Source organism: Pungitius pungitius, chromosome 10 (genome assembly GCF_949316345.1).
Source record: "Pungitius pungitius chromosome 10, fPunPun2.1, whole genome shotgun sequence".
NCBI lineage: Eukaryota > Metazoa > Chordata > Actinopteri > Perciformes > Gasterosteidae > Pungitius > Pungitius pungitius.
This window is the reverse complement of record NC_084909.1, coordinates 12,940,566-13,012,654: the sequence shown is the minus strand read 5'-3', so window position 1 is coordinate 13,012,654 and position 72,089 is coordinate 12,940,566. Positions and strand designations below refer to the sequence as shown.

Below are 72,089 nucleotides of genomic sequence, written 5' to 3'. Positions count from 1 at the left end.
TTTTCAAGCACTGTTGAGGAAAAACAACATCAGACATGAAACGTCAGCTCCGTTTTCCCCACACCAAAACGGAACTGCAGAGAGAGGTTGGCGTACTCTCCTAGCCTATTTGGTGTATTATCCAGGTACAAACAAAGTTCAAAAACACAGGCTAGTGAAGTTTGTGAGCAAGGCAGCCGTGGAAAAACAGACACAGACAGGTGAGCTAGATCCAAGCGACGACTCTGACAGTGTGAGACCCCTGACTAACGAGACCACACAGAGTAGGAGTACAGAAAATGCTCAAGAACCAAATGCCCAAGCACAACAGAGTGCGACGAGTGATGAACCCGAGAGTAGGAGGTATCCTGCTAGAGAAAGGAGAACACAGAGTTACTTAGATTACTTTGTAACTGAAGACAGTGATGGTGGCGGGGTTCATATGACAGTAGACTATTGCTGTAGAGCCATATGTGGAATTCCACAAACTTATGGGGAAGCAATGGAGTCAGCTAACTCAAAAGGATGGGTAAAAGCAATGGATGAGGAAATCCAATCCCTGAACGAGAACAAAACTTTTACCCTGACAACACTACCAATAGGCAAGAAAACAGTGGGGGGTAGATGGGTTTACTCCATAAAGACTGATGCAAATATAAAAGACAAATATAAAGCAAGGTTTGTAGCTAAGGGTTACCGCCAGAAACTGGGAGTAGACTGTGGGGAAACGTTTTCACCCACTGCAGACTTGACGAGTGTGAGGGTTGTGCACAGGAGAATTTCTCTTACACCAAATGGACGTGAAACCAGCGTATTTACACGCCCCCATAGACTATGAGATCTACATAAATCCACCAGAGGGCTATCAAGAGAAAGAGGGTAGAGTCTATAAGCTAGAAAAATCGCTTTATGGTCTAAAACAAACAAAATTGGAATAAGGATTTGCATGATTGCCTAACTGAAAATGGTTTTACACAAAACCCAGCTGAGCACTGTGTTAATGCCAAAGAGTGAAAAGAAGGAAAGGTGATCATAATCATATGGGTCGATGATCTGATCATTGCAGCGGGCACTGAAGAGAGACTGAAAAATGTGAAAGAGATACTTGCAGAAAAGTTTAAAATGAAAGATCTTGGAAAATTTTAGTCAGTCAAATGGGTGTGTAAAAATGTCACGGGAAAAGTACACTAACAAGATACTACAGCGTTTTAATATGCAAGACTGTAGACCAAGGGAAACACCCTGTGAGTAAAACCTGGAGTATACTGAGGGTGCAGTAAAGATAGAAGATGTCAGGATGTACAGAGAGGCTGTGGGAAGTCTTATATATCTGACTGTTTGCACCAGACCAGATTTATGCTTCATTGTGAGCAGGTTGTCACAATTCTTTGCTGAGCCTACAGAGGAACAGTGGGTCACTGTGAAGCACCCCTTAGGTATCTCAAAGGAACAGCAGAAAAAGGGTTAAGTTTTAGGAGAAACAACAGTGAGAAACTAGGTATACAGGCCTACAGTGACGCACACTGGGCGGCTGATACCAGTGATAGGCGCAGTACCACAGGATACTGTGTGAGCCTTAGTCAGAACAGCTCTCTGATCTTGTGGAAGACTAGAAAGCAGCCTACATATTGACATAAAGTATCACTTTATCAGGTCAACTGTGAATGAGGGAAGAGTGACTTTGATGTATTGTTCTACTGATAACATGATTGCTGATGTAATGACCAAACCTGTAAATAAGTTGAAACTGAAGTTTACAGGTGCTCTTTTTGAAGACGGATATGTGTATGACCGGAGTCCACATTTATTCTGTTTTTGTTGTTTTCATTTTTGCTTGAGGACAGCAATCTGAGTACAAGTGGGGGTGCTGGAATGTGTTCATTATGTCCTCAGTTGTAATAATGTAATGCAGTACCGTTCTGTATTGTGCGTAAGCCACAAGGGGGCACTAAGGTGCAGGCTGAAGTGGACACGTTTGCACAATTGTTTTTCTTATATAAGAAGGTAATGAAGGCTGTCTGACCGTGAGACTGATGTGTCAGCAGCAGCTCGAAAAATAAATATGCCGAAGACGGCTAAAGATGGCTCATCTCTATCGTCCACTCTTTTCCTCCGAATGCAACGTTAGCTGCGAGAATGGAAGCAACTCAACAGTACCTATATAGGTACATATATGCACATATACTGTATATGCACATAAGTTCACCTATATATTAGTAAAATTATTAAAATCCATAGCTACTAGGACACAAAAATAAAAGCCCAAAATGTAGAAATTTACATGCTTGGAATTTATAGCTATGCCTATCTGCCCTCGGCTGGCTGCCGGCCACTTCTTCAATGTAGCATCTAGAGAAGACAAAAATAATTAGACAATATAATAATATTGTAACAATAGTGAGCGAATTGCATTCAGCCATCTGTTCTGAATAAACAAATCCTGACTTTTTAACACGTTCCGTGTTCTCTTGGCTAGGCTTTGAGCAAACAAGACCTTTTGTTTTACACACACACACCTATGGAGGACTAAAAGTGCCACAATTAAATAAATAAACACATCATTAAATAATTGTTTAAATGTGTCATTAATTAATTAAAAATATAATTAAATACATAAATGTGTTAATAAATGTGTCATTAATTAATTCAATATACAGATTCATGTTATGTAAAATACATATATACTTATTTCACTATTTACATTTACATTTCATGATCCTGCGTTGCAGTGCTTCATGAATTACTTAAAACTGTCAAACTGACCCATCAAAAGTTGGTAGGCGGAACCTAACGCCTGATAGGCTACCCTGTGTATCAAGTCAAGACAAATCAATTCCGGATACTGGATTGATGCAGAGCTACTAAACGACTGAATCCATCCACCCCACCGTGGACAACAAATCTCCACCTGTTGCAAACACATGAATTGTAATGAAACATCTACTGTAGAAAGATGCATTGTTTATCTGCTAATATCACTGACCTGATGAGCTTATGGTGGCCATCTATATGCCACAAAGAGTTTGGGCCAGGAACAAAATACTGCCGTGGCCAGGTCAGACTGGATTCGCGTTAGCCCCGCCCACTGACTTTGATGGGTCATTTTGACAGTTTTAAGTAATTCATGAAGCACTGCAACGCAGGATCATGAAATGTAAATGTAAATAGTGAAATATGTATTTTTTATAAAATGAATCTGTATTTTAATTAATTAATGACACATTTAATTACACATTTATGTATTTAATTCTAATTTTAATTAATTAATGACACATTTAAGTACACATTTATGTATTTTTTTCTAATTTTAATTAATTAATGACACATTTAAGTAATTATTTAATTGTGTATTTATTTACTTAATTGTGGCACTTTTAGTCCTCCATACACACCATGCTCGAAGAAGGTGGAATTGTGGCAAACCAGGGGGAGGAACCAAGCACCTGGGGCGGAGCTCCAAGCTCCGGTTGGGGAAGGTAATAAGGGGGATTTATTATCCTGTCAGGTGCTCCAGCCACTAGTGGCACTGGTCACACCTGCGGCCTATCTGTTAATCAGAGCAGACACTAGAAAAGGGGGGAGATCGAGACCGATGGAAGGAGAGAGCGGGAAGCCCAGACATCTGAGAGGAGGTAATAATCAGGACTCACGGGTGAGCCAAATAAGAACCTCTGTCTACCACCCACAGACGGACGGCCTGGTTGAACGTTTCAATAAAACCTTAAAACAAATGCTAGACATCATCACCGAACCTGGGGAAAAAGGTGAGGCTCTGACCCTACCGCATACCCGAGGCAAAAAGGGAGACCATCAAAGAAGAGGTGAGAAGGATGTTGTAAATGGGCGTTATTGAGGAGTCACACAGTGCCTGGTCCAGCCCGATTGTGTTGACTCCAAAACCCGACGGCAGCGAGAGATTCTGCAATGATTTTGGAAAATTGAACGAAATCTCAAAATTTGACGCTTACCCCATGCCAAGGGTTGATGAGATCTGGAGTATGCAGCGGCCTACCTAGACGATGTGGTCATAGTCATGAGTTTGTATCTCTATGTGGAAATGCACTTATTGTACGTCATTTTAAATGACATGTAATGTAATGACATACACAGCCCCAACTGGACCACCTATGTAGGCCACCTGAAAGCTGTCCTGGGAAGCCTCCGGAGAGCAGGCCTGACCGCCAACCCAAAAAAGTGCCACCTTGGCCTAGAGGAGGCGGAATACCTCAGCCACACCATTGGGAGAGGGAGTGTGAGACCCCAATCCCGGAAAGCGGAGGCCATTGCCACCTGCCCCAAGCCAGCCACGAAGCGGCAAGTAAAAACGTTCCTCGGCCTAGTCTGCCATTATCAGTGCTTTATACCTCACTTTGCTACCATTGCAGCCCCTTTACACGAGATGGCAAAAAACAGCCACCCACACCGGGTCCTCTGGTGCATCGAAGCTTAGGCAGCCTTTACAGCTCTTCGGAAGGCCCTGTGCACCGAGCCAATTTTAAGCACCCCTAATTTTGAGGACACGTTCGTTGTCCATACAGATGCCTCTGGATCAGGGCTTGGAGCTGTGCTGTCCCAGGTTAGAGTAGGAGAAGAACACCCAGTGACCTATATCAGCCGTAAGTTGCTAAAGCATGAGATCAATTATTCAACGTTGGAGAAAGAATCTTTGGCAATAAAATGGGCCCTGACAAAGCGCAGTATTACCTCCTGGGCAGAAAGTTCACCCTGGTAACGGATCACGCACCACTGAGATGGATGTCTACAGCCAAAGACACTAATGCATGAGTTACACGGTGGTTCCTCGAATTGCAAAACTTTAATTTTTCTGTTGAGCACAGGTCGGGAAAAGCAAAACGGGCGATTAACGATGGTCACGAAAAAAGCTCCAATGTGTGTTTTTATTGATTTTTTGGTTTTTATTTGTGTTTTAATTTTTTTATTCATCATGGACACTTTTAAAATAGGAAGCCTGAACGTGAATGGAGCCAGAGAGGCCAAGAAGAGAACATCTATTTATGAATTAAAAAAAATGAAACACCTTGATGTTCTCTTCTTGCAAGAGACGCACAGTGACAGCACCAACGAGGCCGCCTGGAGGAGGGAGTGGGAAGGGGAAGTCCTGCTGAGCCATAACACCAACCTCAGTGGAGGAGTGGGCTTCCTCTTCTCCAGGTCTTTTAATCCAGTCTCCCTGGAGGTCAAACACATCATCAAGGGGAGGTTGTTTTTAGTCAAGGCACGGTTCAACCTTTTTACTGTTGTTTTTATCAATGTGTATGCATTACGGTTAGAGCGGATGTGGCAATTTCATCAGTTCGTTGACTAGTTTGGCAGCGAGCAAAGTAAAGCTAACCAGTTAACTCGTAACTAATACCTGGCAAACTAGTCAAACCAAAACCATTGCAATTTTAACCAATCTCCAATTAACTTTACTTGAATTATTATATTATTGTTATATAAAACGTGTAGATTAGATCCAGCGTTCCTCCGTGCGTGCCTGCCGGACTCGCAATCCGCCGCTCCACTTGTCCTTTTTTTTGTGAGAGCCTTTTATTTATTTATTTAGCTTGTGAGCTTTCTGCTCTCCTTTCTCTTCATTCGCGAGGAGGGGCCTCGAGGAGCTGTTTTTTTGCCCACCCCGCTCCTCCTCCGTGTCAAACCCTGCCGCCACCAGCACTGTCCCTCGACTCCTGTACAGCACACCTGACCGCCCCCCACACCCCCTCTGCAGAGCTCGGTCGGAGAAAAAAAAAAAAAGGCCGCTGCGGGAATATAAGTAGCCGCTCCGACCCACAGCCGGTGCCGTCGCGGTAGACGATGGCTTTCTATCTGAAGCTAGCGACCGCCTTGTGTCTCGCCTGCGCAGTCTTGAGTGACCCGCGTGTGCCCTTTCGGCGGTTTCCCCCACCTACGCGGGGCGCGGCGTAGCGGTGCGGAGAGACCTCGGAGGAACTCTGTACATCCGGTACTGAGCTTTCGGACCGAGGTCCCTGAGGCTGGTCAAGAGCGTCGGCGACAAGACCTTCACACTCGGGGCCCGGGGCGCCTCGCCGAGAAAGGTCATGGCTCTCTCCCTCTCCCTCTCCGAAAAAAACACCGCCTTCAGGCAGTACATGCCCATCAAGCCGGCGAAATACAGAATCAAGACGTGGGTGGCGTGTGACGCCAGATCCAGCTACGCGTGGAAGATGCAAGTGTACACCGGCTACTACCGGAGGGCGGGGGGTGGGGTGGGGGTGAAGGCTGAACGCGTGACATAGGTGCGTAGGTGCGTGCGACTACTGGAGGACAACAGGAGGGTTAAGAGCATTCGTATCATCACTGAGATACTGTAAAAAAAGCTGATAAATTGACAAAAAGATATGGTCTTGATTAGGTAATGTTTTCCTAAGGCATTATATGAATTCACTAATGATTTTTTTAGTACTTTACATTACATGTCATTTAGCTGATGCTTTTATCCAAAATGCATTTCCACATAGAAAGTACAATTTCCATCAAATAAGCAGTTTCAAAACATATTATAGAAAAGTGCCATTATAAGTACCACTTAAGTGCTACCATTTGTTAGTGCTATGGTTTGCTAGTGTTTTAGTCAAGGTAGAGTCTAAAAAGGTGTGTCTTGAGTTTTCAATGGAAGATGTAGAGGCTCTCTGCAGTCCTGATGTCATCAGAGAGCTCATTCCACCATCAGGGAGCCAGGACAGCGAAGAGTCACGATCTCGCCGAGTGCTTTTCTCTCAGTGAGGGAGGAACAAGCAGCTTGGCAGATGCAGATTAGAGTGTGCGGGTTGGGATGTAGGGTTTCACCATGTCCTGGATGTAAACTGGTCCCGATCCATTCACAGCATGGTGCGTCAGTACCAATGTTTTGAACTGGATGCGGGCAGCCACTGGTAACCAATGAAGAGAACGGAAAAGTGGTATTGTCATGATTCCTCCTTTTTGTTTTGTTTTTCTTTCCACACACATACACACACACCCACACACACAGCTGAGACACATTAACACACCTCCTCATTCCCATTCCTGCTTTCACTCGCCCTAAATGCCCACAGCCACTTTCCATAGCAATCAACTCTTACACTGATCCTTCACTCACCTGTTTCTGCTTACTGCTTAATTTGTTTGACTACTTCTAACCACTGTTTTCTCTACCTGGCTGTCAGACTATTGTTAAACGCTGAGCTCTCGCTTTGTCCCTGCGTTACCAGCCCAGCGTTGTCTTTTTCGAGATCTTCTTTTAAGTTTGGTTCCGGACTGCGTCTGCTGACGGCAGTCCCCCTTAGTTCTAGTTTGAAGAAATAAAAGACATTTTGCTGCACCTCTGCATCTGGGTTCTCTGTTCTCCACGTAACAGGTGTGGTGTGGGAGTATTTTGGAAAGTTGAAGACCAGTCGAGCTGCTGCATTCTGGATGAGCTGCAGTGGTCGAATGGCGGTAGCAGGGAGACCTGCCAGGAGAGTTACAGTAGTCAAGGCGGGAGATGACAAGAGCCTGAATCAGTACCTGTGCCGCCTTCTGAGTGAGAAAGGGTCGTATTCTCCTGATGTTGTAGAGCGTGTATCTACAGGATCGTGTTGCTGTGATGTTGGCAGTCAGGGAGAGTTCGGAGTCAAGTGTCACGCCGAGGTTCCTGGCATTCTGAGTGGGCGTTAACACGGAGTCGCCGAAGTTAACAGTCAGGTCCTGAGTAGGAGAGTTTTTTCCAGGGAAGAAAAGTAGTTCGGTCTTGTCGGGGTTGATCTTCAGGTGATGAGCGGACATCCACTGGGAGATGTCAGTCAGACATGCAGAGATCCGTGCTGCCACCTGAGTGTCCGAGTCGGGGAAGGAGAGAATTACTTGGGTGTCGTCGGCATAGCTGTGATAGGAAAAAACGTGCGAGCGAATGACAGAGCCAAGGGAGTTGGTGTAAATTGAGAAGAGGAGGGGACCCAAGACGGAGCCCTGAGGAACTCCAGTAGTAAGAGGACAAGGTTCTGACACCGATCCTCTCCAAGTTACCCGGTAGGTGCGACCATCAAGGTAGGATGAGAGAAGAGAGCGCGTGGAACCTGTAACACCAAGTTCATGAAGGGCCGAGAAAAGGGTCTGGTGGTTTACTGTGTCGACTGCTGCAGAAAGGTCCAGAAGAATGAGGACGGAGGAGAGAGAGGCGGCTCTAGCAGCGTGGAGTTGCTCCGCGACAGCGAGGAGAGCAGTCTCTGTGGAATGTCCCGCCTAGAAGCCTGACTGATGGGGGTCAAGGAGGTTGTTACAATGGAGATAGGAGGAGAGTTGGTTAAAGATGGCTCGTTCAATAGTTTTGGACAGGAAGGGAAGAGGAAATACTGGTCTGTAGTTGTTTTCTTCAGAAGGGTTGAGGGTGGGTTTCTTCAGGAGTGGGTTAACTCTTGCCTCCTTCAAAGTGTAGGGGAAAAAGCCAGATAACAGAGCATTGTTAATGAGTCAAGTGAGGAAAGGAAGATCGGGGGCAATCGACTGTAAAATGTGGGATGGAATGGGGTCGAGGGGGTAGGTGGTGGGACGGGCAGAGGTTAGTACATAATTCGTGACATGTTTTGTTAATATCACTATCAACACTATTACCTTGCTATCACCCGCTGATCAACAACTGAATACGCAAAAAAAGAATGTTACAGTTGTAATTGTGGTACTTGTGGTACTAGCAGTAGAAGAAGTAAGTACTAGTTTCACTAGTATTTAAAAGCAATTGTGGTGTACCTATTGTTGAGGTACAGATAATCTTCTTCTTGATGGAGCAAAAGTGGTGTGATTAGCTGTCATCCTTTGCCTTGACTGAACGAAGATGATCCTACTAGAGATGACCCGGATACTCGGCTGATTTTTTTTTTTTCAGTTGGCTCGAACCAGTTTTTAGTTTTTTTACTCACGCACTGACCTCTCTCTTTTCCTCTCTCTCTCTCTCTGCCGGAGTTTTTTTTTACCGTCTGCTGGCTCTCTTCACACACACTCACACACCACAATAATTAAGAAGGAATGCTGTTTTAACCGCAGAAATGCGTCAGTACAGTACACTGTTTTCAAAGTTCATGTTTTATATTGGTCATATCACCTGTTAATCAAGCTCCCTGCGAAGGGTCAATTGCATGCTTAAAAAAGAGCATAACGGTTTAAAGCCCCGCCCATTTTAAGACAACCCGACAACTTACGGGTAAACCCTTCCTACTTCCTGGTTAAGCCCCGCCCACTTCCGGGTTAGGCCCCGCCCAATCCGAGTACAGATACGGATACAGATAATTCATATGGTTCAACAGATACTGATACAGTTACAAATAATGCTGTACTCGCTCTAGATCCTACATTTTATTGACTTTTTGCAGGTCTTTTGCACCTCGGCAATAACCTCTTTTTGACCGCGTGTCCTGCTGACCGCTGCCCCCCCGACATGCAAGGAGAGGCGAAGGCCCGTCATCGCCGCTTGCAGCTTTATTTTTAGGGCCTGAGCCGACTGAAAGTCGGGCGAAAGCCCTATTGATTTATTATTTCGCCACTTCGATCGCACTTTTGTGGACTTCATCATGTTCAAAAAATTTGTTTTTAATTTTTGCACGGGCTTCAGAAGTGCGAAAAATTTAGATATCTTCAGGTCGTGCCATTGGGGGGGATGAAAAAAAGTGCTCTCTAGCGCCCCCATAAGCAATTCCTATGGGGACATTTTTTCCCACTTTTACCGATTTACTTGATCCTTTGCACAGAGGTGCTCTTGGATGTGCTCTACCAAAAGTCAATTATTGTATGCAAATGCGCCTACGGTTTTTTTCCGCCATTTTGAATTTTGTGAAAAACACGTTTTGCAAACTCCTCCCAGAATATATATCAGAATATTTGAACATTAGGGGGCAGTATAGTGATTCTCTGTATTTTTGCATTTTCCTTCAATTTTTTGGCTTAGGTCAATGTAAATTTCTACAGTCAGATGTCCCTTTCCTCGCCCTTTAATCTGATCCACTTCAAATCTGGGAATATAAGCCGTAAGACTGTGATGATAGGTTACAGTGAATATTATAGTATAATATATAGTTTTGGACCAACTTTGTTGCCGTGACGACACCATCTTCGCATGAAAGTTCAAGCACATCTTCTGAGCCTCGGCACATTCCAAAACTCTTGAAAACCTCTGAGTGTCCTGCGTGATGACCTTTACAGACCTGATGTGGAGTTTTGGATCAAAAGCGAAAAATTGCCTCCATAGCGCCCCCTGGAGGTTTTTGACGAAGCCGCGCCGGCACCCTGTTTGACCTACAAGTATGCTAATTTTTTAACAAATGTATTACAGGGAGACTTAAAAAAGTCTCTGAGGACTATGCTCTAAAACAAACAGGAAGTCAGTTATAATTTTTTTAGTGTGAATATTCCTAGATTTTTGCAGGAGAGTGCCTAATCCTATTTCAGTGACCTTTTGACTCTTTTATCAGAGAATATAGCTCTCCTGCTAAGCTGTTGGGCCCGATGCTGGAGTCATGAGTTCGAGTCCTGATTCAAGCATACTTCTTTTTTTGTTCCTCCTCTTTTTAAACGCGTGTCCGGCTGATACAACAAACAAATGTATCCAGATTACTGTCCTTGTTGAGGTTATTAACTTAAATTTGTACACTTTAGAGCAGGGGTGTCAAACTCATTTCAGGTTCAGATTCGAACGGACACAAACAGCTGACTGGGGTAGCGAGAGAGGGGGGGAGCTGGCGGTACACACGTTGCAATTCGACATATCTAACCTAGACAAATAACACGGACAGTTCAATATAATTACATCTATGGATTTAAATACACGTATTCTGCCACAGCGGAGCCACGGCCGCGCTCGTAGTCTCGCGTGAGTTTATGTTGTTATCACAAGAGTTCGCCAGATCTAACTTAATGCATTTCTGTCCAAAGTAACCTCTATTCAACTTTTGTCTTTTGAACATCGCCCCAACGTATTTCATAAGACTCCTGATGTGACTTAAATTGTGTTTATTGAATAGTACGGCAAAAAATAGTCCCCATGGATCGCATTCTCTGCCCTGACGCAATGTGGGTGCATCCACCTCTTTAGGTCCAGTTTTGATTGTGAAATCACAACATCCCCCATGGTCGAGTGCATATGCACAGGTTTTTTTTTTGAAAGACCTGGGTTCGATTCCCGATAGAGCCATAGTGTTTATTCATTTTTCTTTTTAACTGCGTGTCTGGCTGATCTAACGAAAAAAGGGATACAGTTTACTCTCCTTTGTTTGATATTCATGAATAAATATACTTTCAATGGTTTCAATAGTTAACAATATGGTTCATTTCCTGTGGACAATCAAAGACTTTTTAATAATTTCCAGACCTAAGTAATTTAGACTATCCCAACTTTGGTTCTCCTTACTTTGATAGAACACTGATAGAGTCACTTGTTGACTCAAGTTTAGGACACAAGCTTTGTAGGATTTGTTTTCCTATTAAATCTTTTGACAAGTCATGCTTTGGCCAATCTGAAGATGACACGCTTAGATGTATTTCACAGTCTTGCAATTTAACACTGGGCTTAAATATTCATCTTCTCAGTATGGTTTAGGTTACCCTAAAGATCGGTGTACACGTGTGAATATACCAGCTGAAACCCCAAACTAATGACTCATTGTGATACAAATATATAGGACACTTTGAAATGCACCTGTCTCCTGTCCATGAGAAAGGAAACTACAGAGGACACATGAGGACTGTGTCTCCTGTCCATCAGAAAGGAAACTTAACGTTACAGAAGACACATGAGGACTGTGTCTCCTGTGAGGTACAAAGGAAACTTAACACTACAGAGAACACAGGATAATTCAAATTAAATAAACGTCCACGCTGAGGTGTCGGCGTCCTGGGGGAAGCCGATGTCCGCTCGCGTGTACAACCCGCGTGCGGCTTTGTACTCGTCTCTAGCTGAAGCTAGGCAACATGGATATGTGAGCATGCCGGCCGCGGAGGGGGCCCTTGCGGGCCATGTATCCCCAGCGGCCGTGTCGCTTAGGACACCGGTGCTGTCCACCAAGCCCCTGAGAACCACCTCAGCGCTGGTGGGAAAGGCTTACTCGGCTTGCTCCTGCCAGTTGGAAGGGGGGACTCGAGAGGAGGCAGACCCATGTAGTCTCCATGCGTTTTCAGTTGTGTTTGAACTATTCTCTTTATGCATAGGCGCACCACACCATTTTTCACACATCCACACTTACACCACTGATTTACTGACTTCCCACCTCATAGGATCCTTATGGTTTTTGGATATGTTATTTCAGTTCATCATTGAAGTTCTTTCTGTTAGGGTTATACTTTAATCAGAGGTGGAAAGAGTAACAAAATGTTGTACTCAAGTAAAAGTACTGTTACTTAAGTCAAATTTTACTGAAGTAAAAGTAAAGTTACCAGTCTAAAAATTTACTCAAGTAAAAGTAAAAAGTAGCTCATTAAAAATGTACTCACAGTAAAAGTTACTGAGTTACTTTTTTAACAGCTGGGGTGCTGGATTCTAGTGTAGTTAAAAAAAGACAAGGGAAAATAAATCTCAATCTAGTTGTTTTTAATTGAAGGAAAGTGTAATAGCAAAATAATAATAATAATATTATAATAATATATATAATAATAATAGCAAAAAAAATATAGAATATAGATGATTTTAGTGCAGATCATCCAATAAAACATTTTAAACATTACTACAACCACTAAATATGGCATGAACTGTGGATTCAGTAAAGAAGGGGTGTCAAACTCATTTCAGGTTCGGGCCAGATACTGCCGACTTCGACCGAACGCGGGCCACTGACGATTGGCGCGAACAGCTGACGGGGTGGGGGGGGGGGGTGGCGCTGGCGGTCCGACCGACAGTTCACCGACGTCGGGACGTATGCACTCCAGTGGCAGACCGTTTACTCTGCGATCTCCTTAAACTGTCTCTGCTCTGCTCACTGAAGCAAAACAATCTGTGGACAATAAATATCAGAGCCAAGAGCAGCGAGTGTAGTCAACTGCTGCTGCTAACACATCCCGTCGGACCAGGATTATTTATTTATATCCGTTAATGAACTTTTCTCCTCTTGTTACCCTGGTAACCGCTGTCATTATAGACGGTTGCGTCGATTCTTACTGTGAAAATCTACGTACTTCCGGTTTAGCAGCTACACTTCATATTTTCATTCGATTTCAGCTGGGTTTGCATCTGTTTTGTCTGTCTCCATCATTGTTGTTTAGCACGTTTGTTCTTCTCCCGCTCATCACTCAGTGCAGTGACGTTAGTTTCCTGGGCGCGATTTTTTTTTCCTTTGCATTTTTTTTACTCAGTAACGGATATGATTTAAAATGTAGCGAAGTACAATACTTCAAACAAAAAATACTTAAGTAAAAGTATAATTACAGATTTTTAAAAATACTTTAAAAAGTAGAAATACCCAAAAAAACTACTCAATTACAGTAACCAGAGTAAATGTAATTTGTTACTTTCCACCTCTGACTTTAATAACCATACATTCTTTTCATCTTATATACTGTCTCCTGCTCCTGATGTTTGGCATGGCTTGAGCCAGCTATGACAACTGCATTCCAACATTTAATAAGGAATACAGTTGAAAACAGTTGATGCGAGAAATAAGTAAATGCCGTGTTATATCCAGCATGGATGATGAATCTAGAGAACATAGGCTGGCTACAGGTGAGCCACTTAGTGTTGCATGTTGATATTGTTACTTCCTTACTTTTTCCATGGGTCATTTCCTAACAAGTGGATTAATGTGTGCATAATCATTTTAAATATATATAATATCTTTTTTGTAGCTTTTTAAAAAAAACTGAAAAAGTTTAATTTTTTGCTCTTTCTGTTAAATCCATTTTACATTATCCCAACTCAAGCTCGATTTCACAGAAATGAAATAAGATCATGATGTTTCTCATGATCGACAGAGAAAAATCTTGCAACTGTGGATGTAAATCAAATTTTATTGTCACACATGGTATTTTTACAAGCACAGCATGCAGTAAAATTCAAGCCGCCTTAGCATAGCCAGCAGGTCCTGGTGCCTTGCTCAAGAATACTATGGCAGAGCTCAGGGGGCAAACTGGTATCTCTCTGCCAATTTAGCAAGGCCCTGTGGACTGAGCTACTGCCTTTAGATGACGGATCCAGTATATGTGTGTAATACCTGACTTCCACTCAGGGTGCCTTGTGGTTACCTAGATGTGGTGCATCTCTGCAGTAGAGGTGTAAATCAAACCTCATTCCACTCTTTATATTCTCTGTCCTACTCTCTTACTGTTTATATTATAAGCAACATTCATTACAGTTTTTCCAAAGTCAATATAATAAGCAATGAGCATTTCTTAATAGTAAGTCAACAAAAGCAATGCAATTTCAATTATTCAGAGTAAATGACATTAGTTCAGCAATAATCTTCATTCTCCAGTGAAGGTTGGGTTCAATACAGTGGTATTGGCAGAATGGAACAGTGGGTTGTCAGCCTGGCAACACAAAAATATTATAATTAGTTTATTTTCATTTTCAATGTTATTTTGATATTGTCTTCGAATGAGATGTAACAAGAAAATCAAAATATCCCATAATAACTTATGCTCAACATAATGTGTTCATCTCTCCAATGTAGAAATATTTCTCCAATTGAAATCCCAAATTGGCCTCAGAGCGATTTACAGTGCGTACACATGCGACATCATCTGTCCCGAAACCCTTCCAGGAGAAACTCCCCCAAAAATGAAAAAAACCCTTAACAGGGAGAAAAAAGGAAGAAACCTTAGGGAGAAGGGCAGAGGAGTGGCTATATCTCACATTCAGAAGAGACAACAGAGCCGTGTGCAAAAAAAGGCTGGCAGTTAAAGGGCTAGAAATAGGCTAGGTTAGTTGTAGCCTTCTTATATAGCTACTGTCTATGGTTGTAGTAGCAGATAAGGTACTGGTTCATTCATTATAATGTCTGAGAAAAGTATCTCAGACTTATTGAGAGCGGCTGCCAACCGCCTCGATGGGATGGAAACCACCACCACCACCACCACCTACGACCAAACACCACCTAGAGCTGCCGAAGTTGGAACCGCAAGCCCTAGTATTTCCAAAAAACCCTCAATATGTGTTAAAATAGTATCTACAGATAACCCATGTTGATCGATTTGATCTGCTAATGCTAGCATGCTATCTCGGAGCCCACCGATGTCTTCCATTATGTCAACACTCTCGCGTCCCTTAGCCAGCCTTTTTTTGCACACGGCTCTGTTGTCTGTTCTGAATGTGAGATAGCCACGCCCCCTGATTTGCATATAAGAACGTCAAATAAAGTGGCATTATGAAATAAAAGATCCATTATGAAATAAAAGTCTCTTGAAATAAATAAAAGTGCCATTATGAAATAAAAGTACCATGAAATAAATAAATGTGTACTTATGAAATAAAAGTACCATGAAATAATTCAATTTATTTAATATTTATTGCCTCATTTATTGCCTCATTTATTTATTTCACAATGTATTTCAAATTTATATTTCATGTATTGTGATTGAAACGGCATTCCATAAATATCAGCTTGTATTTTAGTAATAGCAGAGTATCAAATAAGGGTGGTCGAAGTTTGGAACTAGTCTTGTCTTTCATTAAAGGGTTAGGACTTCTAGTATTTCAACTGGTATTATTACATGGATGGTACATCAGAATGTCCTTGTTATCCCCAATTTACACCTTGAGGATGTGTACTGTCTGTGATCTGTCTGAAGTTGAATGGTCATGAAAGTATTTGTTTCCTTTTAAATCTAATCTGAAAACGACCAAATGTAGTCTGGTGATAGATTTGGAAGGAAATTGGCTCATGTATGGTACTTTGAGAGGCTTTTACTTTGGGATGGTACATCAGAATGTCCTGGTTATCACCAACTTACACCCTGGGGATGTGTACTCTCTGCTTGAAGTGGAATTACTGTGTACCTTTTATTTATCACCTGAAATTGACCAAAAGTCGTCTTGTGAAAGATTTTGAAGGAAACCATACAGCTCATTTATGGTATTTTGAGAGGCTTTAATTTTGGAATGGTACATCAGAATATCCTGGTTATCCCCAAGTCAAACCATGGTGATGTGTATTATCAATCTAAAAGGAATTCATCATGTACCTATTGATAGTTTCCTTTTTTAAATTTAATCTGGAATTGACCAGAAGTAGTCTCCTGATTTTTAAGGAAATTGGCTCGTGTGGTATTCTGAGAGTCTTTCATTTTTGAACAGTACATCAGAAGGTCCTGGTTAAATTTAAAAGGCATAAAAGGCCCAAGACTGTGATAATGTCAAAGATAAAGTTTGCAAAGCGGCATCCCTGGGAGGTGTTTATATCTGAGCTTCCAGCTTCTATTACTGCTGATTTCTTCTCTTTTTCAACTGTTGTCCAGAAGATCAGTGTGTCTTGAAATTTGATTAGTTGTGCTTCCCTAGTATATCTATTTATTTGTATGGCAAAAGAAAGAAAAATAAACTTACAGGCTGTGTATTCTTTTAAACATGAAGGATATTGGCTAAAACGGTCCCATATGACAGCACATTGTGTGGAAAGAATATGTGAAAAGGTTTTACTTTGATTAAGTAAAGCAGGAGAATATAGATCTTAGTGGAGGCCTCCACAGTCGCGGCAGAGGAGTGATGTATATTTTCCCCATAACTCAGCGAAGTGAGAAGAGAAAACGTGTAAAGCAAGGGGAACAATATGATAATTTAAATAATATTTTTTTTTTTGTAAAAAGGTAAGGAGCATTTATGATTAAAAATAAATAATTTTTTGTTTGTTTCCCCATAACTTTGCAAAGGTTTGTCTGAGATAAAAATTACGGATATTGCCATAATCAAGGTGGAATGTGCTTGCTGTTAGGTGTTGTGTGGTTGCTTTTTTAGAATTTTAGCCAATGGGTCCACAAATGTAGTCCATTTTGGGATAAATTTGCATAATGTGCTATATAACTCGTGTAATTATTGTTGGAGTTGTATTTGGAGCATGTTGAAAATTATTGGTTGGCTTTGTAAACCAGCCCTTGAGCTTTCTATGGGTGTGTGGCATTATAATATTTGTTCATGATGAGTGCCTCCATTCTGATCAGACATCTAAAAGTTTGAAACCGTGTACCCAAATTTGTGTCTGTGGGGCTAAAGAGACTTACCTTTGCCCACTTGGATTTCTTCTGCTCATTTTCAAATTTTCTGAGCTCCTTCAGGTCCTTCATGTAGATAAGTAGCTTTATCAGCATCAGCAGCAAGATGCCAATAAGAGCCACAGAAGCAATGGAGCCACCGATGATAGCTGTGACGCTTGGTGGAGCTGGACAGTCTGGAGGAAGAGGAATAAAAACAGAACATTGTACTCTTTTCAAAATGCTTGGCTGTAAAAAATTAACCGATGAGGGGCAATGGGCCTCCTCAAAAAACAATGAGTTGCCTTGCAATTTAGTTTGAATAATTTGTTTTTATTCTCCAGCCTGACATCTAGCACCATCCTCAGGTCCACATTATTCTGTGACCTATACTTCCAAACAGCCTCAGCTGTATTTTGTGTTGAATGTACAAAGTGGGGTTGAGAGGTTCAGACCATAAACTCAGAATCACAATGTATACTGAAGTAATAAATCAATAAAATAAAGTAGGTCCATTTTCTCTTAGACTTCCATACTTCGTATTGTCTCTGATGGTCAGTAGAGATAATACAGGTCTAACACTTCAGCAATAGGCTTCACTCTTCAAAACCAGAGGTTGCTGCAAATAACCAGTAAATGTTAGCATGAATGAGCATAATATACGTCATAGCTGCTCAAATAGTTTTAAGCTCAAACAAGTCTTAGTCCCTTTTTTTCCAAATAGTAAAACCATAGAAAACTGCATTGAAAAAAAGGTTCATACAGTAAATGTAAGCAAATAACAGCTCTGAAGACTTTTGTGAATTTCATCAACAGCTTACCTCTCTGTTTCACAATTTCAGCCTTGTAGTTATCCTCTCCGACCAACTGATCCAGATTAAATGTGATCCAGCAGCCACCCGAGTCCTTTTGATGGCACTTCTTGCTTTGTATGGTGAACTGATCCACCATAACATGATAAATGCTCTTGCTGCAAGCCGCACTGCAGTTTTTTTTAAAGGGACCTGAGTCAAAGCCTAAGCATTCAATGCAGTTCCTGAAAACAAGGTTAATAGCAATAGTTAAGACAGCTCAGTGGTGAAGTATCTTTGTTGATGAATAAGTCATTTTTGTAATTTGGTGAGTCAAACCTTCAAAAATAATGGGACAGTAAGAGTTAAGTAGAAGTTTAGATTCCTTACAGTTTGGTCTGGCAAGGGTCAGTGCAGCCAAGGCATGTCTGGCATCGGGGATGCTGGTATCCTTCCTTACACTCACAGCGGTTACACTTGCAGGTCCCTCTGCCATAGCACACAGTGTTGTTGGGGGTACGACAGCCCTCCTCAGACACTCTACACTGACAGGCTGAGCCCTCGTGGCTTTCAAAGCATTCACATTTGCCACATTTGCAGTTACCATTCCCTAAAAGTTGTGAGGAGCATAAATCAGAGTAAGAGTGGTGTAATTGCATTAAACCATATGATTGTGTTGAAACATAGCATGCATACCCCTCTTATTGGTGAATGTAAACAACCTCAGCAATGAATGACAAGAATACAGGTTTGAAAAAACAGACAACAAAGACAGACAAACAAATAGTTTGTTATCCATTTTATTAAACAAATTAACATTTTATAAAACAAATTAACATTTATAAAACACATTTACATTTATAAAACAAATTTACATCTTAGAAAACACATTTTCGAAAACAAATTAACAAGACGCTAAACACTTTTACCAATCTCGAAACAAATTAACAAAGGACAGAATCTTCACGGAAGACGAATGTACCATATACCGGAAGTGACGGAAGTGTTGAGCGCGGCGTTTTCATTGGTTGTGGAGTTTATGGCGACAAAGACGTTCATTGGAGGGATGTTTTGCCCGTTTTGTGGCAAACACATGAACAGCTTAACGCGGTTTTGCGTTACGTGTGGTCGGTGTTTGGAGTTTTTAAAGGACGCGGACCAGACGGAAACACCAAACATACTGCATCATTGCGTTCAATATTTTAACAAGGGTCACTCGTACGCTGTAACCGTGGACATGATGTCAAGTCTATACGGTGTAAAACATCTGCTTGAGGACTCTTAAAAGTAAACTGAACGAAGCCCGGTTGTACCGCAGAAAGGATTAATCCTCGCCAAACGCCGGTGTTACGTGCCTACTGGTTTTTGAACCTACTGGTTTGGCTACGCGTGCGTGTTTGTTTTCCCCCGACAGCGGCACATGTTGAACACAATGATGCAGTTTGTCTGGTGTTTCCGTCTGGTCCGCGTCCCTTTCCGTGAAGAATCTGTCCTTTGTTAATTTGTTTCGGGATTGGTAAGTGTTTAGCGTCTTGTTAATTTGTTTTCGAAAATGTAAATGTGTTTTCGAAAATGTAAACGTGTTTTCTAAGATGTAAATGTGTTTTCTAAGATGTAAATTTGTTTTATAAATGTTAATTTGTTTTATACATGTTAATTTGTTTCATAAAATGTTAATTTGTTTCATAAAATGTTAATTTGTTTTATAAAATGTTAATTTGTTTTCAACAATTTAAATGTGTTTTCTAAAATGTTAATTTGTTTTCCAAAATGTTAATTTGTTTTCCAAAATGTTAATTTGTTTTCGAGCTTTGTAAAAGTGTTTCATTCTTTGTAATGTTGCTTTGCACTTCAGGGCCACCGTACTCCTGCCTCATCCTTGTCGGTACGTTCCCTATCTACCTGCTCCTGGATTTTGACCTCCTGCCTGTTTTCCTGGATACGAATAGCCTACTCCCTTTGTATCGTTGTTGATTAAATCTGCGCTGCCTCCTGTGAGGCGTTACGTAGAGATGCTCATTAAGCATTGTCATATAAGTCCAACATGATTCGCCAATTACCACCAAACCCCAATCTATGCCATATTATCTACAAACTTATTGTGTCCTGATAAATCAAGTTTACAATGCAAGGGTCCTTGGATGCCATGGGCAGACCAGTCTATTGTAAAGCCAAATGCAGTTTACTAATGCTTCAACTGTTTATTGTCCATATTTAATATAACGGACATAAAATACATTTTTAAACCTCTTTCCTTGGGCTATTCATTAATTCAAATGTTGCCCCCATACCTCTCACAGCCTCCACTTATTTTTTATAAGAATCATCTAAACTGAGGGGAAGGACTCTTATATGGATTTTATAATTAACGATGCAACAGATTATCAGCTTACAAACAGTTTATCTTTGCACTGTACAATGTCTCTCTTACAGAATATCTTGGTTCCTTAAATGTTTTTGTATGTTATGTGTTTTTTTTTCAAAATATTGCAGCATCCTTGTGGCCTTGGGATGCCCAAACAAGACCCACAAAAAAAGCTCTTCCCTCATCTTCTGTCTCTAACAATAATAATAATAAATAGCATTACTGCATTTAAACCCATATGTTAGGTCTTGAGAATACAGAAAGGGTTTTGTATCTGCACAAGTTAAACTTCAAAGGAAAAAGTTTGATTTTTGTCTGTAATACTTTACAATGTAGATCATTTAAAATTGACTTAAACTCTACCTCCACACAGTTTATTCTGGAACTTCTCACAGTGTTCATCGTCGCACTGGCAGAAGTCACCATAGTAACTTCTTCCACCCTCTGTGGTGTGGCACTCGCACCTGCCACAGACACAGTCTCCTCTACCCTCGCACTCAGTGCCATTCTGCCTCTGACAGGATGCTCGTAAGGTACGCTCGTCTCTGCGGCCAATGGAGCACTCACAGAACTGACCGATGGAGCCTTCACTGCAGCTGTATAAGGACAAGTAAGAAAGGTTGATGAAACCTAAAATTGGCATGGAAAAATGTATATTGTAACAAAAACGTGTTAGAGAGAATTCATTTCACCAGCAGTCTTTCCTATATGATGATTCAAAAGTAGTGTATTGGAGACTTTTTATTTATCCAATCACTTCAAACCAATAGGATTCTAACAGCAGTATTCTATTAAGTTAAAATATTTCTTGTCAATTTCAAGTTACATATTCATTAAATAAAATATAAAACCAAAGGAACTTCCAGGGCATTCAATGTACGTGGGCATGTTTAATATTGAGCAAATGATTTCCATATTCTCTTATTATATATTTAATTTTCTAATAGTTTCCAATTTCCAAATCGTTAATTTCCCAAGAGGTCAGTGTCAATGGGTCCTTTTTAGAATTTACATGCCATAAACACATTAGGGTTGAATCATATTGAAGAGAGCGGTGGTGGCCATGTTTGAAAAAAATGCCCCAAAAACCCTTCTAAATTGACCCAATGTGCAATACAAATGCAGTGCACTTTCAAGGCGACCTACCACTTATAGGGGCACTTACATTTAGAGCACAAGGTATGTATTGCCCTACATGACACAAAATAAGTTTGCCTCTATAGGTGAGACAATGCACTTTCATTAGAATAAGATGATGAGATATATGAGTAACCATTAATCACTTGCTTTGACATTTCCCTTATTCGTTAAAGTTCTATAATAATTGAGTTTAAGTTGAAAACCACTGTGGCCAACTAAGAAAACTGTCCTACCTGTGCATCAGAGGAATTACAACATCTAGCTTTTTGCCTAACAGTTTGCAGATGAGAAAAACATGGCTAATTTTACATATTTGAACAAAACCCTTAAAATCCGGAGCATGCATACTCACTGACACAGTCGTTGCGTAAAGAATATATAGCTTACCTGCATATACCACAGCTGACGTTTCCCTTTTCATTGCAATGTGGATGTTTATTGAGTCCTGGGTCAACACACTGACACTCACAATTTGTAGATATGGTCACAGTCAATGTATCTTTAATGCCCTGTGGTCGAATAGTAAACGACTTGTCCTCCATGCATGAGTATGCTGTCACTGTGACATTAAAAGAAATCTGGAGAGGGAAGTCATTTGTTGAGGAGTCCGAAATGCAATGCAGTCAGTGCAATACACTTCAAATATAAATATTATAACCTCTATTTAGAAAATATAAAAAATTACTTAAAATGACATTCACATTCTTGATCCCCGAAGGCACGTGTGTCAAACTCAAGGCCCAAACCTGAAATGAGTTTGACACCCCTGCCCTAAGGTATGCATTTTAGTGCATTGTAACAGTCCAAATGAATCCCATTCCCTGAATGGGTATTAGGCACTTTCATTGAACATTTGACATTGAAGATGCTAATATCACATGATGGATCAACAGTGTCAGAAGATTTTAGAGTCTCCACCCTTGACACTACTGAGCTTTTTTACTTCATCAAAGATCTGTTACAAACTATAGAACACAACTATAGATTTGGAAGAAGAAATATCAATTTCTTCCCCACTTTGGATGCATGGGTATGGAGTTTGAGTGCCATTACTGTTACAAAATGTACAATGTACCATTACTGTTACAAAATGTACAATGTGTTGTTAAGACGTGGAAGTTGGAAAAGATCATTAGTTATGGACCCAAAGGAGACTGGATACAAAAAGATCAGAGGGACAGTGATATGTCAACAAAGACAACAATGAAGAAGAAACTGTGCTTAACCCCATAGCAGTTTGATCAATGCCAAATGAACAAAAAGTTCATGGTGCACTAGGCAGATTCAAAGGTCTTGAAACAAGCTATGAAATTAATCAAGAACTATACAGTTGTGGTCAAAAGTTTACATACACTTGTAAAGAACATAATGTCATGGCTCTCTTGAGTTTCCCGTTATTTCTAGTTTGATTTTTCTCTGATAGAGTGATTGGAACAGATACTTCTTTGTCACAAAAAACATTCATGAAGTTTGGTTCTCTTATGACCATGACCCAGAGTTCAGACTTCTCTGCGCTTCATTCCGAGCAGTCACTCAGCGTAATTAACTCTATAGAAACTGTTTCTGCCCCACGGACACCGTTATTTAAGTTAAAGGTAAACAACCGAGGAGTTATATTTAATAACTTAATCAAACTTAAATGTAACAATACAACTGTGCAACAAACTAGGAGAATTAAAGGGGGACTTTTGAATATTAGATCTCTGTGCTCTAAAGCTGTTTTAGTAAATGAACTAATAGAGATGAGCGAGTACAGCATTATCTGTATCTGTATCTGTTGAACCATGTGAATTATCTGTATCCGTATCTGTACTCGGACTGGGCGGGGCCTAACCCGAAAATGGGCGGGGCCTAACCCGGAAGTAGGAAGGATTTACCCCGTAAATTGTCAGGTTAAGCCTTTCTGCGGTTAAAACAGCATTCCTTCTTAATTCTTATCACTGATGATCATGAGAGAGAGAGGGGAAGTGTGTGTGTGGCTTAATTTGTAATATTAATATTTAGTTATTCAACACAACTAGTCAACGTCAGACACTGAGTGCGTGAAGAGAGCCAGCAGACGGTAAAAAAAACTGATGAGAGAGAGAGAGAGAGAGGGAGAGAGAGACAGAGAGAGAGAGACAGAGAGAGAGAGAGAGGGAGAGGGTGAGAGAGAGAGAGAGGTCAGTGCGTGAAGTAAAAAAAAAAACTGGTTAGAGCCGACTGAAAAAACTCCGACAGGCAGAGACGCAACGCGAGTCGCATTCTTAAGCACCACGTCTTAACAAGCCCCACGTTTACCTGAACTCTACTAGTTAAGAACAACAAAACGAAGTAAAAAAAAATAAAGGCGAAGAAATCGTTTAAATTTATCGGGAAAGACCCGCGAACCTGCTGACCGAGGAAGGGAGAGAGGAGTTCTGTGTGTGAGTGAGCCGAGCGGGACACAGCAACACAAACAGTATGTGTGTAGGGGAGGGGCGCTGTGACTACCAGCCAATCACAGAACACAGATACAGACAGCTTCCCAATGAGGACTTTAATTCAATCCGAGCACAGATATTGACTCGTATTACTCGTATAATACTCGTACTCGGCAAAAGTGCTTTATCCGTACCGGATACTCGTTTCAGCCGAGTATCCGGCTCATCTCTATGAACTAATATCTGACAACCATGTTGATATTTTCTGTCTTACTGAAACATGGCAATCGGATGGGGAGTACTTTAGCTTAAACGAAGCGACTCCTCCAAGTCATGTTAAAACTCATATCCCCCGAGGCACAGGCCGAGGGGGTGGAGTGGCAGCTATTTATGACTCCTGCCTTTTAATAAACCTTAAACCTAAACTGGATTATAACTCATTTGAAAGTCTGACTTTCAGTCTTTCACAACCAACCTGGAAAATAATCCAGCCGGTTCTCTTTGTAATAGTGTACAGGCCCCCAGTTCCTTATTCTGAATTTTTATGTGAATTTTCACAGTTCTTAACGAGTTTGGTCCTTAAAACGGACAAGGTAATTATTGTGGGTGACTTTAACATTCATGTGGATGTCGATAACGACAGCCTTGGTACTTCATTTCTTTCTTTGCTGGAATAAATTGGTTTCTGTCAGACTGTAAATAAACCAACTCATTGTTTTAACCACACGCCCGACTTGGTTCTTGTATATGGTATTGTGATAGAACACTTAACAATCTTTCCACAGAACCCTCTCCTGTCGGACCATTGTCTGATAACCTTCGAATTTCTACTGCCAGAATCTCCTCCTCCTGCCAAGGGTTTCTACAGTCGATGTTAATCGGATACCGCTGTAGCCTCATTTAAAGAAGCCATTCCCTCTGCTCCAAGTTCAGTGTCCTGTCTCAAGATATCAGAAGACTCCTGTGAAAACTTCAGTTCGTCACAAATCGACCATCTTGTCGATACTGCCAAAGGCTCTTTGAGAATGGCACTGGACGTTATTGCTCCCCTCAAAAGAAGAATGGCAACAAGAAGGAAGTCCGCTCCTTGGTATAACTCTTAAACCCAGAACTTAAAGAAAACTGTGCGGAAACCTGAGCGGTTATGGCGTTCCACCAAATCAGAAGGATCTAGGCTAACTTGGCAAGACAGCGTTAAAACATATAAGAAGGCTCTCCGTAACGCAAGAGCATCTTATTTCTCATCATTAATCGAGAAAAATAAAACAACTCCAGGTTTCTCTTCAGCACTGTAGCCAGAATGACAGAGAGTCACAGCGCTGTCGAGCCGTGTATTCCTGTGGACCTCAGTAGTAACGACTTGAACTTCTTCAATAATAATAAGATTCTGACTATCAAAGAGAAAATTGATGGTCTCCTGCCCCCAAACGGAGCCGACCCGTCCTCGGATGTAGGATCTTTGGATGCAGCCGTGGGCCCTGATACCTACTTGAATGGTTTCGCTTCCATCAACCTTGATCAACTGACTTCTACAATTTTGAAATCCAACTCTTCCACTTGTCTGCTGGATCCGATTCCAACTAAGCTGCTTAAGGAAGTTTTTCCGTTAATTAGCATATCCCTACTGGATATTATAAATCTGTCTTTGTTGACAGGACATGCACCACAGTCCTTCAAGGTAGCTGTAATTAAACCTCTTAAGAAACCTACTCTAGCTCCAGAGGTGTTGGCTAACTACAGACCCATCTCTAATCTTCCCTTCCTCGCTAAGATCCTTGAGAAATCTGTCACAAATCAATTATGTGACTTTCTACAAAACAATGCTTTGTTCGAGGATTTCCAGTCAGGATTTCGAGTGCATCATAGCACAGAAACGGCACTAGTGAAAATTACAAATGATCTTCTACTTGCATCGGACCAAGGACATGTCTCTTTTCTTGTACTGCTGGACCTCAGTGCTGCATTTGACACCATCGATCACCGTATCCTGCTGCAGAGACTGGAAAACTTGATTGGCATCAAAGTAACTGCACTCAGCTGGTTTAAATCTTATCTATCGGATCGATCCCAGTTTGTGTTTGTGAACGGTGAATCATCATGGAGTTCCACAAGGTTCTGTGCTTGGACCGATTCTATTTACCCTGTACATGCTTCCTTTGGGCGACATTATCAGAAAACACCGCATGAACTTCCATTGTTATGCAGACGATACTCAACTGTATCTATCGATTAAGCCAGAAGACACCAACCAACTTGTTAGACTTCAGGATTGTCTTGGAGACATCAAAACTTGGATGACCTGCAACTTCCTGATGTTAAACTCGGAAAAAACGGAAGTTATCATGATAGGCCCAGAGCGCCTTCGAAGTCACCTGTCACGTGATACAGTCTCTATGGATGGAATTGCTCTGGTATCCAACAGCACCGTCAGAAATCTTGGAGTTCTCTTCGACCAGGATATGTCCTTCAACTCTCATATAAAGAAGACTTCAAGGACTGCCTTTTTTCATCTACGTAATATATCGAAAATCAGGAACTTCCTGTCTCAAAGTGATGCAGAAAAACTAGTTCATGCATTTGTTACTTCTAGACTGGATTACTGTAATTCTTTGTTATCAGGCTGCTCTTGTAAATCGCTTAAACCTCTCCAGCTGATTCAGAATGCTGCAGCACTTACAAGAAGTAAGAAATGGGATCATATAACTCCTGTATTAACTTCTCTGCACTGGCTTCATGTTCAATCAAGAATAGAATTTAAGGTACTTCTCCTCACCTACAAGGCACTTGCTGGTGAGGCACCGTCTTATCTTAAAGAGCTTGTTACACCGTATTCCCCTACAAGGCATCTGCGCTCCGTAGATGCTGGGCTACTTGTGGTTCCTAGAGTTTTAAAAAGTAGAATGGGGGCCAGAGCCAGTTATCAAGCTCCTCTTTTGTGGAACCAGCTTCCACTTTCAGTCCGGGGGGCAGACTCGGTCAGTTCATTTAAGATGAAGCTTAAAATGTTCCTCTTTGATATTGCTTATAGTTAGGGCTGGCTCAGGTTAGCCTGGACCAGCCCTTAGTTAAGCTGCTCTAGGCTTAGACTGCCGGGGGACTTCTTAGGACACACCGAGCCCCTCTCTCACTCTCCCTCTCTCCTCTCACTCTTGCTATTTGCAATTACTTGTATCATTTCTGTTAGAGAAATTGAATGTATTGTACATCTTTTACATTGTTGATTCTGTACACATGACATCCATTGCAGTCTGTCCATCCCGGGAGAGGGATCCCTCCTCTGACGTTCTCCCTAAGGTTTCTTCTCTTTTTTCCCCATTGAAGGGTTTTTATATATTTTGGGGGAGTTTTTCCTGTGCCGATGTGACGGTTTCGGGACAGAGGATGTTGCATGTGTACGGACTGTAAAGCCCTCTGAGGCAAATTTGTAATTTGCGATTTTGGGCTATACAAAATAAAATGAATTGAATTGAATTGACTATATTATGGGTTAACAGAAAAATTGACAAAATCTGCTGGGTCAAAGAACAAAAATCGAGCTGTTAGGCCACAATGCCCAGTAATATCTTGGGAGGAGAAAAGGTGAGGTCTTTAACCCCAAGAACACCATGCCAACCGTCAGCACTGTGGTGGTAGAATCATGTTGTGGGGCTGTTTTGCTGCCAATGGAACTGGTGCTTTACATAGAGTAAATAGGATAATGAAGAAGGAGGATTACCTTCAAATTCAAGATAACCTAAAATCATCAGCCCGAAGGTCGGGTCTTGGGCGCATTTGGGTGCTCCAACAGGACAATGACCCCAAACACACATCAAAAGTGGTAATATGATGGCTAAATCAGGCTGGAATTAGGGTTTTAGAATGGCCTTCCCAAAGTCCTGACTTAAATCCCATTTAGAACATGTGGACAATGAGGTTTCCTAACTTCAAACCGTTTATTAAATGCCAGACCAGAGAAAAGAACACGCTGGATCACTGCTACACTACAGTAAGTTGGGCTTTTCACGCCGTTCCTCGTGCTGCGCTGGGACACTCCAACCACATCATGGTCCACCTGATTCCTGCATACAGGCAGAAACTAAAGCTCTGCAAACCTGTGGTGAAGGAATCCAAGAAGTTGACCAGCGAGGCGCTAGAGGATCTTCGAGCGTGTTTTGACTGCACAGACTGGGATGTTTACAGGACTGCTTCGGAAAATCTGGACGACTTCACAGAGGCTGTAACTTCCTACAACGGCTTCTGTGAGGACAGCTATGTACCATCATGCACCAGGGTGAGTTATAACAACGAAAAACCCTAGTCACAGCGGAACTCAGAAAACTACGACTGCAGAAGGATCAGGCATTTAGCAGTGGGGACAAAGACTTGTACACAGAGTCAAAACACAGATTTAGCAAGGCGGTGAGAGAAGCTAAACGACTGTACTCTGAGAAACTTCAACTACTAGCTGAAGAAATTTAACTTGCCAAAGACGATGATGGTGCACTTCTACACGGCCATCATCGACTCCATCCTCTGCAACTCCATCATCGTGTGGTACGCTGCAGCCACAGCCAAGGACATGGGCAGGCTGCAGCGTGTCATCGGCTCTGCAGAGAGGGTGATTGGCTGCAATCTTCCGTCTCTCCAGGACTTGTTCGCTTCCAGGACTTTGAAGTGGGCTAGAAAGACTGTAGCTGACCCCTCTCACCCCGGACATAAACAATTTGTGCCCCTTCCATCCGGCAGGAAGCTGAGGTCCATCAGGACTAAGACCTTCCGCCACACTAACTTCGGGAAGTTTCTTCCCATCGGCAGTCAGGCTCATTAACCGAGCCCGGGTCCCCCCCTGACTGACTCTCACTCCATGTACATACACTTTTTGTCACTTTCACTGGTCACTTTCTGTTAGCTGGTGCACTTTATCTTTATTTTTAATTGTATCTTTATTTCTTAACTTACTAACCCATAGCTTTCGCTTTAGCTTACTAACCCACAGTGTTGGGAAAGTTCACTTTCTACATGAACTAGTTCAAAGTTCAGTTCACAAATTTTAAAATGAACTACTTCAGTTCATCAAACTTCAAAATATTTGAACTAAGTTCACAGTTCCAACTAGTTCAGTTCTTTTTTTCCATATGTTGCTGCAAGCTATTATTTTTCAAAATGATTGCCACAGCCCATATAGAACCACAGACAGCAATTATTTTATCATTTTTAACACTGAAGCTATGTATCAGATTTAATCTTCATATCCAATTTTGAATCCTTATCCAACCAGGGATTACATTAGCATTGAGGGAACACCATTTCCCCATTGTTGCTTTAATGTCGCTGTCCATTCACTCCACACTAGCAGCAGCTGCAGCGTTCACCCCTACAGTACGTTCTCAAACACATGCTGCTTGAATGGTCTTGTTTAAATAAGGAATAAAACCATGACAGTTATCATTAAGGTGCCAATGTTTGCAAAGAAAGGTCAGATTCCTCCCATCCTCACTGACCTTGTCAGTAACTTCATAAAACTCATTTAAATTATTATACGCCGCCTCTTTGCTACACGCAGCTGTCGCCTCCATGCATTTCTTTTTTTTGATGGCGCATGCGCAGTGCGACACTGGTGGCTGGTGTTGCCAGATTGGGTGTTTTTTCTATAGAAATCTGGCACCCTATTGAACGATGTTAACCTGAAAGATCGTGCCGTTCATAGACACCAGAATGAACGAGTTCACAGTAACGTTCAACGGGCATTAATAGAGTACGTTCAGTTCACGTTCGCCCCAAAATATGAACGAGTTCATGAACTATCGTTAAATGGACGCGTTCAGGCACAACACTGCTAACCCATAGCATATATTTTATATAATAAAATATAATATATTATATATCTTATTCCTGCACTACGTTGTCTGTATTATTGTACTGTCTGCTATCATGCACCAACCACCAAGTCAAATTCCATGTATGTCTAACATATTATGGCAATAAACGATTCCTGATTCATGATTACATTCTTTACAAGTGTATGTAAACTTTTGACCAAAACTGTATGCACTTGATTTATGAACATCCCAATGAGAACTACACTTAAAAGTACAAAAATAACTGACCTCCTGCCCCACTTGTACATTGTCACAAACCCCTTCACTCTCCCCTGTTGGTCCTGGATGTTCGCACTTGGGTGTGTAGATAACTCGAACATTATCAGGCAGATTATCATGGGTCAGTGTTACTTTGGAGGACAACCTCTGAGTGTTGTGAGAGACAAATAAAAAAAAACACTTGTAAAAGATAATTGACTTGTTACAATGAATAGTTACACATACACAAAGGAAAAAGGATTGCGACATGTTTCAGTAGCAAACAAACAACTTACATTGTAGGCGCTCTCAATCAGTTGAACCACATTTTTGGAATCCGATGACAGAACTCCCACCGCTGATTTTGGGATCCTTTGAGAAAGTTGCTGGGATGAAATACAAGGTCAAATGAGAAATTCATTGGAGTAAAAACACAGTGTGTTGTTTTGAATGAATAAATCCATGTACAGAAATAAAATATTGATTTACCGTGTACACAGTTTCCACATTTGTGGTCACTGCAAATATTGGCTGAATATTGCTTTTCTCCAACTGCACGGCTAGTTGTCCAACAGATGGGTAGTCCTAAACACAACATTAGAGAAATCTAGAAAATGTTGTTCACATAATGTCCATGGAAAACTTATTATATGCTAACATTTCAATAAAAAGTAAAGTGCACCTCTGTGTTTTCTACAAAATCCTACATTTTGATTCAGCAAACTGGTCAAAATTGAAGTTGTCACTGCAGACACACCCGGCATGGATCTGCACCTTTCTAGTTAATCGTTACAATGACCACAATGTGACCCTTTGATTCTGTTATTTTATTGCATACAGACCATCTCAATGCTGTTAGTGTAGAGGTTGTTTTCCATGTGGCAGTGTTCATCATTTGGTTCCAGTATGCCAGCTAATTTTCCATCTCCGGCCATGTGGAATCCAGCATCAGTAGTCAGCACAATAAGCCGAGTGCTGCTGTTCCTCCAACCTATTTTGTCCTAAACAACAACATGTCTTTAGAAGGCACTTAAACAACAACTTGACCAAATTCCACACATTTTGAGTTGACGTTTTATCACATTTTAGTTTGTTTATGTTTGTGTTTAGTTTTTGGCTTTTAGTTCAATACATTTGTTATGGGTTGCGTGATTATTGTAAAGCACTTGGTAACAGTATTTTGAAAGGTGCTACATTATAAATGATATAATTATTTATATTATTATCATAAGGCAATGCATGTAAATCAATTCATAGGCGCAGACTAAATACATGACATTTTCAATAATTAATGAATAATTAAAATGAATCAGTGTGATTCATGGAGGAATGACAATAATATTACTTTTACTTAGTACGTTTTTTTTTTTTAGAAAACTATTATATTATTATTAGCGCTGTGAACATTAAACGCATTAATCTATGCGATTGATGTGGACGAATAAATGCAATATAATATTTTAAGGTAGTTATCGTACGTTTGTTTACTTCCGACCCCGGAAACGAAACGGACGCTAGCTGCAGTCAGGTAACATTACATCAAGATTGATAGAGCCTTTTGCATCAGAAGTAAAACAAACAGAGGCGCGACATACAGCGGAGAACTGTGCAGAGGACTTACTCCACGTGTCTAACAGAAGGGGATGAGTGTGAAACGGACCACTTAAAGCACTGCAATGTTAAGCTCGCTGCTAAGATAGTTGTTATGCTACTTCCATCTCAACATTTAACGTTGCCCTGCGCGGCACATAGTCTGCAGTGGACCACTACTGTGTCCCTAGAAGACGCTGGTATGAAAACATCCTGACTAAATGTGGGGAGATAATTGGCACTTCAAACACAGCCGTTAAATTATGGCGAGTTGAGAGCAAAGTGCACAAGGACAGCAGGAGGAGTGACAGTGGCACATGGAGTAGCGTGGTGCACTGGTAGCCGCAAGTTTGGTGGTTCGAATCACGGCTGCTCCATGTGCCATGTGGAAGTGTGCCTGAGCTAGACACCCAACCCCGTTTGATGGACCCATACATCTTTCTTTCCACCCTGTGTGGGCTTCTACAGACTTTAAACTTCCTTATTCCTGATAACGTGGGTAAAGTAGGGAATAACATCCATATATTTATGTTGTCGCCACGGAATGAACAAAATAAATAATGACCAAATGAGATCGAAATACCTCAGATGGAACAGATGGTCTCCTTCCAAACAGATGGAAGGAGACCATCATTTTCAGATGGTCTCCTTCCATCTGATTAATCTGATTATGATTGAGGGCCTCACTATAGCCTAACGGTTCCAGTGTAAATTTGATCAAAAGGAAAATATTCTGATGTTTGACCAAAAGACTGTTGCAACTGTGGCTCTATGGCCTTCAAGCTAAATCCTGTGGAAAGACATCATCTTAGTGATATTTGAAAATATTTCACTGTGCCAAATGGGCACAAATGGAATGTTTTGATTGTACAGTTTATGATTTGAAAACAAAAACCCATACAGGATTTGTTTGGTTAAGTAGTTACCCCACATAATGCAGCCTGCATCATGGCATCAAGACTGCCTTCTGGAGAGTCCAAGTTTCCAGAAATGAACTGCTCAGTCACTTTACTTTTGAACTCTTCTTCCGTCGATGTCATACTTAACACATGTCTGTAGCCAAAAGCAGCTTGGCATTGCTGGTAATTCTCATCACATGGCTTCAGCAGTTTCTCCTTGTTGGTGTTAGTATAAGGAAGGACGGTCTTATCAACAAAGGCACCAAAACCTGTAGATATAGAAATAGCTATTATTTTTTTTTAAAGGCAGCACAGGTTAGCAAACATTCCAGATCATTGAGAAAAATTAAGAAATGAATAACGTAATAAATAATATATAAGGCAGTACATTATAACATACGCTGTCATTTTGTGTAAATAGTAAATTTAACCTGAAATTTAATAGAAAATGGGATTCCAACGAAACACAAACTGTTAAGTAAAATCGTTCAATATACAACAAGCTGCAATTCTAGCTGGTATTTGTGTCGTATGTGTCCGGAGATCCTTGTGAGGTCTATTTTTGCTGGAGCAGTTTGAGTCCATGGTCCATAATTCACTTGTGAATGTATGTGATGTATGTATAAATGATTTATAATACTGTGGTTTTCCTTAACATATTTTCTCTGTTTCTGATGTAAAATGATGGTGTCTCAAAAAAAGTTGAGACCAGCATTCACCACCTAGCCAAAACCATTTTAATATGCTTTGAACTCATACGAAGAAAGCTTTAAACCACTAGATTTGGATAATAGATGGATGGATTAATAGCAAAAACAAAAAAACTAAATATGATTTTAAAACCACTGGATGATGAAACATTTGTGATTGAGCACTCTGCGTCCAGATCTTTTTTATTGAAACCACCTTTTTCCTACCCTCACTAACTTGGTAAACAAAGTCTTTTATTCCTTGTGTTGTGTTGACTCTAAAAGTATACTACATTAAGCAATGTAGGTTTAAGTGTCTTGCATCTATATGTACTAGCGGTACTGGGGATCAAACCAATGATCCTCTGATGGAAGGACATCCTTGCTTGCCAAGTTGCTCAATTATCATTGTTCCATCTAATCAAGAAACAATTTCTGTCTGCTAAATATAATATAACCCGAGGCATTACCCGTGGGGGACAAAGCCTCATAATCCCTGGTAATTCTACCACATACTTTGAATAAAAAGGCATTCTTAAAAAACTAATACAATAATGTTGTACACGATTAGAACATTAGAAATAGCCTGGGCTACAATGCTAACTAAGCTGTTTAAACATTCTCAAAACACAACTCAATTCAAAAATTAAAAGCGGGAGGAACAAATCTTTCTGGTCATAGTGGGCATCAGACAGCTCCACATTTTTTATTCTGACTGGCTAACAGAGGGATCTATCTCAATTCGATTTGCTCTGACAATTCAATTGAGGGGTTGTGCTTTCAAATCAAGCCTGGATTGGCTGAGATATCAAAAAAAATATCTATATAAATATGCAAATGCTAATTTAGAAAATGTAAATTTTTGCTGTGTCATCATTAACATATATACTGATTTTTACAAATCTGAACACTATAACAAATGTTCGCTTTTATCATCAATTCAATTCCAGATAGACCTTGCCGAGATATAGCATTTTCAGTATGTGCATGCATTTTTCAGAGCAGAGCAGCAACTCGTTGACAGTTTTCAAAATTAGATTATTTTACCTATTTTAGCATATTTAGTGATTTTTTTCAGGGCTGCAAAAAGATCTTTTCCGAGTTCTTTGACATTTTCCAAGTCATCTTTCATTGAGTAAGACAGGTCCATCAGATAGTAGAGATCCACTGGATAACCTTCAACTCTTTTGAAAGAAACACTGAATGTGGTAGGAAGACCTATAAAAATAGAAAAAGAAAATTAAAACAGAAATATTACCATACCAATTTGTGCATTTTTAGAGTTTGGGCTAGTTATTTTAATATTAATAGAGATTTGTATTTGCCCAGCCCAGTCTTCACAGGTCCAGATAAGGGCCCTGGACGTAGGTAATTACTCTGGGTATGCTCCAAACCAAACAGTTGAGAATAAACTAATTTCACTAACCAGGTCGCAGTCTCAGACTAATCTTCTGTGGACTCAGCTGGACAGGCTCCTGTTCGTTGAATGAGTTGGACAGAGACTCTCTCTTGTGAATTTTTAGATTGTTCTGGGGGGAAATGATTTCTTCCTTCTTGCAGCCTCTCCCGATCAGTTGAGCTTGGGTGTCACATCGTACTGCTTCCTGCTCGCCCGGTTTGGTAAAATTCTGTACAAATGGAGTACAGCCCCACACATTAAAGACAACATTATTATTTATACGTGAATTGTACTTAATTCAGTAATCTTTGTGTACAATAGTATTGTTACTTATATGGCTTTAGAAATCAGCTTTGAACTTAATTTTACATGAGATTCATTTGAAAAAGCTGCTGCATAATATCCCTTCACAATTAAAAGCTCCCAAAGGAAGATCTGACCACAAATCGGCGCACCTGTTGCTTGTGTATATACCTCTTCTGTGTGTATATACCTCGTCTGCACTGCCCTTTGGATTCAAGTTTATATATGTATGTGTATATATACAGGTGAAACTCGAAAAATTAGAATATTGTGCAAAAGCTCATTACTTTCTGTAATTCAACTTAAAAGGTGAAACTAATATATAGACTTTTTGCTGAATACTGAAGACTACCTTGCTACGCTATATACTGCAGGCAAAATTATATTGACATATTTTGAAGGTGGGATAATTGCCTTGGGATGTTTTTCATGATTTAAAATTATGAACTAAATCCGCATGGGTAAACCTGTGACTCTCTATAGCTCAATGTGTAGAACAGTGTTGGCTTTATGATGTTTTGACCCACGGTTCGAATCCCGATCGTTCCAATCCTTTTTTAAATACATTTTCTTGAATACATGTTTTCATACGTGGTTGTGATGTAGTGCTCACTTATACAATTGTTAATGCTGCAATGGATTTGTGATGCGTTTTGTAGATTTTCAGCAATATGTTTGTGAATGTGCTGCTGTTAGCTGGCAGGTTGTTTGGCTTCATACACATACAGCAAGAAACTCTCCTAATCATTAAGTTACACTGGGTATCTAAGTTAGTTAACGCAACTTTTGATATAGGAACACCAACTCCAAATATTTTACTATAATAATCAATTATTATGGAGATATAAACATAATTGAAGCACTTACAGGATTTTCATGAGGGATTTCACTTTTTGTGAGGCTTCGTTTTTGCCGCGTTCAACAAAAAACTCATCAAATTCATCGCACATTTTAAAATTCATTAATCTTGATTAATGGCGATCAGTTGTTACAATGTTGTTTTTAATGAATATTTGTAATGTAATGATCATCTTGCAGGCAGAATTCCACCTGGTGGAACATGTTGAACCAGCGACTCTTTCAGGAATCAGGAATCACAAAACGTTTATTGCCATAATATGTTAGACATACTTGGAAATTGTCTTGGCGGTTAGTGCGTTTCTGCTGTCCTCGTGCACTTTGCTCTCAACCGGCAATCATTGGCTAATGGCTAATTTAAGTGCAAACAATCTCCCCACATTCCCACAGTAATTCCTCTGCACAGTTCTCAGCTGCATGTCGCGCATCTATTTGCTTTACTTCTAATGCAAAAAGAACTATCCATCTTGATGTAACTTACTGCATCTAGAGGCCATTTTGTTTCCCCTGTCAACTCCCGGTTTTGCGTTTATGTTGACATAAACGCAATATAGGTTGGGACTTTAGGTTGAACCAAGTGATTACAGGTGGAGTTTTGACTTAAACCTGGCATACAGCAGTACACTGCCTAGCCAGCAAATTACATTTTAATAAGAATAAAACACTGGTTTGGTTTGAAGAAACTGATATTGAAACTGATATTGATGAGGAAGAGAGCTGTCCTTTTTCCCCAGGGTCGTGGCGAGTTAATCCCGTTGATCAAGCCTGCAATGAAGCAGGTTCAAGTTTTTGGATGTGTTACTATGGCGATTTTGCTAAACCCCCCCTCAACAGCTGTAAACCTAGGCTGCATACTGGGTTACATGGACGCTCGCTCTCACCAGCTGTTTGCACCACACACAGTATGGTCCGGATCTGATACAGTCACCACATGAGTTAACCACAGATTTTAAGCAGACTTCCTCTTGTTGACACCGTCCTGCGAAGCAAAACACAAATTCTATGTCCTTTGAGAATGCACAAAATGTGTTTTTTTGTATTGGGTAAATACTTAATTAATGTTATTAATTGAATCATTAATCAGGGTTCCAATTTGACAGTTACTTTTTGAAATAACTTTTTGAAATTATTTTGTTTACTGTCATTACTTTTGATCCTTAATTCCAACCCTTTTCAAACTACATCGTTTTTGTATCCTGTTAACAGCAAAATATAAAATATATACATATAAAGGATACAAATCTTTGCTAGTACAAGTGACCCCTCTGGACTCATGCATGACTTTATGGTCATGTATGTATTTAAATATAGACCATGTAGAAGTAGAAGGGCCTTAAAGATTTTCAAATAGATAATAGTGAACTGTTCCAAACTTACCTTTCACTCCCATTTGCAGGAGAATAAAAAACAGGAACCAATCCATTTCCTGATTAAAAATGAAAACAAATAAATACATGATTTTATCTGAGAGCAACATTGAAAATACATTTTTTAATCAATTAAGGTGGTCTGTAGCTTTGACTGTACGGTACTCCACTTTTCTAACCTTTTGACCCCTCAAAGCACTTTAACGCTACATGTCATCATTGCCCAAGGGCACATTGACTGTTGAAACTGTGTGAGCAGTCCTATTAGAACATAAACCTTGTAATCCTCCCGTATCGTTTACATTAGCCATCTGTGTGTTTACAAGGACACTAAACCAAACTGAGTAGACTTGGTTTGGTTAGTAGATTAAATTTTAAAAATTGCCTGTAAGTGGCAGAATGGAGCAAAGAATGTAGACCGTTATCTAGTCCTGCCCCCATCCTGAGAGTTTGCACTGTTTTCCGAACAAACTGTCTTTTTCTTGTTTTTGACATTTTAGATTTAGTCAAATAAACAAACTCTAAACATACATTTACTTACAACTTAAAGTACAAACAATAAAATGTAGGCATAATAATCTCATTGAAAATACATTTTTTAATCAATTAAGGTGGTCTGTAGCTTTGACTGTACGGTACTCCACTTTTCTAACCTTTTGACCCCTCAAAGCACTTTAACGCTACATGTCATCATTGCCCAAGGGCACATTGACTGTTGAAACTGTGTGAGCAGTCCTATTAGAACATAAACCTTGTAATCCTCCCGTATCGTTTACATTAGCCATCTGTGTGTTTACAAGGACACTAAACCAAACTGAGTAGACTTGGTTTGGTTAGTAGATTAAATTTTAAAAATTGCCTGTAAGTGGCAGAATGGAGCAAAGAATGTAGACCGTTATCTAGTCCTGCCCCCATCCTGAGAGTTTGCACTGTTTTCCGAACAAACTGTCTTTTTCTTGTTTTTGACATTTTAGATTTAGTCAAATAAACAAACTCTAAACATACATTTACTTACAACTTAAAGTACAAACAATAAATGTAGGCATAATAATCTCAAGCTATTGCAATTGATTTATTATATCTGTATTCAGGTAAGTGAAGTTAGCAGTGTAAAGTGGCCAAAAAGGGCATGGTTTTGCCGCTAGCCTTGGTTTTACTGTGAAACGGTTATGTAACTTTTCTCTTCACTCTTTAATAATCGTTCCTATTTCTGACAACTGCACAGGAGGTTTCATGTGAACTAATCTTGTATGTAGGCCTACTAATCAGGTTGTATGTTAAAAAAAATGAAAAAAGGTCACTAAATGTCATGTGTACCTAAATTATAAAAATACTAAATCTCTACTTGCTGTTTTGCAGAGTTGGTTGTGAATTGAAAGCGTGGATATTGTGTTGTATTAAACGTCCTTTTTACAGATCAGTCCAACAACTCGTTTCCTGTAAAACAAAGGCTTGGGTTGCACTCCGTGTCACCACTGTCCACACCATTTAAGGTAAAAAGGGAACCAAGTGTCAGTACATTTCCGCTTTGTGACACAAAAGAAGGCGTAATACATGTATCTTGTATGTGTGGTCATTTTTATCTTATGCGAATTCTATTTCTGCTTTCATTGGTTAAAATGACTACTTAAAGCTGCACAACCCAAGCTCAAATGACCCATTTCTTGTAACATTACAAAACATTTTTTTAGTCCAATAGAACACAGCAAATTAATTTCTGCGTTACAAATAAGCATAGCTTTGAATTGACAGATCTGTGTCAAAGTTCCGTTACTGTGTTACATTGTACACTCTTCTTACAAGAAATTATCTGCAGACCGATACCACCTGTAATAAAGCTTTAGCGTAATGGAATAGTTCAAGATTTACACGCATAAACTGTTTGATTTTGTTTTGAGACATGCTTTATTGGAACTATTTCTAAAACAATTGATCAAAAGAATTATGCAAACTTGCTGTACCACAGCAAACCTGACTATCGGCCTTCAACAATCTGTTTAAGATAGAAACAGGCATGCTAAAGCTGCACACAACTGAAAAATACTTTATTGGAACCATAAACTCGCCCTGAATTTAGACACTTTGATATTTAAATAAAATGTTTGACTTTGTGTTGGCTCTCCTCTCAGGACTGGCAAAGAGTTAGCGATTCAGAAATCAAGCTATAAGACATTTTGAGGTTTTACTCAAATGTCTGTGGAAGTAGTTGATTCACTTCACTTCCTCAAAGAAGAGCAGAATGGAGCAAACAATGCGGACCATCATCTCGTCTTTCACCCATCATAAGAGTTTGTACTGGTTTAAGAGAAACAAATAGCTATTTCTTGTTTTTGCCAAGTTTACATTTAATCAAATAAAAAACCTCTAAAGTTACATTTAGTTACAACTTTGTAAATAAATTAAACTACAAAATGGAGGCGTTAAAAATAACAAGCTTTAAAAATAGCAACATTTTCATTTGATTTATTTTCTTTGTATACCTGGGCAGTGGAGTAGAGCAGTGCCAAGTTGCCAAAAGGGTGCTGTTTTGCTGGTAGCTTTGGTTTTATTGTGAAAAGGTTACATAACTTTGTCTCTTTACTCATTAATAATCGTTTCTATTAGCAAGCGGGTCAACGGATCAGCGTAAGTACTTTAACTTGAAACACTAATTTTAATGAAATGGTACGAAAACGTGTTTATAATGAGTCAATGGTTCATTGTTGTTTTTATTTATTTACCAACTACATTGTAGGTGTGTTTTTAAATAGAAGCCAACACTGCACAGGAGGTTTCATACATTGAAAGTGTGAATACTGTGTTATGTCAAACATCCTTGTGTCCACCCATTTTAACAGATCAGTCCATCAACTTGTCTGTGAAACAAAGGCATGGATTGCACTCTGTGTCACCACTGTCCACACCATTTAAGGTAAAAAGGGAACCAAGTGTTTTGTTATCACTACATTTCCCCTTTGCAACACTAAAGAATGCATGACGTTTGTATCTTGTATGTGTGGTAATTTTTTTTATCTTTTGTGAATTCTATTTCTGCATTAATTGGTTAAAATGACTAGTTAACACAGCATCCACACTTTCAATAAGTTTTATGTCAAACAACCTTGAAAAACGATGTGTCCACCCATTTTAACAGATCAGTCCAACAACTTGCTGTCTAAAACAAAGGCTTGGGTTGCACTCTGTCACCACTGTCCACACCATTTAAGGTAAAAGGGAACCAAGAGTTTTGTCATCAGTACATTTCCCCTTTGCAACCAAAAGAATGCATAATATTTGTATCTTGTATGTGTGGAAATTGTTTGTCTTTTGTGAATTCTATTTCTACTTTCATTGGTTAAAATGACTAGTTAAAACTTACTGCAGTGCACGACCCATTACAAAATATTATGTTGTCCAATAGAAAACAGCAAATTAACTTTTGCCTCAGAAATAAGCGTAGCTTTGAATCAACACATGAACACAATAAATTATCTGCAGACCAATACCAACTGTAAAAAAGCTTAAGCGTAATGGAATAATTCAAAATTCACACATATAAACTATTTAGGACCTGATGCGAAGCAGCTGAACCGCAGCGAGCCGTCATCAGGATAATGCACCCTTGCTTAAGATAGAAACAGACATTCTGAAGCTGCACAAAGATGAAACAGACTTCATAGGGAAACGTTTTAACCTAAATGAAAAGTTCTACTTTACCTGTTCTGAGAGAAGAGCCAACACAAAGACTTGAAGATTCAGAAATGAAGTTGAAATACTTTTGGGGTTTTAATCAAATATATGTGGGAGTAGTTGGTTCACTGAATTTCCTTAAACAAGAAGCTTGTTCTTCTTGTGTATTACATTACATTTTTTATTTGCCTTAGTATGAAACATCACATTTTTCATGGAGGTATGTGAAAGAAAGAAATGAAAGAGAATTATATGGATCAAACAAACCTTGTCATAAAAGCAAACTTACCAGTGACAGGAAGACGTGGGTGGTTGACAGTTGTGTTGAACACTTCCTGGATGCAGTGACTATACCCTCATGACAGGAAGTATGAAGCCAACCAAAAACGTCTTTCACAACCATGGGGAGGGGTGTGTCAGCAACACGTCATGATTTATAAATAAATTGCACATTAAATTATCAGCAAGAACGACCCAATGCCTAAACATAAACAAAGCCAAGAATGCAGTGAAGAGATCATCACTATATCAGCTAATGAAACTTAAATGCATGAATGTTGTGTTTATACAGGAAAAAACACAGCAACGCCTCAAATGCGACAGACTGGAAAAGTTAATGGGGGGTGAGGTGGTGCTCAGTCACAGGACCACAACCAGTCGGGGGGGTTCCAAAAAGCTTTGCACTACAATCTCTGGAGTTGGAGCAGGTAGTGGAGGGCAGACTGCTAGTTGTGAGGGCAACGTTTACCTTTTTGTTTGTGAATGTCTGTGCTCCTGTTTAAGGACCAGTTTTGAAAAAAGTTTTACCAGTTTTTACACACACAGTAACAGGAAGACGTGGGTGGTTGAAAGTCGGGTTGAACCCTTTCTGCATGGAGTGACTACACCCACATGTTAGGCATCATTTTATGCAGTGTGAATATTGAAATGTCTTTTTTTTTACGAGGAGACTGCACTGAAAACCATCTTTTAGACAGGAACTAGATGGAGCCTCACAGTCCATCACAGTGGGCTCTGAAGTACCTGTGATGGTGGCGCATGGAGTAGTGTGATGCACTGGGAGCTGCTAGGTTGGTGGTTTGAATCCTAGTCACTCCGTGCGGGCTGTGGATAGCTGGCACTCACTGACAGACAATCAAATTGTAGGTTTTTGCAGAAGACCGTGGTTTGATTCCCATATGGGGAGAAATCTTTATTTATTAGGGTCCTCGCTACGACTAGTCTGTTCATGATTTTCAAGGAGCATTTAAAAAAAACACCATTCGCCACGAACGTTGAAGTTTGTTTTAACTCAACCATACTTTATCTAATCTGCTCCATATTTCTCATATAGCATGAACTTCTCACTCTTTAAACATCCATATCATCATTTCTAACCTGTCTTATGGTATTAAGAACATATTACTGTTAATGAACTTTGCAAGGGGTGTGGCTTAATCTGGCAAGATTTATGACATCCAAATTGCAGGATGTGTAAACATTGAACCCCTGAACTTACCCTAATTTAATGGATGAGATCATCTTCACTCCCGTCTTCTTTCAGTGTCAGTCCACAAACTTCTCCCAGGCAGCGACTATCTAGTTCACAGGCAGGTGGCGGGCAGGGGCTCTAACGTTACCTCCAGCAGTATATTCTTTACTTTTAATTATTTATTTTTTTACCCCCGGCCTGTATTTGGGGCCCGGCCTTTATTTGTCCGTATCGACCATGTCCCCGGCTACTATCTGAAGCCCGGCCTCTAATTGAATCCCAGTCTTTATTTGAGGATTTACGGTATATGCGTAGGGTGCAATTAAAAACACTAACACCTTTTAAAAGATTTCGAAGAAAGTTGGGTCATGTATGGTATTTTGAAAGGCTTTTATTTTGGGATGGAACATCAGAATGTCCTGGTTATCCATAAGTGTCACCTTGGGGATGTGTACTATCAGCCTGAAATGGAATGGTCATGACAGTATTGATTGTTTTCTTTTAGACCTAATCTGAAAATGACCAAATGTAGTCTGGTGATAGATTTTTGAAGGAAATTGCCTCATATATGGTATTTTGAGAGGCTTGTATTTTGGATTGTTGCATCAGAATGTCCTGATTATCAACCAAGTCACACCATAGTGATGTGTACTCGCTGCCTGAAGTGGAACGGTCATGAAAGAATTGATTGTTTCCTTTTAAATCTAATCTGAAAATGACTAAATGTAGTCTGGAGATTGAGCTATTAAAGGAAATTGACTCATCTATGGTATTCTGAGAGGCTTTCATTTTTAATGGTACATAAGAAGCTCCTGGTTATATGTTGACATAAAAGGCCTAAGAGCATGATACTGTCTAAGATAAAGTTTGCAAAGCGGCATCCCTGGCATTGCTCCACACAGTTAATGACCACTGACTTGCGAACGCTTCGTCCGACGACCGCAGGGTTCCTCAGCTGCATCAAATTGCAGCATTGTTACCCCTGTCTAAAGTGCTGAAACACCTTGTCCAAGGTGCTGTAAAGCTATTGTCATTGTGCTTTTTTCAGCACCTTCCACTGAATTGTTCTCCTCGACTCTGGGGCAAAGAGACACATGAATGATAAAGAGCTTTTTACAAATAAATTAATGTTTCCCTCACTTTGCTGTCTGATGGTTCTCACTATTTTAGTGGAAATAGTTTGTCCTTTTGACCTCTCTACACACACCTGGCTGTACTCAGGGGATGTCTCAATATATATAGTTAACGTACCCCTGACATAATCTTTTTCATAATCATGACAATCATTTTAGCTATTTATCAACATGAAAACGGCATTTCATTATGATCAGCATAATTTGATACATGGGTGACAATGATTAGAATTCACTCACAGGATGTGATGAAGCTAAAGTTCAAACCAGTGTAATGGCTTCAAAACTCATTGATGACATTTAGACAACGTGAATTAGATGTATTTATTAAACACAACAGAGACATTCCATGTTGAATACAGAGTATCGTAGTTCCTGTCTCCTTCAGCATGTCCTTCTGCTCACTGCGTTTATAGAACAGGAAGTGAAAAGCTGCTCCATCGCTTGTGGTCCAACACAAACGGTCTCCTTCCTGTCTACAAAAGGTCAGGACAGCAGGGGCAGAGACGAACAACGTGGTATCTATAAAAACAGAAGACAGAGTACAACACGTCATTCTGACCTACAGAATCTTACACTTCTGTGGGTAAAAATACAATTTAATGTAATAGGGTGTGAGCTAGTGTACAAGTTAAGAGTTACTTCTAGTTAATGCTGAATTGTTGGAAAGACTTAAATGTTTTGTCTTAGTCAATATTACTTAGACAACAGAGAGACTAACGTGTCTCTCTCACAGAGACACGTTATCTATTTGCTGATAATCAAGATGTTTGTGTGTCAATGTCCAGATAATCTAGAGTGAACTTGTGAGGTAAATGTGTGTCCTAAGGTGAACAGCATGATAACATATGTCAGCCCGGTGAGGCGGGGGACTTAAAATCTAATAAAAAAATAAGATAAATTTATAAAAAGGGTACCAGCAACGCTACCTAGTTGCGGAGTCTAGGTCTCCATAAAAACCGGTTCTTTGTTCATTGAAGGAGGAACAGCATGGGTTACAAGACTTAAAAATGTGGTTTAAAAGGAGGATTTTATTATAACTAAAAGCCCATAAATAACTACAATTTTAAAAAGTCCAGCTGGAACAAAGCGCTAAAAACAAGGTTTAAAATTCAACCAGCCACTGATCCGTCCGGCCCTTTCTCCGAGTTTCCGGTTGCCCAGTGAGGTGCCCAATCCGTCTCGTTCTTGTATGCACCCTGCCTGCTCGTCCGTTGCCTTGCCGTCCTCCACTGCTTCACTCCACTGTGGCTTCTCCTTCCTGTGGCTTCTCCTGCTCGTGGCCTCTCTGCTCGTGGCCTCTCTGCTCCTCTCATGCCGTGCTTGGTGTCCTTTATACCAGCTGGGGTGATTGGAGACGGGAGGTCCTTTCTCCTAGTGAAATATGGTTGGCCAGGGCTCTGTAGTTGATTAGTCCCTCCAGGTGCATGTAGTTGACTAAACATTGGTTTTATAAGTAAAAATGTAATAAAACAACCCATGCTAAAATGTGATAAAACAAACCATGCTAAAATGTTATAAAAACAAAACATTCTAAAATGTAATAAAACAAAACATGCTAAAATGTTTATAAAAACATGCCATACATAAAACCAAAACCATGCTGAAATATAACCAATAATTAAACCACAATGTCCCCCTGGTGACATCCCTCCACTCTTTAATGTTGGCAGTCCCTGCAACATGAATACCTAAACGTCCCTATAACGAGCAGGTGGTTGGCCGAGGTTAGTCCTGTTTGAGCGTCGTGGCGCTACTTCTGGTCCTTGCTCCTGCGCCGGGACCACCACTGGGGCTGGAGCAAACCCATAGAATGCCCAGGGAAGAAGACCTTTAAGAAGCATCAATGCATCACTTGTTTGTGTCTCCTGCTTCCAAGTATTATTCAATAAATAGCTGATTGATTGATGATGATTTACACCAGTGTCTTTCACAATTATTACTACTGATAGTAAGTTGACGCAGAACACTCACTCCCTCACCCACCCCCTCACCCACCTGACCGACCGGCCGGGCCTCACCCATCCCCACACTTACCCCCTCACCCACCTCACAGACCGGCTGGGCCCCACTCACCCCCTCACCCACCTGACCGACCGGCCGGGCCTCACTCACCCCTTCACCCAACTCTCCAACGACCTCCTGGGCTTCCCCAGCCCCCTCTTCCTCCCTGGCCCCCCCAGCACCCTCCCGGTTCTGGTCCTGAGAGGAGGGGGTCTTCACTGGACAACCCCTCGCCAGGTGGCCCTCTCCACCACACCGGAAACACCTCCCATCGTCCGATGTAGCGAACATTACATATTCGAACCCCTCGATCCTCACCTTGATCACCAGGTTGAGAGCCTGGGTCTTGGTGAGGACCATGTGGAACTGTCTCCTGTGCGACACCACATGTCTCAGCAGAGGAGACCTAGACCCTGAGGACAACTTCCTCATTTGGGACACCACCGTCCCGTGCTTCACCAGCTCGCCGAGCAGCGCATCGTCCGGTACGAACGGCGGAACGTTCAAGACCGTGACTCTGACTGCCGGCTCGGCGAGAGACAGCACGGGAACGAGGGTGCCGCGCACCACCACGCCGCTCGCCACCACCTTGCGCGCCTTCTCCACGCTGTCCACGAAAATGACCACCGCGTGGTTCATCCGTGCAGCGGACTTAACGCTACCGTGACCGACCAACCCCCCCACGGCCAGGCCACAGTCCTCCACGGAACACGTGAAGCACGGCGCGAGCTTCAAGCCGTGCTTCTGTGTTAGCCCCGTGAGGTCCATCCGTGCGTTCAGATCGCCGACAGACAGACAGAAAACAAAATCACACGTACACACAACCACACGTTCACTCTAAAAGATCCGAAATTAAACGAAATTACAGCTAGAAATCACTACCAAACAATTCACCTCACGCCACGCTCCGTTCACTCCGCACTCCGTCCACTCAGAGAGATTTTTTTTGATTTTTAAAAAACCTTTATTTTTTCGTAAAGCAATATCAATTTTTAGACAATCTAACAGGTATATAATTTATAATGTATTTAATATAATCAATTTGGACGATCTGGAGTCTCTTTTCCAATGGGCCGCCCCGCTCAGGAACCTCCTCAGCCGGACTGACGCCCCACTCGGTCCCGGTTGTGCTCCCCCCTTCTCGGTTGAGCTTGAGGAGGAACTTCCTCAGCCTGTAGACCTCCTGCTGGGTGAAGTCTCCAGCTCCCTTCTTCATGCTGCCGTGTCGGGCAGAGCGAGCGAACTTCTCCACGTCAGAGAAGTAGTCCTCCAGCCTCACTCCCCTCTCGTTCTTGGTGGCCAGCAGGAACTCCTTCACCTGCCCCACCCCGTACCTCCTGGAGACCGTCCCACCGGAGGAGACACTGATGGCAGAGCCCCACCCCGAAGAAGAGTCGGACTCCCCACCCCCCGCCTCCCCTCTGCTCGACGCCCCTCCCCTCTTTGCCTGAGAGCCTCCTCTACTGGCCCTCGTCTTTCTCTTCAGGTCTTAAAGCCCACCCTCCCCTCCTCCATCTCCTCCTCACTGTCGGAGACGCCCATCCAACCATCGAGCGACCCCCGAGCTCCTTTACAGTCGCTCTCACGACTCATCCCACTCGTCCCCTCTTTCACTCTGTCACACACGAGACTCGCCCACTGGGCTACATTCACTTCTCCATTCACTCCTACACTCACCCCCTCACCCACCTGACCGACCGGCTGGGCCACACTCACCCCCTCACCCACCTGACCGACCGGCTGGGCCATACTCACTCCCTCACCCACCTGACCGACCGGCCGGGCCTCACCCATCCCCACACTCACCCCCTCACCCACCTGACCGACCGGCTGGGCCACACTCGCTCCCTCACTCAACTCTCCAACAACCTCCTGGGCTTCCCCAGCCCCCTCCTCCTCCCCGGCCCCCCCAGCACCCTCCCGGTTCTGGTCCTGAGAGGAGGACTTCACTGGACAACCCCTCGCCAGGTGTCCCTCTCCACCACACCGGAAACACCTCCCAATCGTCCGATGTAGCGAACATCACGTATTCAAACCCCTTGATCCTCACTTTGATCACCAGGTTGAGAGCCTGGATCTTGGTGAGGACCATGTGGAGCTGTCTCCTGTGCGACACCACATGTCTCAGCAGAGGAGACCTACACCCTGAGGACACCTTCCTCATTTGGGACACCACCGTCCCGTGCTTCACCAGCTCGCCGAGCAGCGCATCGTCCGGCACGAACGGCGGAACGTTCGAGACCGTGACTCTGACCGCCGGCTCGGCGAGACGGAGCACGGGCACGAGGGTGCCGCGCACCACCACGCCGCTCGCCACCACCTTGCGCGCCTTCTCCACGCTGTCCACGAAGATGACCACCGCGTGGTTCATCCGTGCAGCGGACTTAACGCTCCCGTGACCGACCAGCCCCCCCACGGCCAAGCCACAGTCCTCCACGGAACACGCGAAGCACGGCGCGAGCTTCAAGCCGTGCTTCCGTGTTAGCCCCGTGAGGTCCATCTGTGCGTGCTGCACGCCGATCGGCTACAAACACGCACAAAATTAAGACAGACACAAACCAAAATCACACACACACACAACCACACATTAACACTAAAAGATCCGAAATTACAGCTAGGGTGGTGTCACTGATCAAAAAGATCTTGTCTGGATGCAGGTCTCAGTTACTGAAGCACGTAGTGTCTCACCACAAGCAACTCTATATGATTCTTAACAACCGGAATGTGGAGCTCAACCTCCGCTTCCATGTTAGGATAGATGATTACGAGTACGTGATTTTTGCAGCATTGTCGGCGATGGAGTGTTTTGGTTGTGGTGAGGAGGGGCATACCGGCACCCACGGTGGGAGAACCCCAGGCGGGAGAACCCCAGGAGCCGCTGCTGCGGCGGGAGAACCTCCGGGGCCGCCTCCCCCCGCTGCCACGGCGGGAAAACCTTCGGGGCCGCCTCCCCCCGCTGTGGCGGCGGGGGAGCCTCCAGGGCCTCTTGCCACGGAGATTGCTGCGGCGTCCGAGCGGCCGGTTTCATGGCCCGCGGGCTGGTCCGCTGCTGTGTCTGACCTACACGGGGTGAGTATGGAAGATGTGCACGGTGTGGATGAAGGTGTTTTGGTAGGTGAAAGAGACACTTTGGGTGAGGTGGTAGAGGGTGAGGATGGGGAGGAAGGAAAGAAAAAGGGTGAGGGGGGGTGCAGCGTGGGACAGGAGGCGGGTGGTTTGAAGGTTCAGTTGGGGGGAGAACTGAATGGGGCAGTGGAGCAAGTGGAATTCAATTCAATTCAATTCATTTTATTTTGTATAGCCCAAAATCGCAAATTACAAATTTGCCTCAGAGGGCTTTACAGTCTGTACACATGAAACATCCTCTGTCCCGAAACCCTCACATCGGCACAGGAAAAACTCCCCAAAATATGAAAAAACCCTTCAATGGGGAAAAAAAGGGAAGAAACCTTAGGGAGAACGTCAGAGGAGGGATCCCTCTCCCGGGATGGACAGACTGCAATGGATGTCATGTGTACAGAATCAACAATGTAAAAGATGTACAATACATTCAATTTCTCTAACAGAAATGATACAAGTAATTGCAAGTAGCAGAACAGGTGTACGGCAGGACCACTGCAGGGACAACCACCATCAGGTCGAACCACCATCCACAGAGGCTTCTGTGGGGAGGGAGAGCAGAAAGATGTTGGTTTTTGATGACAGTAATATGAATCATATTTAAAGTAATGATGATGGCAGCAGCAGGTGTCAGCAGAGCCATGCCAGGAGTCAGAACCGGGGTCCGCACAAAACTATGATCTACGGAGACCTGCTAGGCGAGAAAGCACCAAAAAACTCCCGGAAAGAAGCTTAATTAGTGATGTACATTAATAAAACATCGATGATTGTGGGAGGAGAGAGTGAGAGTGTGAGAGTGAAAGAGGGGCTCGGTGTGTCCTAAGAAGTCCCCCGGAAGTCTAAGCCTAAAGCAGCTTAACTAAGGGCTGGTCCAGGCTAACCTGAGCCAGCCCTAACTATAAGCAATATCAAAGAGGAATGTTTTAAGCTTTATCTTAAATGAACTGACCGAGTCTGCCCCCCGGACTGAAAGTGGAAGCTGGTTCCACAAAAGAGGAGCTTGATAACTGAAGGCTCTGGCCCCCATCCTACTTTTTAAAACTCTAGGAACCACAAGTAGCCCAGCATCTACGGAGCGCAGATGCCTTGTAGGGCAATACGGTGTAACAAGCTCTTTAAGCTAGGACGGTGCCTCACCAGCAAGTGCCTTGTAGGTGAGGAGAAGTACCTTAAATTCTATTCTTGATTTAACAGGAAGCCAGTGCAGACAAGTTAATACAGGAGTTATATGATCCCATTTCTTAGTTCTTGTTAATACACGTGCTGCAGCATTCTGAATCAGTTGGAGAGGTTTAAGCGATTTACAAGAGCAGCCTGATAACAAAGAATTACAGTAATCCAGTCTAGAAGTAACAAATGCATGAACTAGTTTTTCTGCATCACTTTGAGACAGGAAGTTCCTGATTTTCGATATATTCCATAGATGAAAAAAGGCAGTCCTTGAAGTCTTCTTTATATGAGAGTTGAAGGACATATCCTGGTCGAAGAGAACTCCAAGATTTCTGACGGTGCTGTTGGATACCCTGTGCAATTCCATCCATAGAGACTGTATCACGTGACAGCTGACTTCGAAGGCGCTCTGGGCCTATCATGATAACTTCCGTTTTTTCCGAGTTTAACATCAGGAAGTTGCAGGTCATCCAAGTTTTGATGTCTCCAAGACAATCCTGAAGTCTAACAAGTTGGTTGGTGTCTTCTGGCTTAATCGATAGATACAGTTGAGTATCGTCTGCATAACAATGGAAGTTTATGCGGTGTTTTCTGATAACGTCGCCCAAAGGAAGCATGTACAGGGTAAATAGAATCGGTCCAAGCACAGAACCTTGTGGGACTCCGTGACCAACATTGGTGGTCCTGGATGATTCACCGTTCACAAACACAAACTGGGACCGATCCGATAAATAAGATTTAAACCAGCTGAGTGCAGTTCCTTTGATGCCAATCAAGTGTTCCAGTCTCTGCAGCAGGATACGGTGATCGGTGGTGTCAAATGCAGCACTGAGGTCCAGCAATACAAGAAAAGATACAGAAATCCTTGAACAAAGCATTGTTTTGTAGAAAGTCACATAATTGATTTCGTCACAGATTTCTCCAGGATCTTAGCGAGGAAGGGAAGGTTAGAGATGGGTCTGTAGTTAGCCAACACCTCTGGAGCTAGAGTAGGTTTCTTCAGAAGAGGTTTAATTACAGCTACCTTGAAGGACTGTGGTACATGTCATGTCAACAAAGACAGATTCATAATATCCAGTAGGGATGTGCTAATTAACGGAAAAACTTCCTTAAGCAGCTTAGTTGGAATCGGATCCAGGAGACAAGTGGAAGAGTTGGATTTCAAAATTGTAGAAGTCAGTTGATCAAGGTTGATGGACGAGAAACCATCCAAGTAGGTATCAGGGCCCACGGCTGCATCCAAGGATCCTACATCCGAGGACGGGTCGGCTCCGGTTGGGGGTAGTAGACCATCAATTTTCTCTTTGATAGTCAGAATCTTATTTTTGATGAAGTTCATAAAGTCGTTACTACTGAGGTCCACAGGAATACACGGCTCGACAGCGCTGTGACTCTCTGTCAGTCTGGCTACAGTGCTGAAGAGAAACCTGGAGTTGTTTTTATTTTTCTCGATTAATGATGAGTAATAGGATGCTCTTGCGTTACGGAGAGCCTTCTTATATGTTTTAACGCTGTCTTGCCAAGTTAGCCTAGATCCTTCTGATTTGGTGGAACGTCATAACCGCTCAAGTTTCCGCACAGTTTGCTTTAAGTTCCAGGTTTGAGAGTTATACCAAGGGGCGAACTTCCTTCTTGTTGCCATTCTTCTTTTGAGGGGAGCAATACCGTCCAGTGCCATTCTCAAAGAGCCTGTAGCAGTATCGACAAGATGGTCGATTTGTGACGAACTGAAGTTTTCACAGGAGTCTTCTGATATCTTGAGACAGGACACTGAACTTGGAGCAGAGGGAATGGCTTCTTTAAATGAGGCTACAGCGGTATCCGATAAACATCGACTGTAGAAACCCTTGGCAGGAGGAGGAGATTCTGGCAGTAGAAATTTGAAGGTTATCAGACAATGGTCCGACAGGAGAGGGTTCTGTGGAAAGATTGTTAAGTGTTCTATCACAATACCATATACAAGAACCAAGTCGAGCGTGTGGTTAAAACAATGAGTTGGTTTATTTACAGTCTGACAGAAACCAATTGATTCCAGCAAAGAAAGAAATGAAGTACCAAGGCTGTCGTTATCGACATCCACATGAATGTTAAAGTCACCCACAATAATTACCTTGTCCGTTTTAAGGACCAAACTCGTTAAGAACTGTGAAAATTCACATAAAAATTCAGAATAAGGACCTGGGGCCCTGTACACTATTACAAAGAGAACCGGCTGGATTATTTTCCAGGTTGGTTGTGAAAGACTGAAAGTCAGACTTTCAAATGAGTTATAATCCAGTTTAGGTTTAAGGTTTATTAAAAGGCAGGAGTCATAAATAGCTGCCACTCCACCCCCTCGGCCTGTGCCTCGGGGGATATGAGTTTTAACATGACTTGGAGGAGTCGCTTCGTTCAAGCTAAAATACTCCCCATCCGATAGCCATGTTTCAGGAAGACAGAAAATATCAACATGGTTGTCAGATATTAGTTCATTTACTAAAACAGCTTTAGAGCACAGAGATCTAATATTCAAAAGTCCCCCTTTAATTCTCCTAGTTTGTTGCACAGTTGTATTGTTACGTTTAACTTTGATTAAGTTATTAAATATAACTCCTCGGTTGTTTACCTTTAACTTAAATAACGGTGTCCGTGGGGCAGAAACAGTTTCTATAGAGTTAATTACGCTGAGTGACTGCTCGGAATGAAGCGCAGAGAAGTGTGTAAGACTGCGACTCTGCTTCCTGGTCTGAACTCTGGGTCATGGAATAAGTCCATTAAGAAACTGGGTCAGGTTCTTAGAAATGAGTTGAGCTCCATCCAAAGTTCCTAAGCTCCTAATCAGACCAGGCACTCCCCAAAACTTCTTCCAGTGATCAACGAAGCCCACATTATTTACTGGGCACCACCTCGACAACCAGCGGCGGAATGACGACATGCGGCTTATACATGTTGTCACTGATCAAGTTTGGGAGGGTGCCAGAGAAAACTACGGTGTCCGACATTGTTTTCGCGTATGAACACACCGATTCCACGTTAACTTTTGTGACTTTCGAGTGGCGTAACCGGAAGTCATTACCGCAGAGATGTATTACAATCTTACTGTATTTACGTTTATCCTTAGCCAGCAGTTTAAGATAAGACTCAATGTCGCCCGCTCTGGCCCCGGGTATACAAGTGACTATGGCCCCTGGTTTCGCTAACTTCACGTTCCTCAGAATGGAGCTACCTATAACCAGAGTTGGCTTCTCAGCGGGTGTGTCGCTGAGTGGGAGAAGCGGTTTGAAACGTGAAGTGGTTGGTGGTTAACCGTGTGCTTCGACTTAGACTTAGGCTTACTCCGGACAGTCACCCAGCCCCCAGGCCGCTCGGGGGTTGCCAGGGGACGGTTAGCAGGAGCAAACGATACGTCTATGTGGTCCGCACCGACCACATTATCTTCTCAATTCTGCAAAGAGTTTTGTCGCCTTATTGGGGCATCTACTAGTCTGTCATCCGAGTTTCAATAAGCTTGCCTCGCATTCTTCGCAGCCTCACCCATCAGAGTCCCTCGTCATGGTCTCAACAACTATCCTGGGCTGAATATGCCCACAACTCACTTCCCACCGCTGCTACCGGTCTTTTGCCCTTCCACTGCTGTTTTGGCTATCAACCTCCGCGATTCTTTTATCACCTGGAGTGCGATCAGCCCTTTGCCGGAAGACGCATGACAGTCGCGGCCAACTCCGGTCTGAGTCACACAAGTTTTCCCCCCGTTTCGTAGGACCTTTCCGTATTATTAGGTCATAAACCCTGTCGCAGTGAAGCTCCATCTTCCGCCTAATTTACGCCGTGTTCACCCCGTGTTTCATGTCTCCTGTATCAAGCCTGCCATTCGCCCGCCTCCCCCCCCCCGTCCTGTTCGCTCGCCTAGCCTTGTCGATGATGCCCCAGCCTACAGGGTTCGCCCGAATTCTTGATATGCGCCGCCGGGGACGCGGGCATCAGTATCTAATCGACTGGGAGGGGTACGGTCCAGAGGAGAGAAGTTGGGTCCCCTCCCGGGACGTCCATCCCTCACTAATCGATGATTTCCTCCGGGCTTGTCAATTATCCCAAGGATCACCTGGGGGCGCTCATTGAGAGAGGGGTACTGTCATGATCCTGGGTCCCTCATCCTTCCTTGTCCCCTGTCTCCCTCTTGTGGTAACCTTCAGGCAAACACTTTCTGTCCATTCTCTCCTCCCCTCATTATCCCTCACAGCTGATTCCCTTTCGTCCTCATCATTGTCTTACCTGAAACCTGGCTTGCCTTCTTCGTTTCGTTCGCTGGACCCGGCTGGTAGTGAGCACCCCGGGATCCCTGACCACTGTCCTCGTGGGAGTTCATTCAGATCATTACGTCCCTAAGTTCCAGGTTTTCTGACTGTTTCGGTTGTGGCTCTGTTTAACGCCTGTGGACTTTGAGTTATATTATTAATTGATTGCATCTCGCTCCTGGCCCTCTATCATTCACGACATAACAAAAAAGAGAAGAGACAGTTCAAGGAGAGTGAACATGTTCACATCTCACATCCAAACGTTAAATTAAATGTTATACATTTTATTTTGAAAACAGGAAATGATATGTAATTTGTCAGGTGACAGGAACCAGGAAGTGAATGAACAATATGGCTCAGAACTGCTGTTTGTAGTAGTAGTTTTTTCAATTCAGTTGAGTCTGCCTGCATCTATTTCCCTTTTGATTGCATCGTTGGTATGTATTGGATTGTTTTATTGTTCATTATCAGATTATTATTTGTGTGACAATGTTTAGTTTTGGATATTTTTGTGCAGATGGCCTATTGAGTAACTTGGGTTGGTAACTGTGCATCTCTTCTACTAGATCTTCAGACTTCCAGGAGACTGGAAATCGGATTGAGTATATTTTCTTTAACCAAGCTAGTCTGCTAAACTTGTTGTTGCTTCTGCTGTTTTTAAGTGAAACTTGACTTCTACTGCTTTATCTGTTACCGTTCCTTGTTTTAAGCTAACTTGACTGCCAGTTGTTGTTGTTGTTGTCCACTGATTAGGGTGTCAAAGTGCTTGTCGCTTTGCATTTAGACGAGTTTCAGCTGAGGGCAATCAACCTGTTGTTTCCTGACGACGGGGAAGTGGTCAGCGCAGCCGTAGCCGACTTCCACTAACGAGGGAGTATTTAACTGGAGACTAGGTGAAGTGTTAGCGAAGACCCTCCGCACGAAGACAAGCAGAACAAAGACAACTAAGGAGTCTTTCGTGGAGTCTTCGGGCGGCTGAGTGCGGCGCCTTACATATTCATTCGTAACTGTGTTTTATCACTGTACCTGTTCGACTTTCTAGCCGCGAATACTACCTCCCCCGGACTAGATCCATTCTTTGTCGTAATCTCTCCTCCCTTACCTACTCCACACATGTCCAGCACCGTGTCACAGGAGGACTCAGGAACTGCCAGTCAGCTACTCGCAAAGCAGACTTCATCTCGGGCTTTGCTATCCAGCAGTCGCTTGACTTCCTCGCCCTCACTGAGACATGGATCACACCGGACAACACATCCACCCCAGCTGCTCTCTCCTCTGCCTTTTCCTTCAGCCACACACCCAGACCCACTGGCAGGGGTGGTGGGACAGGTTTACTCATTTCACCCAAATGGATCTTTTCCCCGTACCCCATATCTTCCCCCCCCCCCCCCACTGTCTTTTGAATGCCATGCTGTAACTGTTACTCATCCGGTTCAATAAAACATTGTTGTCCTCTACTGACCGCCAGGCTCTTTGTGTCACTTTCTGGAAGAACTGGACATCGTCCTGTCAAACTTCCCTTAAAATGGCCCTCAACTCATCCTCCTAGGAGACATCAACATCCCGACAGATAAGTCATCTGACCTCATACTCTTACTTTCTTCATTTGCACTGTCACTCAATCCCTCCCCTCCTGCTCACAAAGCTGGCAATCACCTTGACTACATCTTCACTAGGAACTGCTACAACTAACCTCACTGTATCTCCACTGCATGTCTCCGATCACTACTTTGTCTCATACTCTCTTCCGCTCTCCCAAACTAACGACCCCACCCCATCAATCGACTCTATACCCGTCTGCCGTAACATTCGCTCACTCTTCCCCCCCCTCCCTGGCCTCCTCCGTTCTATCGGCTCTCCCCTCAACCGACACTTTTGCATCCGAACGTTGCCGCAGAGACTTTCCTAACAACTCTGTCCTAACAACTCTGTCCTTTCTCGACTCGCTGTGTCCTCTTAAGACTCGACGGGCTGGCAGATCCCCTCCGGCTCTGTGGTTGGTGGAACTGGTGCGTGCTACGAGAGCCACTCTGCGAGCATCCGAAAGGAAATGGCGTAAATACAAACAACCTGATGACCTGCATGCGTTTCAGTCGCTTCTCTCCTCTTTTTCTGCCTCCATCTCCACTGCAAAAAGCACTTTCGACCAATCCAGAATAGAGTCCTCATTTTCCAACCCCAAAAAACTATTTTCTATCTTCACTAACCTCCTCGAACCCCCCAGTCCTCCACCCTTCTTCCAGGAGACTTTGGCAGCTATTTTTTTGGTAAAGTAGTTGACATACACTCCTCCTTCTCCAACCCACCTCTTTCCAACTATAACCCACAGACTTCACCTCAATCCCTGTTTTTACACCCCTGTCTCCTAACAAAGTTCTTACCTTTGTCGTGGAAATTTTCTTGTGTTCCACAGGTTCTTTAACTACAAAGCACTGGATGAAAAACCTTGTCTGTAGTAAAGATCGTAGAGTCAAAAATTCAGCGTTCAATGGTGTTTTATTTCTGTCTGCAGCACAGGATGAGATCAGACACGCCACCAAGGCAGCGTGCAAGATGTCATAAGGAGTGGAGGGGAAACGTACAGTTTATGTAGCATAGATCTGCTTCCCCAAACGCGCGGGCAAGTACATATAAGGAGTTGTTGGCGTTCATGTTGAACTAACTTCTGCTTTCTCAAAATGCACGGGCAAGTTCATATAAGGAGTTTGCTTGCCTTCATGTCGAACTGGTTCCTCTTTTGTGTTGTTATCAGAGGGGGTGTTACGTCTCCCTTAGTCTAGGTGTAAGGGAGCGCAACCCCTGCAAACATGAGCCGTACGTACACTTCGAAAAATTGAAGGGCTAATAACAAAGCCAATGTCTCCTGCTCGATGGTGGAGTACCTTGTCTGACAGTCACTGAATTTTTTTGAAAAGAAACAAACGGGTCGATCGATCCCTTCACCGTCCTCCTGTAAGAGGACGGCGCCTGCGCCCACGGCGCTAGCGTCAACCTCCATTTTAAAAGGTTTGCTAAAATCAGGGGCTGCAAGCACCGGGGCAGTACACAGGAGTAGCTTCGCGGAATTGAACGAATGCTCACATTCCGGAGACCACTTAAACGGAACCTTTGGTGACAAAAGCGAAGAGAGGGGAGCTACCACCGTCGAAAAGTTTTTGCAAAACGTACGGTAATAACCCACCATACCTAGGAAACGGCGAAGCTCACGGCGCGTAACAGGGGCGGGGAAACTAGCTATGGCTTCCACCTTGCTAGCTAGCAACCGAACCTGCCCATGTCCCACCTGTTTTCCAAGGTATGTAACTGTAGCTTTTCCGAACTCGCACTTTGCCAGGTTTAACGTCAGGGATGCTTTTTCTAAACGTTCAAACACCATGTCTAGCGTAGCGATATGGTCGGCCCAAGTTGACGAATATATTACGCCGTCATCGATATATGCGGTACAGTTAGGAACATCGGCAAACACAGTATTTACTAGGCGTTGGAACGTAGCTGGGGCATTGCACATGCCAAAAGGCATTACAGTATATTGCACGAAATTGTCAGGGGTCACAAACGCAGAAATCTCCGAGGCACGAGGGGTTAGAGGCACTTGCCAATACCCTTTCAACAGGTCTAACTTCGTGACAAACACCGCGGAGCCGATGCTGTCGATGCAATCTTCTATTCGAGGTAACGGATAAGAGTCTGGTGCAGTAACACCATTAACTCGCCGATAGTCTGTGCACAACCGGGATGTGCCGTCTGGTTTTGGGACTAGGATACAAGGTGAACTCCAAGCACTGTTACTGGCTTTGGCCATGTTGTTTTTTAACAAGTACTCAATCTCACCTTTCATCTTCTCCCTCTTAAATGCATTTACCCGGTACGGGTGTTGACGGATGGGGGTCGCGTTTCCTACATCAACATCGTGTGTCAAAACCGTGGTACATCCAGGTACGTCATGAAACAACGTGAGGTAGGAGTTAATCAAGGACACCAGCTCTTGAGACTGCTCACATTCCAAATGTTTCAAAAGGGATGGTAACTTTCCCAACATTTCTGTATTACCCATACATTCACCCGGTTTCACTGCATGTCTTAACTCCAGACCGTCCTCCGGGTCATCCTCCAGGTACGCCCCCGCCTGCAGCGCAACAGTGGCCACTGAAGAGACAGCGGGCTGGATGGGCTTATTGGAGAGAGTGTTAGAAGGACCTCGTGTACGGTATGCTTTCAACATGTTAATGTGACATGTCCGTAACGAACGCCTACGGTCTGGGGTCTTTATTACATAGTTAGTATCGCTGAGTTTACTATCAATCACATATGGACCTGAGAAACGGGCTGAGAGAGACGACCCTGGAACGGGCAACAATGCTAGAACTAGCTCTCCCGGCACAAACGAACGCTCAACCGTCCCCTCATCATAACGCATTTTCATACGCTTCTGTGCAGTCGAGAGGGACTCTTTAGCTATTGCGCAGGCTGCATGTAGCCTCTCCCTCATCTGGCAAACGAAGTCCATTACATTCTTAGGGGCACTGACAGACGTGGGGGACAAAACGTTTTCCTTCAGAACCTTCAACGGTCCTCTTAGTGTATGTCCGAACACTAAATCAGCAGGGCTAAAACCTAACGACTCTTGCACTGTTTCCCTACTAGCAAATAACACAAATGGCACTCCCTCATCCCAATTTGGATTATCCATACAGTATTTTCGGAGCATCGATTTGAGGGTCTGGTGCCACCGCTCGAGTGCTCCCTGGCTTTCCGGATGATACGCACTCGAGACCTGGTGAGTAATACCCAATTCTTTTAGAGAGGTTACAAACAGTTTTGACATAAAATTTGAACCTTGATCTGACTGAAGTACTTTCGGTAAGCCAAATGTAGAGAAAAACTTGATCAGGGCCTTAACTACAGTCTTGGCTGTGATGGTACGGAGGGGAATAGCCTCCGGATACCGAGTAGCACTACACATCACTGTTAAAAGGTATTGGTTACCACTCCGCGTTCTTGGTAAAGGACCCACACAATCCACGATTACCCGTTTGAACGGTTCTCCCAGCACAGGAATCGGATGCAGTGGCGCCCGAGGGATGACCTGGTTCGCTTTTCCTGTTAGTTGGCATCCATGACAGGTATTACAAAACTCCACAACATCTGACTTTAGACCTGGCCAGAAAAAGTGGCAAAGGACTCTGTCATAAGTCTTTGTTATTCCTAGGTGCCCAGCCCAAGCAGGGTCGTGTGCTAGGGATAACACTTGCTGTCTGAATGGTTTAGGAACGACCACCTGCTTGACAACCCCTAAACCCCGAACGTTGCCCTGCGCTGCCCACCTGCGCATAAGAACACCAGCCTCCATGAAGTAAGACACCTCTTTTGTGTTTGCTTCCTCAGAAATCGCTACACAATCAAAACATTTCTTCAGACTAACGTCTTCCTTCTGAGCCTTAATCATACTCTGTGAGGTTATCGATGACAATATATTGTGTAATTGGAATTCATTTCCACTCTTACCTATTGCCGTTTTCATTGAAGTGGAAATGCTGGACTGGGCTGGCTCCACGTTCACACGCTCCAGAATCGAGTCTGACAGGTCCACCTCGTCCCCCAACCTACGGGACTGGGCCCGTGTAAGCACACAAGCTGGGAACACATGAGGGTAAGCCTGTACTAAAATGTCGTCCGTAGGTTCCAGGGTAGGTGTGTCCACCACCTCTAACATGGGTGTTACATGGCCACCGGCAATGTCATTCCCAAGCAGAAATGTGACTCCCTCCACCGGCAGAGTTGGTACCACGCCAACACGAAAACGTCCCGACACTAGTTTGGACTTTAACCAGACCCAATGCAGTGGTACAGACATGGGGGTTGCTCCGAGTCCTTGTAGAAGGACGTTTGACCCACAGTATGACCCATGGGACCAGGGCAGGCTGTCTGCTAGCACTAAAGACTGCCCCCGTGTCACGCAGTATGGTGACGCTCATTTGGCCAACTGGTTCCCCTGTAAGAGACACATTCCCACCTGACACAAACGGAGCATACACCTGATCTGGCTTCTCCCCACCCTCGTTTGTATTATTGTTGTTTGTCTGAGACATGGAACGTATTAAGTTTATGCTTTTCGATCGCACCGGTGACGGTGCTTTCTTGTTTCTTAGAACCGGACACACCGCTATGAGGTGACCGGGACGATGACAATAAAAACACTCACGTGTCTCCTGTGCAGATCTGGTCTCACCCAGAGAAACACGGCTGGCATGAGATGCTGTTGTAGGCGTTGTTGGCGGTCGAGCCTCTTGTCGCGGTGCAGTAAACATTATTTTGTGGGTCAAAGCATACTCATCCGCTAACACAGCGGCTCGAGACAAAGTCGGCACTTTCTGTTTGTTTAAATGCACAACAATTCTGTCAGGTAGATGGTTTTTAAAATCTTCTAAAAGGACCAGCTCCCTTATCTCAGCAAACGTCTTGACCTTGCTAGCCGCACACCAGCGATCGAATAGTGTCTCTTTATCCCTGGCGAACTCTACAAAAGTGCGGGTCTGAGGCTTTGTGTGGTTCCTAAAACGTTGTCTATATGCCTCTGGAACCAACTCGTAGGCCCTTAACACAGTTGCTTTAACTATTTCGTAATCCCCACTCTCTTCTAGAGAGAGAGACGCCACAACCTCCTGGGCTTTGCCAGACAGTTTGCACTGCAGGAGGATGGACCAAACCTCCCGTGGCCAGTGCAACGCCGTAGCCACACGCTCAAATGCTGAAAAGTATGAATCTACTTCAGCCTCCCGGAAAGGCGGCACCACAGCAATATTCTTGCTCACCTCAAACCGACCAAGGTTGGGAGCTAACGGAACCCCAACACCAGCCTCTAACTCGAGCTGCCTGATTCGCACCTCTTTCTCTGCATCTATTTCTTTCTTTCTAAGTTCAAATTGTCTGTCCTTTTCCCTCTCCTCTCGTTCCATCTCTAGGCGAGCCAGCCGGTACTCGAGCCTAGCCGCAGCACTTCTGGACCCAACAGAGGAACGAGGCGAAAGGTCGGCCCTAGGTAAAACCACTGGTGCAGCGGCCCCCAACCCCTGTTCATCACCCAGCAGTGCATCCACAGTCTTTTCATCCCCAGACTCTTCACCTGAGGCCTCACTGCCCTCGTCCATCCCCTCACAAACCCCCTGGTGAACCAACCCTTTTTTTATCAACTCTAACATCTCTGCCTTGAGGGCCTGCCTTGGGACGGAGATTTTATAATGATCGGCGACGGCGAATAACTCTGACCTGCGCATCCCTCCCAGCTGGTCAAAGGATGGAGCCGCTAGAAAAACCGCCAGTGCTGGAGCAGCCATTCTAGTAGGTACACGCCAGCACTACTACTACAAACCAAACTAGCAACTTGTTGCTGAAATCACACTACAACACCACACCTTCGCACCAGCACCCACCAGGACCTCGTGTTCACAGGGAAGTCGGGAGATTGACGATCCCGGACGAGCCCCCACTTGTTACGTCTCCCTTAGTCTAGGTGTAAGGGAGCGCAACCCCTGCAAACATGAGCCCTGATGAACGCGGCGACCAGAGGTATGGGGTCGTGGTGTGAGTGACGACTACAGACACACAGACAAACGGTGTAAACAAAATAGGAGGTTTATTCTCTCCTTAAAAGGAAAAACCAAACAAATGTTCAGGGGAAAAGGGGCTGGGCGAGACCAAAGCAAAGAAACAAGCAAAAAGGGTGAACACTTCCCTAACTAACTTAAATCCCCCCCCCCTTTACTCTACCTCGGGCACGGATGAGGCCCGCTAACCAAAAGTACAGGGAGTGGTCCGCCCAGGTCTTGCCTAGTGTATCTAGACAGGCAGTCAGCTACGGGTGGTGTATACCCATGGGTCTCTTCCCTAACAATATCCCCTTTCCCCTCCCCTTGCAACACAGGAAGAAAAAATGTTTAACTCAAATAACAAACGGTATACAAAACAAATGTAACATACACACTAAACCAAAGAGCCCACGCTCTGAGGCTACCTTTTTTAACAAACAAAAACTCTCTCTCTCTCTCTCTCTCTGAACAAGATACTCACAAACCCCAACGACGGAAATAAACACAGAACCATGAGAGAGGACACCAGCGAGCCACCAGAATCGCTCTGCCATCAGAGCTGCAAACTCCATCCCTCCACGATCTACAATGACAGGTCTTTATAGACCTGCACCAGCTGCATCCAATAATGAAGGGGAGGAGTCCAGGTCGGTCGTATCCAATCGGCTGCACCTTGGTTGAAGGGTAGCCATCTTGCCTGCAGATTTCCTGTACATGGAGAGACAGGACACAAACCAACACAAACACCCCCAAAACGTAACAGGGGGGCCATGCCTTATAGGGTGATCAGAAGGTCGTCGGGTGAACGCAGGGGCAGACGAGACAGGAAGTACAAACCGCAGAGAGCATGCGTGTAACAGTCGTCCGGTGCCACTCAGTTTGACCCAGCCAGTAATTTTCCACTCAGTTCAGACAGTTTGCACATTGATAATACAAAGTTAAAGCATTGTACATTGATAATGCAGAGTTAAAGCATTTTACCATTACACCTTGGTAACCTCTGCCCGTCCCACCACCTGCCCCCTCGACGCCGTTCCATCCCACATTCTACAGTCGATCGCCTCCGATCTTCCTTTCCTCACTTGTCTCATTAACAATGCTCTGTTATCTGACACGCGGGTCAAAAAGAGACTAAATAAATCACTCTTGGGGCTGGAATTCAAACCTCAGTCTGTGGTTTCATGAACGGAATCCACCAACACTAGGCTATTGCCGAGGTGCAAAAGACCTGCAAAAAGTCAATGAAATGTAGGATCACCTTCGTTCAGTCAAGGCAAAGGATGACAGCTAATCACACCACTTTTGCTCCATCAAGAAGATTATCTGTACCTCAACAATAGGTACACACTTTCAAATACTAGTGAAACTAGTACTTACTTCTTCTACTGCTAGTACCACAAGTACCACAATTGTGACAAACAAACAACAAACTGTAACATTCTTTTTTTGCGTATTCAGTTGTTGATCAGCGGGTGATAGCAAGGTAATAGTGTTGATAGTGATATTAACAAAACATGTCACGAATTATGTACTAACCTCTGCCCGTCCCACCACCTACCCCCTCGACCCCATTCCATCCCACGTTTTACAGTTGATTGCCCCCGATCTTCCTTTCCTCACTTGACTCATTAACAATGCTCTGTTATCTGGCTTTTTCCCCAACACTTTGAAGGAGGCAAGAGTTAACCCACTCCTGAAGAAACCCACCCTCAACCCTTCTGAAGAAAACAACTACAGACCGGTATCTCTTCTTCCCTTCCTGTCCAAAACTATTGAACGAGCCAACTTTAACCAACTCTCCTCCTATCTCCATAGTAACAACCTCCTTGACCCCCACCAGTCAGGCTTCAAGGCGGGCCATTCCACAGAGACTGCTCTCCTCGCTGTCGCGGAGCAACTCCACGCTGCTAGAGCCGCCTCTCTCTCCTCCGTCCTCATTCTTCTGGACCTTTCTGCAGCAGTCGACACAGTAAACCACTAGACCCTTTTCTCGGCCCTTCAGGAACTTTGTGTCACAGGTTCCGCGCTCTCTCTTCTCTCATCCTACCTTGATGGTCGCACCTACCGGGTAACTTGGAGAGGATCGGTGTCGGAACCTTGTCCTCTTACTACTGGAGTTCCTCAGGGCTCCGTCCTGGGTCCCCTCCTCTTCTCAATTTACACCAACTCCCTTCGCTCCGTCTTTTGCTCGCATGTTTTTTTCTATCACAGCTATGCCGACAACACACAACTAATTCTCTCCTTCCCCTACTCGGACACTCAGGTGGCAGCACGGATCTCCACATGTCTGACTGACATCTCCCAGTGGATGTCCGGTCATCACCTGAATCTTGCACTCAAGACCTGACTGTTAACGCCCACTCTGACTGCTAGGAACCTCGGCGTGATACTCGACTCCCAACTCTCCCTGACTGCCAACATCACGAGAATACGACCCCTTCTCAATCAGAAGGTGTCGCAGGTACCGACTCAGGCTCTTATCATCTCCCGCCTTGACTACTGTAACTCTCTCCTGGCAGTTCTCCGGGCTACTGCCATTTGACCACTGCAGCTTATCCAGAATGCAGCAGCTCGACTGGTCTTCAACCTTCCGAAATACTCCCACACCATACCACTTCTTCGTTCTCTTCACTGGTTACCAGTGGCTGCCCGCATCCAGTTCAAAACATTGGTACTGACGTACCATGCTGTGAATGGATCGGGTCCAGTCTACATCCAGGACATGGTGAAACCGTACATCCCAACCCGCACACTCCGATCTGCATCTTCCAATCTGCTTGTTCCTCCCTTACTGAGAGAAAAGCACTCGGCGAGATCGCGACTCTTCGCTGTCCTGGCTCCCAGATGGTGGAATGAGCTCTCCGATGACATCAGGACTGCAGAGAGCCTCTACATCTTTCGTCGAAAACTCAAGACACACCTTTTTAGACTATACCTTGACTAAAACACTAGCAAACCCTAGCAGTAACAAATCGTAGCACTTAAACTTTTCTATAACATGTTTTCAAACTGCTTATTTGATGAAAATTGTACTTTCTTGTTACTTGTTCTTCTGAGTTTGTATCCCTATGTGGAAATGCACTTATTGTAAGTCGCTTTGGATAAAAGCATCAGCTAAATGACATGTAATGTAATAATGTAATGTAACTGTTTGGCTATGGCTGTCATTAAAGTTCATATGACTTAATAAATAACTAGAAGTAAACAGCAGTAAATATATAAAAGTAGCGGTCGAAGACAATGCATTTCGTTTGTGTTTATTATGTCTTTTGTGTGTTTTAGTTTTACTCATGTCAGTAAACCTGTGGACAACGCAGTCTTCAGAGTTGTGATGTTGGAAAAGAGTTTGTCTAACTGCCAAGGTGTATCGGAGCGCATTTCTTCAAATCCTCTCAAAACTCCTTTAACTATGGAAGTAAATCTGTGTCATCGGGTTTTGAAAGAAAAAGGTGATTGAATTTATAGCACTGAATATTTGACCGGATGGTAGCCATGTCCAATAATAACGGGGCTTTAACTCTTCCTTATGCCATCAGTGTGGTTTGTGTCTGTCAGATTCAGTAATAGACAGCTGACATTTGTACATTAACAGACTGTATTGGACATGAACTAAGCGGAAGTTAAACGAGAGCGTCCAGCCGGTCAGAATATGCCTCTTTTTCTAATTTTGAATTAATTTAATAATGCTGAGATCCTTCGACAAGCTGTTAGGAGGGATTGGCAGAGTTTTGAAACCAGGAATGCGCTTGAAGAGCGCACATGAGCCTGTAGCGTAGCGGGAAGGGGAGCAGCGGCTTTAGCGGAGCGTGCAGACGCATAACCCCGACAGGACATGCAAGAATAACCGCAGTAGCGCCGAGTGCGGAAAGTGTTCGGTGGAAGGATCCTTTTTCAGAGCGGCACGTCGATCTCAGTTGGGTATTAAGCGGCATGCAAAGTCCATGTAACGTTAAATGAGTATCTTCATGACCATGGGTAGATTTTATTGAGGATCTGGCACAATACAGCGACCTGCAAGTAGCACAGCGTCTTAAATAAAGGGAAGTACATCTTAATGCGAGGCTTTAGAAATGAACACAAAGGGTTCCTGTATTTTCTCATAAAGTCTGAAACGAGAACCCATTGGTTTTACGTGTTTACTGGTTTTTGAACTGGTTCGGCTACGCGTGCATGTTTGTTTTCCCCCGACAGCAGCAGATGTCTTGCGTCGTCACACATTTGCAAACATATTGCTGAAAATATTCAAAATGCATCCCATATCCATTGCAGCGATTACAATTGTATAAGTGAGCACTACACTGCCACGTATGAGGAAATACATAAAAGAACCTTTATTAAAAGTTCGCCTTAACCTGGATTCGAACCCTGTCAAGCAAAATAACATGTCGTTGGGTGGCTGCGCTACGCTGTCGGCCAACTGAGCTTGTAGGATGGTCTGCTGATTTATATACTTGTCATAAAATTGTATATCGTCAGTGGCAAGAAAACGTTTTGGTTCAGGGTGAACATTATATGTTCTTTTATGTATTTCTTCATACTTTGCCACACTGATGGCATAAAGGAGAGTTAAAGCCCCGTTATTATTGGACAATCCGCTACAATCCTGTCACCATGCTGCTGACAAGCCGAAGTTTGGTGCTCGCTTCTTTTGCTTGACGCATGTTCCTGATCTTGAATCTAGAATCGATTGCTCTTCCTTGAGGTCCCGGATGTTGTGCTTGAATTTTTTTGCGGTTCAATTATTTGCGGTTCAATAATTTAACTTTGAATTATTTGCGGTTTAATTTTTTGCAGTCTTTTAACGTTCACATACATAATTTCAATGCATAAATATTCAGTGCTCTAAATTAAATCACCTTTTTCTTTCAAAACCCGATGACACAGATTTAATTCCATATTCAACTTTCAACTTTTTCAGCTTTCAGCTAGAGACACCATTTAAACTTTAAAATGTTGACACAATTTTATAAAAAAAGCTTGTTGATGTCTATTCTACTTTTTTCATAATCACTAATTATGTTTCATTAGTTTGTGGGTCCGTTTCTAAGTTAGAGTGCAGCTTTGGAATGTTCCGGAAACCTGTGTGAGTGTGAGCAAAGTCCGAATTCGGTAAAAAAAAAAGGCACTTTTTCCTTTACAGCCACAATATTCATATTTCAGGCTTCATTTCTAGATTAAAACGATGCCGTGCTTGTGCTGGTCGCACTCATATGGAATCCAACAGTTATTTACTTTTTGCATGAGGAGCCCAAGAGTGAGACAAAGTCTAGGCTTCAATACATTACATGCCGACATTTAAAAAAAATAAAAATAGAAGGTACATTTGTAAACTGCTAGTTGAGCAGTTTTAAAACACATGAGACATGAAAACTTTACTCATGCCTTCGGAAGAGTCTTGTGTCTCTCAAAATCACATTATTTTTTGGATAAACCGGCAAGTTTTGCTCCAGGGGAGCATGGCATCATTTCACACTCTATATTTGACCTATTTACAAGAGATAAATATAAGTGCTGACAGTGTCTTCTTCTAACATCAATCAGGCATTTGAGTCCTCTTGAAAAAGTGTGGCATTATTAAGAGCACTGTCCAGCAGTACACCAACATCTGGGTTAAAGCACATTCCATCTCTGTAGCTTCCTGGTCCTGAGCGCTTTATTGGTGTGACACTCGTGTAAGTGAGCCCACATCTTGTTGGTATTGCTCTGCAGCTACTGATGCATCCGGCTGCGCTGGCGCAGTAACTGGGGATATCCATTCATCCATCCATCTTCAACCGCTTATCCGGGGTCGGGTCGCGGGGGCAACAGCTCAAGCAGGGGACCCCAAACTTCCCTTTCCCGGGCCACATCTACCAGCTCTGACTGGGGGATGTCAAGGCATTCCCAGACCAGTGCAGAGATATCATCTCTCCACCTAGTCCTGGGTCTTCCCAAGGGCCTCTTCCCAGCTGGACGTGCCTGGAACACCTTCCAAGGAAGGCGCCCAGGGGGCATCCTTACCAGATTCCCAAACCTCCTCAACTGGCTCCTTTTAACGCAAAGGAGCAGCGGCTCTACTCCAATCTCCTCACGAATGGCTGAGCTTCCCACCACTCTCCTCAAGAAACCCATTTTGGCCGCTTGTACCTGTGACCTAGTTCTTTCGGTTTTGACAAATGAAGGAGTTCAAGTACCTCGGGGTCTTGTTCACGAGTGAGGGGAAGGTGGAGTGTGAGCTTGGCTGGAGATTCGGAGCAGCGGGGGCGGTATTGCACTCGCTTTACTGCACCGTTGTGACGAAAAGAGAGCTGAGCCGGAAGGCAAAGCTCTCGATCTACCTGTCAATCTTCATTCCTACCCTCACCTATGGTCATAACTGGAGATACTAAAATTTCTCTGTGCAATCGAGAAGCTGCCCTAAAATCTGGCTTGAGGTGGAAGTAAAATGGACATAATCTTCAGTTGAACCATTACATTCAGGATTGAAGGGTGACAGATAATGATGTAGGTTAATTGTTCTTAACGTTTAATAGAAATAAACCAAAACTCTATTGTTTAATTGTCATTGTCAATTTATTGTTTAATTGTTATTGTCAATTACATTGTCAACAAATTGTCACGGTTTGGGTTCTTGTCTTGTTTTATTTTGTAGTTCAATGTCTCTTGTGTTCCTGGGTAACTTCACTTCCTGCCTTGTCCTGTCTTCCCCTGTGATTGTCTGCCGTGCCTGACCGTTTCCACCTGTGTCCAATCACCTGCACCTCCCTTGTGTATTCAAGCACTGTGAGTCTCTTGTCTTGTGTGGGTCCCTGTTTTTCTTGTCCGTTTAGTTTTCTCCTCCTTCCTGCTCTTTTTTGGTTGGAGCGATTTTGATTTTTGACGATTAAAGTCCTTTTATTTTTCATCAATACTCCGCATCTGCGTCCTCCCTCCTTGCCCACGCACCCCCCGTACTGACACAAATAATCCCTCTTCGTTGGTTTGTTTGGTTCTTAAATTAAATAAATAACAAGATGTATACAACAATGGTCAAAAAATGCCAAATGAATAAACCGTATTAGAGACAGAATCTGTAATAACCTAAATAGATAACTTAAACACCATGAAATATAATTAAATCGATGGTTTGGACGTATTCTGCAACCTACTGGTGGAGATGTGAACACGTCTGCGTCTCCTAAACGGTCTCTGCTCTGCCTTCACTGAAGCAACACAATACGTCTAAAATAAATATCAGAGCCAAGAGCAACCATCGACCACAAACCACTTTGATTAAAATATTAGCTATATTATTACCTGCATTATCAAATATTCCATCAAATGGTGAACTGATGAGAATTGCTGTGTACATGGATGGATGAAACTATATCTGTGTTTAGTCAACTACTGGTGCACAGTAGGGCTGTCCATATAGCTAAAAAATGTTTGAATATTCGCTTTAAAAAAACAGATATTTTCAAATGGCAACTTTTTGACAAAAGCGATCTGGTTTTATTGGAGAGTTTTTCGTGAAAGTACGTATTGTTTTGCACTTACTGTCCTTAGCAAGTCTTACAGAAACCTTGTGGCTTGCAGCAGTCCAGATGCAGTCAGAGCACTGGAGACATACGTCACGTCCTGACTGAAAGTCACACGCGCATGCGCAAACTCTGCGCTGATTCAGCAGCGTTGAGGAATTAGCAACACTGGTTCCATCAAGAGAGAACCCTCTTCGGGACCTTTCAATCGTAACGAGAACTACAGATGAAATACAATGTATTTAATTTCCCTATAAGTTTGATTCATCTTAGACTCAGAAATACCGAAGATAATTAGACTATGCTAAAAGAGAACCACTGTACATCAGACGTCCCTGTCCCTCCCTGTTTGTTGTGAGGTGTGGAGTGAATGGGTGCAAGTGTCCGTAGAATGTTTACAGTTCGATAAAGTTGGCAATTCACAGATTCAGACTTCCCGGTTCAATAGCTCATCAGGGAGGAGTTGTTAAAACACTAAAGACTGTGATGTCAAAAACAAGCTGCGCATGTGCATATCTTAAAGTCATTAAGTCGACTTTCTAATACTTATTTTTTTGTAGTCGGAAATGGGCTTCCACAAGATTAAGAGACATTAGTGGAATATCCAATAGACATATATAAAGGCTAGATGTCTCGTCCGCGTTGAACATCCGCACATGGCGGACATCTTGGTAGGGTGAGCTCGCTCACTCATAACATTGTGTTGGTAGTGATAAGTGTACTATTTAAATAACCATAACTTGCTCAATTTTCAACCAATTTTTAAACGATTTGGTTTGTTAGTCAGAGATGTACTTATGACACTGCATACATACTATGAATAATTATTTTATGTTCAAAAAAATGTGCCGCGTTTCAACTGCTTCATACTTTCAGCTTTTAAAACCGTTCAAATGTTAAAATGTTCAGCTCATTCAAGAGAGGGGTGCTATGACTTTTCAGCTAGATTGAGGAGTTCGGAAGGGTAGAGTGAGAGCAGAGTAGGAGCACTTGTGCCCTCACGGCCACAATATCAACTTTTCAGGTTTAATTTTGTATCAAAGCGATGCCGTGCTTGTGCTGGTCGGACTCATGTGGGTCTCAGTTATTTACTTTTTGCCTGAGGAGCTGAGGAAAGTGAGACAGTCTGTCTCCAGCCCCATAGGCTCTAATAGAAATCTGGTGACATATTTCTAAAAAAAAACAGAAGGTACACGTTTAGAAAACTGCCACCAGAGCTGTTTTAAGTACCGGAGAGACATGTAAACCAGTAGAGCCTTGGGTCTCTCAAAATCACATTATTTTTTGGATACCCATTTTTTGCATCAGAGGACATTTGTTTGAGGTGGGGATTCTGTGTAAATCGCTGTCTCTCTCTGCCCTTAGAGCTCGTTAGTGATGGCAGGGGCTCTGTTGTCAAGGTTACTCACAGACACCGGCTCTGTCTGTGACTCACAGCTGATCCGTATTAGCTGATTAGTGCAGTCTGACAGGAACTGAAGATATTCAGGTCTTACAGAGGACATTCCAGAACCTTCCTTTCTTTCTCTCCACTCCCCCTCCTCCCCGAACTCTTTCCCTTTTTTTTGAGGTGTGAATTCTATGGAAGTAAATCTGTGCCATCGGGGGTTGAAATAAAAAGTTGATTGAATTTCTAGCACTGAATATTTATGCATTGAAATTATGTACCTGAATGTTTTTCAACATTAAAACACCGCAAAAAAATTCAACCTAAAAAAAAAAAATGTTGAAATATTCGAAATGGAGGCTACAATATTCAACCGCAAAAAATTCAACCTTGGCACACGAACATGCGGATGCTACAATATTCAACCCAAATAAATTCAACCTTGGCACACCAACATCCGGGACACTAAGGAAGAGCAATCGATTCTAGATTCAAGATCAGGAGCGTGCGTCAAGCTAAAGGAGCGAGCACCCAAAACACCTTCGGCTTTGGATTGTAAACATGTCCAATAATAACGGGGCTTTAACTCTTCTTCATGTCATCAGTGTGGTTTGTGTCTGTAAGATTCCGTAATAGACAGCTGACATTTGTACATTAACAGACTGTGTTGGACATGAACTAAGCGGAAGTTAAACGAGAGCGTACAGCCGCTCACAATACGCCTCTTCTTCTAGTTTTGAATTCATTTAATAATGCTGAGATCCTTGGACAAGCTGTTAGGAGTGATTGGCGGAGTTTTGAAAACCAGGAACGCGCTTGAAGAGGCAGATGAGCCGCTGTATCGTAGTGGGGGGGGGGCAGCGGCAGCGGCTTTAGCGGAGCGTGCAGACGCATAAACCCGACAGGACATGCAGGAATAACCGCAGTAGCGTCGGTGGAAGGATCCTTTTTCACAGCGGCACAAGCCGATCTCAGTTGGGTATTAAGCGACATTCAAAGTCCACGTAACGTTAAATGAGTCTTCATGACCATGGGTAAACTTTATTGAGGATCTGGCACAACACAGCGACCTGCAAGTAGCGCAGAGTCTTACGTAAAGGGATGTACGTCTTAATGCGAGGCTTTAGAATTTATCTCAAAGGGATCCTGTATTTGCTCGTAAAGTCTGAAACGAGAACCCATTTTTCAGTGACGGTGTTACGTGCCTACTGGTTTTTGAACTACTGGTTTGGCTACGGGTGCGTGTTTGTTTCCCCCCGGCAGGCAGGTGTTGTCTGCCTCCGTCACTTGAGTCGTCACACATTTGCAAACATATTGTTCTGAAAATGTTCAAAAATGCATCCCATATCCATTGCAGCGATTACGATTGTATAAGTGAGCACTACGTCACTGCCACGTATGAAGAAATACATAAAAGAACATTTATTAAAAGTCCGCCACAACCGGGATTCGAACCGTGTCGCGCAAAATAACATTGTGCCACAGAGCGGCTGTGCTACACACTCGGCCAACCGAGTCTAAGGGATTTTAGTTGATTTGTATATTTTAATAGAGTTGTATATCGTCAGTGGCAAGCAAACGTTTTGGTTTAGGGTGAACATTATATGTTCTTTTATGTATTTCTTCATACGTTGCCACACTGATGGCATGAAGAAGAGTTAAAGTCCCGTTATTATTGGACATGGATACAATCCGAAGCCGAAGGTGTTTTGGGTGCTCGCTCCTTTAGCTTGACGCAGGCTCCTGATCTTGAATCTAGAATCGATTGCTCTTCCTTAGTGTCCCGGATGTTGGTGTGCCAAGGT

General features: G+C 42.9%; 1 protein-coding gene across 3 annotated transcripts; it reads right to left on the bottom strand.

The window, feature by feature from the left end:
• Positions 1-13,923: 13,923 nt before the first annotated feature.
• On the bottom strand, positions 13,924-40,996 carry itgb2 (integrin, beta 2). 3 transcript variants are annotated; one of them, XM_037457560.2, is made up of 16 exons: positions 40,933-40,996; positions 36,985-37,033; positions 36,489-36,586; positions 34,474-34,675; positions 34,095-34,265; positions 32,386-32,627; positions 30,712-30,870; positions 30,359-30,454; positions 30,166-30,255; positions 29,900-30,037; positions 21,799-21,989; positions 20,635-20,867; positions 18,297-18,516; positions 17,937-18,151; positions 17,146-17,312; positions 13,924-14,460 (listed from the first exon to the last, which is right to left on the bottom strand). In XM_037457560.2, the coding sequence occupies exons 2-16, from the start codon at positions 37,028-37,030 to the stop codon at positions 14,395-14,397; spliced, it is 2,334 nt and encodes a 777-aa protein (XP_037313457.2). In that variant the 5' UTR covers positions 37,031-37,033; positions 40,933-40,996; the 3' UTR covers positions 13,924-14,394. The 3 variants fall into 3 exon arrangements, with proteins under 3 accessions (XP_037313457.2, XP_062420783.1, XP_037313458.2); XM_062564799.1 differs by lacking the exon at positions 40,933-40,996 and adding an exon at positions 40,671-40,692; XM_037457561.2 differs by lacking the exon at positions 40,933-40,996 and adding an exon at positions 38,324-38,425.
• Positions 40,997-72,089: the final 31,093 nt, after the last annotated feature.

Coding starts and splice junctions, on each gene's coding strand:
- itgb2 (XM_037457560.2), bottom strand. CDS start 37,030: ATGGATTGGTTCCTGTTTTTTATTCTCCTGCAAATGGGAGTGAAAG. Junction 30,871..32,385: donor TGCAGGCTGCATTATGTGGG/GTAACTACTTAA, acceptor GTTGTTGTTTAG/GACAAAATAGGTTGGAGGAA. Junction 17,313..17,936: donor TGAAATTGTGAAACAGAGAG/GTAAGCTGTTGA, acceptor CTCTTCCTCCAG/ACTGTCCAGCTCCACCAAGC.